This window comes from Leucoraja erinacea, chromosome 6 (genome assembly GCF_028641065.1).
Source record: "Leucoraja erinacea ecotype New England chromosome 6, Leri_hhj_1, whole genome shotgun sequence".
Lineage (NCBI taxonomy): Eukaryota > Metazoa > Chordata > Chondrichthyes > Rajiformes > Rajidae > Leucoraja > Leucoraja erinaceus.
The window spans coordinates 83,851,514-83,923,602 of NC_073382.1; the positions used below are offsets into that span (position 1 = coordinate 83,851,514).

Consider the following 72,089-nt stretch of genomic DNA (forward strand, 5'->3'; position numbering starts at 1 on the left):
GAGAAAACATGCAAACTCCACACAGACAGTAAGTACCCGAGATCAGGATCAAACCCGGGTTTCTGGCGCTGTGAGGCAGCTCTATCCACTGCGCTGCTGTGTTGCCCTGTAACCAATGTGCATCTTTGGTATGTCAAACCTCATCTCGCAAGGTGTTAGTAACAGGGAGAGGTTGGACAGAATTAGATTGTTTTCGCTGGAATGCCAGAAGTTAAGGGGAAATCTGATAGAAGTATATCAAATTATGAGAGGAATGAAGAGGGTACACAGTGAGAATCTTTTTCCCAGGATGGAAATATCAAATAATACAGGGCACAGCTTTAAGGTGAAAGGGGCAAAGTTTAAAAAAAAGAGCAGGTATGTAAAAGGGGGGTGGTGGGTGCCTGGAACGTGCTGATATGACAGTGGTGTCCATGAGGACTTTGCATAGTCATGTGGATACACCGGGAACTGAAGGATATGGATTGTGTGCAGGAGATAAGAGATTTAGTTTAGTTTTAAATAGTCTACACATCATGTTCGGCACAGACATTGTGGGCTGAAGGGCCTGTTCGTGTGTTCTCTGTTCTATGTTCATCTCTGTTCTCACTATCAACAAAACCCGGTTTAACCGTTTCATATTTCTCTCAGGTTTTTGTCATGCCCCTTTATCTATTTCTGACTTTCTTACTTGATTACATTTATTTTTATAGCGTCATATAGCACGGAAACAGGCCCTTCAGCCCATCCTGCCAATGCTGACTAGGATGCCCCAACTACGTTAGCCCCACCCAGCAACGTTAGGCCCATGTCCATCCAAACCTTTCCTATCTCTTATCTATCTCTCTATCTCTATATCTATCTATCTATTTATCTATTTGTCTGACTGTCAGCCTGTCTCTATATCTATCTCTATATCCATCTATCTCTATCCATCCATCTATCTCTATCCATCCATCTATCTCTATCCATCCATCTATCTCTATCCATCCATCTATCTCTATCCATCCACCTATCTATCCATCCACCTATCTATCTATCCACCTACCTATCTCTATCTATCTATCTCTACCTCTATCTATCTCTCTGTCTATCTATCTCTCTGTCTATCTATCTCTCTGTCTATCTATCTCTCTGTCTGTCTCTCTCTCTGTCTGTCTCTCTCTCTGTCTGTCTCTCTCTCTGTCTCTCTCTGTATCTCTCTCTCTGTCTCTCTCTATCTCTCTCTATCTATCTATCTCTCTGTCTATCTATCTCTCTGTCTATCTATCTCTCTGTCTATCTATCTCTCTGTCTATCTATCTCTCTGTCTATCTGTCTCTCTGTCTCTCTCTCTCTCTCTGTCTCTCTCTCTCTCTGTCTATCTCTCTCTCTCTGTCTATCTCTCTCTCTGTCTCTATCTCTCTCTCTGTCTCTCTATCTCTCTATCTCTCTCTCTCTGTCTAACTGATCTTGTTATGTTCCAGTTTGGCGATTATTCTATTTGTGCAAAAACGATAGCGCTACAATTGTTCGCCAGCTTACTCACCGTTCTCCTGTGCTGTGATTGCACCATGTTTCATTCCGATCGGTGGAAGCTGGTAAGAGTTATCGAGGTTTAAAACATCTTAAAAACGTGCATGCGCAGATCGATTGCCTCTCCTGCCATTCAGCGCCGCGCGGATTGGTCCCTTCCACTGTCACTCCACCGGATGGTCCGCCCTTTCCTGTGCCATCGCGTCTTTACTGGAGCTGCAGGAGGCTCTGGATGGCCGGCGAAGGTCTCCAACCGGACACAAGTTTCGGAGGGAGGGACTGGAAACGGCCTGACCCAGCCCAGCCCAGCACGGAGTCGGAGATGGCGCCTATGTCGGCAAACGGAAAGCATAGACTCTGATCCCTGCGGAGAAGAATGACCAGCGAAGTGACCAGCGATCAGCGCCCGCTGTCAGTCCCCATCGTACCGCCAACCCCTTCCTCACGCTGGCTCCTGCCCCCCTCCCCCGTGATACCGGACTCTCCTCCATGGCTCTTCCCCATCTTTTCTCCGAGCTCTCTCCCCCCCCACACACATCCCTCCCCCCCCCCCCCCACACACACCCCCTCCCCCCCACACACACCCCCCCCCCCCCCACACACACCCCCCCCACACCCCCCCTCCCCCCACACACCCCCCTCCCCCCACACACACCCCCCCCCCCCCACACCCCCTCTCCCCCCCCCCACACCCCCCCCCCCCCTCCCCCTCCCACCCCTCCCCCCCCCCCCCCCCCACACAACACCCCCCTCCATAACCCCCCCCACAACACCCCCACACAACCCCCACTCCCCCCCCCCACTGCCCTCCCCCCCCACACACACCTCCCCCCACACAACTCCCCCTCTCCCCCCACAACACCCCCACAACCCTCCCCTCCACACACACCCTCCCCCCCCACAACACCCACACCCCCCCCCCCCCCCCCCCCACCACCCACACACCCCTGTGGTGACTGGGATCCAACAGGTCCCACTTAGTCTAATGTACATTTAAATGTTGTAGTCGTACCCGTCTCAACTACCTCCTTTGACAGCTTGTTCCATGTACCCACCACCCTCTGTGTGAAGAAGTTGCCCTTCCGGTTCCTATTGCATCTTTCCCATCCACCTTAAACCTATATCCTCTGGTTCTTGATTCCACTACTCTGGTTAAAAGTCTGTACATTCACCCGAGACATTCCTGTCATGATCTTATACATCTCTATAAGATCACCCCTCAGCCTCCCGTGCTGCAAGGAATAACGATGTATTACTGTACTTTTAGCATTTTTTGCATTTTGTCTTTGCTGCGTTTATTTTTCTTTGTCTGCGGTGCGGAAAGAGGCGTCACAGGAAAGTCAACACTGGGTTAAAAAGGAAGACACAGTGGCACCTGAATCAACTGGTAGGAAGTGAGTGAGTGAGAGACTGCAACGAACGAACGGAAGGGCTGGACCTTGGCTGTAAGGAAATGGAAGCAAAGCCCAGATTGCTGGGATGGGGAGGGGCGGGGAGGATCAGGGCAAGCAGATGGAGGAGCAGGAGAAACCGGGACTGTCCCAAGATAGCAAAAGATAATTTCTTCCCAAAGCCTTGCGTAACCTCGTCAGTAAATCAAAGAAAACTGGTTTGGTTTAGTTTAGTTTACTGTCACGTGCACCGAGGTACAGTGAAAAGCTTTTTGTTGCGTGTCAGTAGAAAGACTATACATGATGACGATCAAGCTGTTCATCGTGTACAGAATCAGGATAAAGGGAATTACGTTTAATGCAAGATAAAGTCCAGTAAAGTCTGATTATAGATAGTTTGAACTTCTCCAATGAAATAAATGGAAGGTATAGGAAGGAACTGCAAATGCTGGCTGAAACCGAAGATAGGCATCTCTGGAGAAAGGGGATAGGTGATGTTTTCGGGTCTTGGTTCTTGGTTCTTGGTGCTGGGGGTTCTTGGTGGTGGTCGAGACCCTTCTTCAGACCCCTCTTCAGTCCGACGTGAAAAGTCACCCATTCCTTTTCTCCAGAGATGCTGCCTGGCCTGCTGAGTTGCTCCAGCTTTTTGTGTCTTTCTTCAGTAGATGGAAGGTCAGGTTTGTTGTAACTTTGCATTGCGTGATTTTCAAGATTTAAGATTTCAAATCGGCCAGAAACCATGGACTTCAGAGAATACAATAAGATATATTCAACCTGTAGAAACTGCTGGTTTACAAATAAAGACCCAAAGAGCTGGAGTAACTCAGTGGGTCAGCTTTAAAGTGGACCTGAATGGTGAATTGTTCATTGAGTAATTGGATTTGTCTAATGTTCAAGAAGGAACTGCAGATGCTGGAAAATCGAAGGTAGACAAAAATGCTGGAGAAACTCAGCGGGTGCGGCAGCATCTATGGAGCAAAGGAAATAGGCGACGTTTCGGGCCGAAACCCAAGGGATCCACCTATCACTTGCCAGGCTGTCCCGCCCCCGCCTCTCTTCCAGCCTCCCCCCCCCTTCCCCCCCATTCCATCAGTCTGAAGAAAAATCCCGACCCGAAACATCGTCTGCCCATTCCCTCCACAGATGCTGCCTGACCCACTGATTTTCTCCAGCACTTTGTGTCATATTTTGTAAACCAGCATCTGCAGTTCCTTGTTTCCACATTGTAATTATATGTGACTGTTTTAAATGGCCAATTAAGTGTATTGTGGAATCAGAAAGCATCCACCAACCTAAATGTCTGCTATATTTAATGCTACATGCAGAGGCGCAGCGGTAGAGTTGCTGCCTCACAGCTCCAGAGACCCGGGTTCCATCCCGACTATGGGTGCTGTCTGCGCGGAGTCTGCACGTTCTCCCTGTGATCTCATGAGTTTTCTCCGGGTGCTCCGGTTTCCTCCCATGTGCCAGAGATATGCAGGTTTATAGGTTAACTGGGTTTGGTAACGTTTGTAAATTGCCCCCCGTGTGTCAGCGTGCAGACTGGTGGGCTGAAGGGCCTGTTTCCGCGCTGTATTTCTAAACTAAGGTCAGGCATGTCAGATCATCGGGGTGATTTCTCAATGTGTTCTCCAGCGATGCTGCCTGACCCACTTGGGTTTCGGCCCGAAACGTTGCCTATTTCCTTCGCTCCATAGATGCTGCCGCGCCCGCTGAGTTTCTCCAGCATTTTTGTCTGCCTTGGATTTATCTAATCATGCGTTGTCTTTCTGCTGACTGATTAGCACACCACAAAAGTTTTTCCCTGTATCTCAGTACACGTGACAATAAATTAAACTGTTTCTCTGCTGCACAACTCCACGATCCATCTTTGCTTTCTGCTGAGTTCCCTGCACCACGAAAACCAGTCTTCAGTCAACTTGCTCCACTCAACGTTCACATTTGAAAATGGTTTACATTGGTTACTTATGAGGGATGCATCAGAGAACAAGGGAAATGAAGAAAAGGTTTCAGAGCAAAAGGACATTTTTCACACAGAGAGTTGCGAGTCTTTGGAATTCGGGTGAGGCCGGTTCTCTGGATACTTTCAAGGGAGAGCTAGATAGAGCTCTTGAAGATAGTGGGGTCAGGGGATATGGGGAGAAGGCAGGAACGGGGTACTGATTGGGGATGATCAGCCATGATCACATTGAATGACGGTGCTAGCTCGAAGGGTTGAATGGCCTACTCCTGCACCTATTGTCTATTGTCTATTGAAATCATTTTCTGATGAACACTACCATGAATAATCTAATCACCAGTGGTTATTTCTCTGACACCCCAAGTGTTTCTTTTTTACTGTGTTCTTAAAAATCATGTATAGGTGATGGATCTACAAACAGTTTATTACCTGGATTATGAGAGAAAAGCTAATGACAATCCTTTTACAAAGATGTTGCCAGGACTCGAGAGCTACAGGGAGAGGTTGGGCAGGCCAGGACTTTATTCCTTGGAGCGCAGGAGGCTGAGGGTGATCTTATAGAGGTTTATCATGAGGGGGATAAATAGGCTGAATGGACACAGTCTTTTACCCAAAGTAGGGGAATCAAGAACCAGAGGACATAGGTTTAAGGTGAGAGGGGAAAGATTTAATAGGAACCTGAGGGGCAACTTTTTCACGGTGGTGGGTGTATGGAACAAGCTGCCAGATGAGGTAGTTGAGGCAGGTACTATCACAACATTTAAAAGACACTGGACAGATACATCGGTAGGAAAGTTTAGAGGGATATGGGCAAATGCAGGCAGGTTGGTCTAGCGTAGATGGAGCATCTTGGTCAGCATTGGCAAGTTGGGCTGAAGGACTGACTACATATTTATAGAACCTAAATTCCATAGAGTCCATGTGCCAGACTCACGAGTAAAATAATTTAGTGGTGTTAATCTGAAATAGCCAGGTAATTGTGGGAACATCACAGAACAGTACAGTACAGGCCCTTCGGCCCACAATGTCTGTTCTGAACATGATGCCAACCTAAACTGATCTCCACTGCCTGCATGTGATCCATACCCCTCTGTTTCCTGCAGTTCCATGTGCGTATCCAAAAGCCCCTTCAGCGGCACTAAGCAGGCACAGAGGTTGGTGGGGTCCTGGAGTGTTCAATACAATTACCCCCCCCCCCCTTGCTTCCTGTTGCATGCACTCGTCCAGACCCATCTCTCCGACCTGCGCTAAGTCTCACGAAACATCCTGGCAATCTCTCTCAGATGTTGAATCCAACACGCACTCCTTCCTGGCATTTAACGTGAGCCTTCAGCTGTGAATGGATCCTCTTCCTGTGTGTGCTCAGTGGACCTACCTCCCTGAACAAAGCCTCCTGCCTTCATCATTCCCTCCTCTCATAACATCATGAGGGTGAATGCACAGTCTTTTACCCAGAGTTGGGGAATCAAGAGGACATGGGATTAAGTTGGATGGGGAAAGATTTAATGGGAAACTGAGGTACCACTTTTTGCTAGAAGTACTCAGTGGGTCAGGCAGCATCGTACAGGATGGAAACAGGCCCTTCAGCCCATAGTGATTATACCTAACTTGATGCCAAGACCAACTCTTGTCTGTCTATACATGATCCGTATCCCTCCATTCCCTGCATATCCACATGCCTATCGGAAAGTCCCTTAAACACCACTATGGTGTTTGCCTCCACCACCACACATGTCAGCGCTTTAAGGGCCTGTCTCACTTTGCCGTCATTTGCATGTAATTTACGCGACATCATTTACGTGTCACGACACGCGATGCACGCATGGTGCGCGATGACATAGGCAGTGACGCGCGGCCATGTGCAGCGCCACAGGATTTTGTGATGTACAAAATCTTTGTTTGCCATCTGCGTGATGCATAAGTGACGGCCAAGTGGGACAGGCCCCCTTACAGGCGCCCACAAGAGGAAGAAGATTGAACTTCATTGCCTTCCATCACAGTGAGGAATGTGGGATCCACTGTGCTGGATGTTTATGTTAACTTTTATGTGGGTGTTGGCTTGTTGCTTTTCACTTAGTTTGGCTGTACGGTAACTCAAATGTCACTGTACCTTAACTGTACCTTAACTGGTACATGTGACAACAAACTGACCTTGAAGCCTTAAAAAGACTTGCCTCGTACATGACCTTTAAACTTTGCCCCTCTCACATTAAGTTGTGCCCTCTAGTTGACATTTCCACCCTAGGGGGAAGGATCTGACTGTCTCCCCTATCTGTGCCAGACAGGCGGCATCTGTGCCGGGGATGAGCAGGCGACGTTTGGGGTCGTGTTGAGAGGGGCGGCGGGAAGGGGGGAGATGGTGAGGGGGGAGATGGGGGGGGGGGGGGGGGGGGGGGGGGGGGGAGGGACAGGACGAGACAGTCAGACGGACTGTGGGACAGAGAGTCAGACTGAGTCAGGGAACCAGCCGCACTGCCGGTTAGACAGGGAGAGAGCAGGCGGTCACAGAGACTGAGGCTCGGACCAAGCTGACCCGGGCAGACACACAGACAGACACACACAGACCCGGAGCCAGACTGCGGGGCGCGGCCGGGAGCGGGGCTGGGACTGGGAGAGCGGGCTGTACAGCAACTCTGCTGCGGGGTGTGTGTGGTCCGGTCCCCGCCGCCCCGCCTTGGACAGACTGGATCGCGGGGTGGCCAGGAGGGTCAGTCACCCTTGCCTTGGGACACCCCGTGTCACCCAGAGTCACCGCCCGCCCCAGCGGCCCGGACAACGGGATGGGTGTGCGGGCTGCCCCGGGAGGAGGCGGTGGGCGGCCGGCCGCTCCGTTGCTGCCGCTGCTGTTGCTGTTGTGTGGATGCGGTGAGTGTGGCCGGGGCTTGGGGCTGGGAGGGGGGTGGACAGGCGATGTTTCGGGTCCGGACCCATCTCCAGGCTGGGATTTGTCATTGGGCTGAGAGTGCTTTTGTGAAGCTCCCTGAACTGCTGTTGTGCCCGGTTCTCTATGAGAATAAGATTCACGGTGAGAATTAACCCGGGTCTGACTCTACTATGCGGATACACACAGTGCTGGAGTAACACCGGGTCGAGCAGCACCTCTGGAGAACATGGACAGGTGACGTTTCGGGTTGAGACCCTTCTTCAGACTGATATCCATGTTCTCCAGAGATGCTGCCTGACCCGCCGAGTTACTCCAGCACTTTGTGTCCTCTTCTGTGATCAAGCATCTGCAGTTCCTGGCTTCACTGCGAGATAACCAGTGTCGGTGAAACGGTGCACAGGGTAAAGGGAAATATTTCCGCAGTTGGGAATAGTGGGGCATACGGCACGGAAACAGGCCCTTCGGCCCAACCCATCTCTGCCATCAGATAAGCGCCAAGATGTTCCGTTTTGGGAACTCAAACCAGGGCAGGACCATCACGGTGAATGGCAGGGCCCTGGGGGATGTGGTCGAGTAGAGGGAGTGCGGGTACACAGTTCCCTGAAATTGGTGTCACAGATAGATAGGGTGGTCGAGAATATTGGCCTTCATCAGGCAGCGTATTGAGTATAGGCATTGGGACGTTACTTTACATTTGTATAAAACATTGGCGAGGCCGCATTTGGAGTGGGGTTCAGTTTTGGTCACCCTGCTATGGGAAAGATGTTATTAATCTGGAGAGAGTGCTGAGATTTCCGAGGATGTTGCCAGGACTCGAGGATGGGACTTTGTCAGCCAGAGAGATGGTTTTGAATCGGCAGCGATGGAGGCAGAGCATCTCACAACTTTTGAGAAGTATTCAGATGGGCTCTCAAATCATCAACGCAGAGAAGACCGCGGGCCAAGTGCTGGGAAAGTGCTGGGATCAGTGTAGATCGGAGGCACAAAGGACTGCAGATGGCGGGATCCTGAGCAAAACACACAGCGCTGGAGGATTTCAATGGGTCAGGCAGCATCTGTGGAGGGAATCGGCAGATAATGTTTTAGGTCGGGACCTTCGGCATATATAGGTTCCGATGGCGGGCCGAATGGTCTGCTAATCCTGAAACATGACTGTTTTTATCCAATTCTCTTTTGAAGGTCATGATTGGTCTTCTATTATCGCTGCAGGCAGTGAGTTTCAGATGCATAAAGGGCCTGTCCCACTTGGCCGCCATATGCGCGTCACGCAGGTGGCGCGCGAAGATTTTGTGAATCCCAAAATCCTGGGCGCCGCGCGCGACCGTGTGCATCACGTGCGTGTCACGACGCGTGCGTCGTGACGCGTAAATAATGTCGCGTAAATTACGCGCAAATGACGCCCAAGTGGGACAGGCCCCAAGGCTTCATGCACCCCAAATTACCCCACTTTACTTTTTTTCTTGTGATGTCTAATCTTGATCTCTCCAGCAATTAAACAGATTCCCCCTACCCCTCTATTCGGCCCCACGTCATGTTGCCCCACTGACATGGTTGATGGTCAGAAGCCTTTTCCCAGGGTGGAAATGTCAAAGACTAGAAGGCATGACTTTAATGAGAGAGTGAGAAAGTTTAAAGGAGATGTGCGGGGCTAGTTATTTTCTGGTGACTGGCAGGGGTGGTGATGGAAACAGATATGATCGTGGTGTTTCAGAGTCTTTTAGATAGTCACTTGGACATGTAGGGAATGGAGGGATAGGGATCAGCTGCTGCCAGAGGTGGTTAATTTAACTTGGCATCATGTTCACCATGGACATTGTTGTCCGAAGGGCCTGTTCCTGTGCTGTTCTGTTCTACATTCTAAACTCTATGCAGGCAAGTTTTTTTACACAGAGGGTGGTGGGTGCCTGGTACTCGCTGCCAGAGGTGGTGGTGGAGGCAGATACGATAGTGGCATCTCCGAGAGTTCTGGATAGGCACATGGATATGCACAGGGGATGGAGAGATATGGATTAATGTGCAGGTAGATAATAGTTGGTCGTGGCATCGTATAGGGCACAGACATTGGGGGATGAATGGCCTGTTATGTGTGCTGCACTGTTCTATGTAGAGTCACATCTCCCCTCTATCATTGTAACAGGAGCCCCACCATCCAGGAACCATTCTCATGACCTTGCCCTCGGGGTTCCTCTCTGTTTTGAAGAGAGAGTTAGATTTAGCTCTCAGGGCTAATATAATCAGGGGATATGGGGAGAAAGCAGGAACGGGGTACTGATTTTGGATGATCAGCCATGTTGAATCGGATTGAAGGGCCAAATGGCCTACTCCTGCACCTATTCTATATTTCGAACCTCTCCAACGACTCCACCCACCCATGGGACCGGGCAGAGCAGAATTGAGCACAATATTCCTGGGCGGTTGTTTTCGAAGGTTCAGCTGGACTTCCTTGCGTTTACACTCCATGCATTGTTGCCACAAGTGTCTCCCTCTGATTCAGAAACGTAGCTCCTTTGTTTAGAACTGGCCTTATCTGACCTTCCTTCTTCAAGGCGTGGTGACTCGTGACTCAGTGCCGCCAAGGTCTGCCTTTGTCCTGAGCTGGTGTACAATAAAGGGAACGCACACGGTCCAATCCCCAGGGTAGAGGAGTCCAAAACTAGAGGGCACTGGATTAAGGTGAGAGGGGGAAAGATTTAAGACATCTCAGGGTCAGCTTGTTCACTCAGAGGGTAGTCTGTACCTGGAACAAGCTGCCAGAGGAAGCTATAGACGCGGGTACAATTATTACTCTTAGAAGACATTTGGACAGATATATAGATAAGAAGGGTTTGAGAAGGAACTGCAGATGCTGGAAAATCGAAGGTAGACAAAAGTGCTGGAGAAACTCAGCGGGTGCAGCAGCATTTATGGAGCGAAGGAAATAGGCAACGTTTCGACCCGAAACGTTGCCTATTTCCTTCGCTCCGTAGATGCTGCTGCACCCGCTGAGTTTCTCCAGCACTTTTGTCTACCTTAGATAGGAAGGGTTTAGAGGGAAGGACTCAAAGTGCTGACGTAACTCAACATTTCTGGAGAACACAGGATTATCTGATCTGTTTGGATAGCATGCAAAACAAATGTTTTCATGCACATTAATACATGTAACAATAATAGAAACATTGTAAATAGGTGAAGGAGTAGATCATTCGGCCCTTCGAGCCAGCACCGCCATTCAATATGATCGTGGCTGATTATCTAAAACCAGTACTCCATTCCTGCTTTCTCCCCATATTCCTTGATTCCGTTAGCCCCCCGAGAGCTCACTCTCTCTTGAATACATCAACGAACCCAAACTGCTATTCTCCTTATCTCACATTTGTGTCTCTTCACCCTTCTCTGGCCTTTATCCACCCACCTACCCCTCCCCTGTATTACTTGCCAGGCTTTGGCCCGCCCCCACCTCTCTTCCAGCCTTCTCCCCCCCTACTCCATCAGTCTGAAGAAGGGTCCCAACCCGAAACATCGTCTGCCCATTCCCTCCACAGATGCTGCCTGACCCACTGATTTACTCCAGCACTTTGCGTCATATTTTGTAAACCAGCATCTGCAGTTCCTTGTTTCCACATTGTAATTATATGTAACTGTTTAAAATGGCCAATTAGATATAGATATGCCATTTTTTCTACATGTACAGTGAAACTGAAAGCTGCTCGTACTCAGTGCATTTTAGCACAAAAAACAAGAAACAGAAAAAAAAAAACAAAAAAAACAGAAGGGCATCTGCAGGTTCAAATTCTGCGGCGTTATCCATATATACAGATGGAAGTCCGTTGTTGGGCGGTGTAGTCAGTGCATGTGTATTTGAATTTATAGTTATAATCGGAAAGCAACTATTCCTGAGTGTTTGTCCTGGATTTGATGCACCTATAGCGCCTTCCAGAAGCAGGTCGAACATCCAAAACGCAGGATGGGATCTTTGAAATCTTCTTCCTGCTAAGGCATATTTAGATGCCACATGGAGAGCGCGCAGTCCGGTTACCCAGATTAAGTGTATTGTGGAATCAGAAAGCATCCACCAACCTAAATGTCTACTATATTTAATGCTACATACAGAGGCGCAGCGGTAGAGTTGCTGCCTTACAGCGCCAGAGACCCGGGTTCCATCCTGATTATGGGTGCTGTCTGGGCGGAGTCTGCACGTTCTCCCTGTGATCTCATGAGTTTTCTCCGGGTGCTCTGGTTTCCTCCCACATGCCAAAGATATGCAGGTTTGCAGGTTAACTGGGTTTGGTAACATTTGTAAATTGCCCCTCGTGTGGTAGCGTGCAGACTGGTGGGCCGAAGGGCCTGTTTCCGCGCTGTATTTCTAAACTAAGATCAGGCATGCCAGACCATCGGGGTGTGTTCTCCAGAGATGCTGCCTGACCCAATGAGGTAGATGGCAGCTCAGGACTGCTCTCTCGTTGGTGAGAGGATGGTTCAGTTGTCTGATGCCAACTGGGAAGAAACTGTCCCTGAATATGGAATCTATCATAGAAACATAGAAAATAGGTGCAGGAGTAGACCATTCGGCCCTTCGAGCCTGCACCGCCATTCAATATGATCATGGCTGATCATCCAACTCGGTATCTTGTACCTGCCTTCTCTCCATACCCACTGATCCCTTGTAGTATCCTGTGTAGTTTTTCCGCTGACTGGACATAAAGCTTTGACTGTACCTCTGTACCCGTGACAATAACCGCCACTAAGATGCTCTCCTCTCCCCCACTACAGCGGTCTATGGGCAGCTGAATTACCGGCTGTCCGGCCCACCCTGGCATGTTGCGCTGAGTGACCAGACGGTACACGTGGACTTGAGAGGGGTGAACGGGAGCGGCCACAACCTCAGCCTGACCCTGGTGGAAGCCGGCACCAACCGCACCCTGGCCACAGTCCCCGGCCCCGTCCCCTTGCCCGGCTCCCTGGACCTCGACTGCTCGCTCTTCCGCTGCGCCGGGGAACTGCTCTTCAGGCTGGGCGAGTGGAGCAGCCGCCCGCTGCCCGTCCGCTGGCCCCGCTTCCAGCTGTGGCTGGCCGCCTCGTCCGCCCGCTCACCCGGCCGCTTCCAGCTGCTCCTCTCCAGCGCCCAGCGCCTGTGCCCGCGGGCCGAGCCGGCCCTCACCCTGCACACCGGCCCTGGCCCGGGGCTGCAGCTGCGGCTCGGCCCGGGGGGGCTGCAGCGGGGGCCAAGGACCGAGCTGGGACGGGGGCCCGAGAGGGGACAGGGGCCCGGGATGAATCGGGGACCGGGGAGGGGCCCCGGGCCGGGGGTGCTTGAGGGGGAGCCGGGGCCGGAGAGGGGGTCCGGGCCGGGGGGGCTTGAGCGGGGGCCGGGGACACGGCTGGAGCGGCCAGATCCCAAGCCGTGGAGGGTCCAGGACCAGGAGCCAGGAGAGTCAGAGGGGCCGGAGTTGGAGCCGGGGACAGGGCTGGAGAAGGGGCCGGAGGAGCCGGCTGGGGTCCCGGGGTGGGAGGTGAGGCTGGAGCTACCCTGCCCGCCGAGGAGCCGGGGCTCCGCCTGGACCGTGTCGCTGCGCTCCCCTTGCTCGCCCACCCCGCTCCTGAGCCGCACCGTCCGGCCCCGGTACTCCCTGAAGCTGCCCGCCGCACCGTGCCGACACTCGGCCGCCGTGAGGGTGGTTGCGCCTCCCTGCGTCCGGCCCCGGGGCAGGGTCACCGTGTACCGGGCGTGGCCGCAGCCGCCGCCGCCGATGCTGCCGGCCTCACTCCTCCTGGCCGCCCCATCCCCAGGCTCCACACCGCCCTCTATCACCCCTTCCCCAGGCTCCACACCGCCCTCTATATCATCTCTCCTCCAGGGTCCACACCGCCCTCTATCACCCCTCCTCCAGGCTCCACACCGCCCTCCATCACCCCTTCCCCAGGGTCCACACCGCCCTCTATCACCTCATCCCCAGATTCCACACCGCCCTCTATCACCCCTTCCCCAGGGTCCACACCGCCCTCCATCACCCCTTCCCCAGGGTCCACACCGCCCTCCATCACCCCTCCTCCAGGCTCCACACCGCCCTCCATCACCCCATCCCCAGGGTCCACACCGCCCTCTATCACCCCCCCTCCAGGCCCCCTCTCCACCGGTTCCCTCCCTCTCTCCCTCGCCACCCCCACCACACCCGACTCCTTCTCGCCCACCACCACCACCACTGCCGCCGCCACCACCACCTTCACCCCACCCAACTCCGGCTCCCCCCTGCCCTCCCTCGCCACCACCAACCCACCCGGCTCCTCCCCGCCCTCCACTACTCTCCGGCCGCCTGTCCTCGCCCAGAGCTGGCTCCCGCCCGGGGACAGCATCGCCCGGTTCAACTGCTCCGTGTTCGAGAGCGGGACACACGAGTACTGCTTCCAGTTTGTCAGCGCGGACACTCCGGGCGCCGGCAGCCCAGTGCGGTGTGTGAGACTGCACCGGCAACCAGGTCCGTAGCCCCCGCCGACAACCACTCCACCATCATCACTACTGCTATTACTCTTTTCATTGTAACAATACACTAAACTATTATATTAACATTACAATCATTCAATTCATTAACTCAATTAATCAATCGAAAATTAATCAATTGATAATTGATCAATCATTATCCGATCAATAATCAACATTATCGATATTGTTAATCCAAATTGACCAACTCTTTATATTCAATATTTGATTAATAATGACTATTAGTTATGATTATTTATCAATAGTATCAAACTGATCGATATTGATAATTGATCATTTTTGATCAATTAATAATTCAATTGTTTGATCAATTATAATTCAATTATATTCATCGATGTCACTTGCACCGAGATACAATGACGTGTTTTGTTTTTGCAGTCATTTGACCCCGGGTGCTGTCTGTACGGAGTTTGCAAGTTCTCTCTGTGCCCGCGTGGGTTCATCCGGGTGCACTGGTTTCCTCCCACATCCCCAAAGAGCGTGGAGTTTATAGGTTAATGGCCCTCTGTAAATTGCCCCTAGTAAGTAGGGAGTGAATGTGAAAGTGGGATAACATAGGACTAGTGTGAATGGGTGGACGATGGTCGGCGTGGACTCAGTCAGCCGAGAGGCCCGTTTCCCTTCTTCAATCAATTTAATCAATAAAAGCACAATCACATATTGATCACAATCCTCCACCTGCCATTTCTCTGCCCATTTCAGTAGCGGATCTATATCCCACTGTAAATTTTAGAATCATAGTCATACAGGGTGGAAACAGACGCTTCGGTCCAACTTGCCCATACCGACCCATCACAGGTCCACAGAACTCCAGCATGAAGATTGCCCTTCCAGCACAACACTCTGCCATCTATCAATGAGGAATTTCTGAATGCATGCGACTAAATCACTGTTATACACGTGCATCTTAATCATCTGGATCAACCTAATTTGGGAGATTTTATCAGATGCCTTCCTAAAATCCATGTAGACTGCATTTACTGCCCTACCTTCATCGATCACCTTGTCACCTCGTCTGAAATCTTGATCAAGTCAGTACAAAGCAATGCTGACTGTCCCTAATTAATCTATTCTCTTCCAAATGGGAGTAAATCCTATTCCAAAGAATCTTTTCCAAATATTTCCCTAACACAACCTGAGGTTCACCAACATCTAATTGCCTGGATTCTCTCTACTTCCTATCTTAAATAAATTTAGCCCATGTTCCTCTTAACCCTTCCAATTGCTACATCTGCCCAAATGTCTTTTCAATGTTTACTTCTATAGCTTCCTCTGGCAGCTCGTTCCAGATATGGACGACCCTCTGAGTGAAAAGGTTGCCCCTGAGGTCCCTCTTAAATCTCTCACCTCAAACCTATGCCCTCTAGTTTTAGAATCCTCTACCCTGGACGAAAGGCAGTGGCCGATCATTTGATCCATGCCCCACATGACCTTGTACTCCTCAATAAGGTCACCTGTGTGTAAGCATTCGGCAGCAGGTTGAATGAAAGTGGTGCAGTGTTAGACAATAGACAATAGGTGCAGGAGTAGGCCATTCGGCCCTTCGAGCCAGCACCGCCATTCAATGTGATCATGGCTGATCATCCCCAATCAGTGCCCCGTTCCTGCCTTCTCCCCATATCCCCTGACTCCGCTATCTTTAAGAGCCCTATCTAGCTCTCTCTTGAAAGCATCCAGAGAACCCGCCTCCACCACCCTCTGAGGCAGAGTTACTTGACATGGCGGCACTCTGGGACAGTGCAATGACCAGTCCATCACACAAACCAACCTCCCTTCCATTGACTCAATCTACACCTCTCGCTGCCTCGGCAAGGTCACTAGCATAATCAAGGGCCAGTCTCAGCCCAGTCATTCCCTCTTCTCCCCTCTTTCATCAGAAGTGGTACAGAAGTGTGAAAACGCACACCTCCAGATTCAGTGGCACTTCCTTCCCAGCTGTTATTAGGCAACTGAACCATCCTCTCGCCTATCCTCTCACCTATTTCCTTGGCCTATTTGCTTCGCTCCATAGATGCTGCTGCACCCGCTGAGTTTCTCCAGCAATTTTGTGGCCTATTTCCTTCGCTCCATAGATGCTGCTGCACCCGCTGAGTTTCTCCAGCAATTTTGTGTACCTTGAACCATCCTCTTACCAATTAGGAAGCAGTCCTGAGTTCCCATCTCCCATCACTATGTTTAATCATACTTCAGCGGATTTTATTTTGCACTACAGTTTATTATCTTTATCCTGTGTTTGTACACTGTAGACGGCCCGATTGTAATCATGTACAGTCTTTCTGCTGACTGGATAGCACGCAAACTAAAGCTATTCATTGTACCTCGAGACATGTGACAATAAACTAAACTAAATGAAACTAATGTGTAAGAAGGAACTGCAGATGTTGGATGGACCGAAGAAAGACACAAAGAGCTGGAGTAACACATCTCTGCAAAACGGCAGAGTACAGCAGAGTAACACCGCATCTTTGGAGACAAGGATAAGCCGATGTTTCATGTCGAGACGCTTCTTCAGTCTGAAGACCTATTCCTTTTCTCCAGAGGTGTTGCCTGACCCGTTGAGTCATTTAGCTTTTTGTGTCTATCTTAAATTAAACTAATGTTCTACAGAGACATGGAGTATTAATGCACTGGGCTGCACACTGGGGCAGGGCAATAACCACTTTACCTTCTGCAGAGATACGGGGCGCTTGGCTCTCCTGGAGTCCGTGCAGTGTCACCTGCGGTGAGGGCGTGCGGCAACGGGTGCGGCGATGTCTGACATCCTCCCCGGGGACCAATGGGTGCGGTGCGGACAGTGAGGTGTCCCTCTGCTCACTGCTGGAGTGCTCCGGTAAGTCGATACATCGTCATTTACCCTCCACTTCAGGAACGCTCACAACTGTCCACACTTGGCTTGCTCATACTACAGGAGGCTTCTCACTGATCTGGGCACTGGGGGACTCATCAAAAACATAGACAATAGGTGCAGGAGGAGGCCATTCAGCCCTTCGAGCCAGCACTGCCATTAATTGTGATAATAGAAACATAGAAAATAGGTGCAGGAGTAGGCCATTTGGCCCTTTGAGCCTGCACCGCCATTCAATATAATCATGGCTGATCATCCAACTCAGTATCCTGTACCTGCCTTCTCTCCATACCCCCTGATCCCTTTAGCCACAAGGGCCACATCTAACTCCCTCTTAAATATAGCCAATGAACTGGCCTCATCTACATTCTGTGGCAGCGAATTCCACAGATTCACCACTCTCTGTGTGAAAAATGTTTTTCTCATCTCGGTCCTAAAATACTTCCCCCTTATCCTTAAACTGTGACCCCTTGTTCTGGACTTCCCCAACATCGGGAGCAATCTTCCTGCACCTAGCCTGTCCAACCCCTTAAGAATTTTGTATGTTTCTATAAGATCCCCCCTCAATCTTCTAAATTCTAGCGAGTACAGAGTCTATCCAGTCATTCATGGCTGATCATGCACAATCAGTGACCCGTGCCTGCCTTCTCCCCATATCCCTTGATTCCGATAGCCCCTCGAGCTGTATCTAACTCTCATATATTAACATAGGCAATAAGGGCTCGCCCAGACCTTTAATGTAGACACACGGTGCTGGAGTAACTCAGTGGACCGGGCCAGGAGATAGCCAGATGGTTGGACAAAGGCCACAGATAAAAAGACAAAAGGTGTGAGATAAGGATAGCAGACGCAAGGATTGTGAAGCCAGAGGAAAGGATGTAGGTGAAAAGGGAGGGGGGAGGGAGAAATGGATGCGGGTCCAGGTGGGGCAGTGGGAAGAGGAGAGCTTAGTTCCCTAAATTGGAGAACTCAATAAGCTATCCAAGCAGAATATAAGGTGCTATTCCTCCAGTTTGGGGTGTGGCCTCACTCTGACAATGGAGGAGGCCCAGGATAGAAAGGTCAGTGTGGGAATGGGAGCGAACCTGTCCCACTTTCATGACCTCTGCCGAGTTTGCCCTTGACTCATACTCACAGCATGGTCGGCACGGGTCGTAGGGGTTATAGGTATTATATTCTATTTCACAACTGGGAGTGTGATAACTCACACTGCTCCCCCACCGTAATAATGAGACTGCAGACAGAATTTTGGTGACTCGTGAAGCAATGGAAAGCGCAGCTTTATAAGGCTTTGGTCAGGCTGCATTTGGAGCATTGCGGGCAGTTCTGGTCACCCCATTACAGGAAGGATGTGGCTTTGGGAGACGGTGCAGAGGAGGTTTACCAGAACGATGCCTGGATTAGGGGGTATTAGCGGCAAGGAAAGATCGGACAGACTTGGATTGTTTTTCTGTGGAGCACCAGAGAGTGCGGGGGAACTGATGGAAGTTCATAAAATGATTACAGGCATAGATAGGGTAGACAGTCAGAACCTTTCACCCAGGGTGGAAATGTCAAAGACAGCTAGAGGGCATAATTTGAGGTAAGAGGGGCAACAATGAAAAGGGGATGTGTGGGGTAAGTTTTTTTTACACAGAGGGTGGTGGAACACACTGCCAGGGATGGTGGTGGAGGCAGAGATGATAGTGGTGTTTAAGACGTCTGGATATGCGGGGGGGGGGGGGGGGGGGGGAAGCGGGATATGGATTACGTGCAGGCAGAGGAGATTAATTGAACTGACATTATGTTCGGCAGGGACATTATAGACCGAAGGTCCTGTTATAGAGTCACACAGCACAGAAACAGCCCTTCAGCCCAACTTGGCCATGCCGACCAAGATGCCTCATCCACATTAGTGCCATCAGCCCATGTTTGGCCCATATCCCTCCAGACCTAATCCTATCCACGATGGTCCGCTTTCCACTCGTTATGTTCGAGTCTCCGACCTGTTCCTGTGCTCTGTGTGTGGGAAGAAACTGCAGATGCCGATTTACATCGAAGATGGGCACAACATGCTGGCGTAACTTAGCCGGACTGGCAGCATCTCTGAAGAAGGGTCCCGACCCGAAAAGTCACCCATCCCTTCTCTCCAGGGATGCTGCCCGTCCCGCTGAGTTACTCCAGCTTATCTTCCCCGTGCTCTGTGCTAACTGTTCGATGTTTCCGTGTTCCAGGGCAGGGTGGTCCCGCGAAGGTCCATAACACCAGCAACATCGTGACTATCACCGGCATCTCCTTCTGTCTGCTGATAATCTTGGCAACCATCGCTATCACCCTGCGGACCAAGCTGTCGTGTAAACGGACCGACTCCAGCGGTGCCGATCTGTGCGTCCCGGCCCGCCAAGCTGACATGGTGCCCGAGCACGACCCTTCGGCCCGCCTGGACGCTGCTGTCAACATCCCCCTGGGGTTTCGGAGGAGCCAGGTGTTTGTGCCGGGCGAGGAGGCGGCACCAGAGGAGGGCGGGTGGGTGCAGGACACACAGAAGGCGGTGCCCCCCATTTTCGGCTACCGCCTGGCGCAGCAGCAGCTGAAGGAGATGCAGAGGCAAGGGGTGACGGAGGGGACGCAGGTATACCTCGTTACACAGCAGGCTGGTGGCGGGGCGCTGCCCTCCCCGGGCAAGGACGACAGCGCGGACAGCGCTGCCAACACGTTCCGCCTCAAGTGGCCGTTCCCAGCTCACACCCCCAGCCACTGCGCTCTGCCCAGCCGCGATCAACTGGCCGTGACCCCCTTCCCGCAGCTAGACCTCCCCCTGCCCCCCGCCTCTCGCAGCCCGGGGGCAGCGGGCCACTGGGACGGGGCCGCGGGGACAGGTAGCCGGGGGGGCGGGGGGCGAACCCTCGCCGCCGGCTTCAGGAGGGCAGCGAGCTTCGGCGAGAGCGGGGCGGCCCGGTATTACAGAGAGCGCAGCCGCTCCTCACTGTCGCAAAGGCCCCGGGCCGGGGAGCCGGGCACAGCTGGCGACAGATGTGGAAACAAGCTACCCATCACAGCTGGGGACAGATGTGGAAACAAGCTCCCCGTAACATCTAGCGACAGATGTAGCAACAAGCCACCCAACACATCTGGCAACATATGTGGTACCAACAAGCTACCCATCACATCTGGCGACAGATGTACCAACAAGCTACCCATCACAGCTGAGGACAGATGTGGCAATATGCTGCCCGAAACATCTGGCGACAGATGTGGCAACAAGCTACCCATCACATCTGGCGACAGATGTACCAACAAGCTACCCATCACATCTGGCGACAGATGTACCAACAAGCTACCCATCACAGCTGGGGACAGATGTGGCACCAGGCTGCCCGAAACATCTGGCGACAGATGTGGTACCAACAAGCTACCCATCACATCTGGGCACAAAGGTGCCAACAGAGTGCCCGCAACAACTGGCGACAGATGTGGAACCGACAGGCTGCCCACCACAGCTGCCAACCACAAGCAGCCCAGCACAGCTGGCGACAGATGTGGCAGCGAGCTGTCCAGCACAGCTGGCGACAGATGTGCAGGGATCCACATGTGTGAACACCACAGTGCAGCGGCGGCGGTGACTGCGGGCGGCGGGCCCGATGGGTTGGGGGTGCGCTGGGTCTTCGGCGAGGTGGACACATTCCCCGGCAGGAGGCAGCGAGGGGGCCCGGGAGATGGGGCTGAGCCCGGGAGGGCCCAGGGCAGCAGCCCGCTGTCTCGCCACCTGTGCCGGCAGGGCCGCTGCCGGAGCTTCCCCAGCGAGCCCGCGGCCATGCACTTCGACAACACGGCCTTTGAGCTGAGCGCCTCGGAGCAGCGCATCATTGACCTGCCCGCACTGTTTGGGCCGCACTCACCCGGGGATGAGGACAGCAGCACTTTCAGCAGCGACAGGCTGGTCATCTGAGGACGGGCAGCCAGGGAGCGGAGATGCAGAAACAAGGAACTGCACAAGCTGGGGGTTAGTCCACAGGCAGGCACACAGTGCTGGAGTCACCCAGCAGGTCAGGCAGCTTATCTGGAGAACACCAATTGCTGGCATTTCGTGTCTGATGGTCCCAGCCCGCTGAGTTACTCCAGCACTTCGTGTTCTACTCTGACATTCAACCACTCTTGACCCCAGAGCACAGGATTATGGTGAGAGGGGAGAGATTTAAGAGGGACCTGACTACAGATGCTGTCTGTACAAAGTTTGTACCTTCTCCCCGTGACCGCGTGGGTTTTCTCCAGGCGCTCCGGTTTCCTCCCACACTTCAAAGACATCCAAGTTTGTAGGTTAATTGGCTTGGTATGAATGAAAATGGTCTCTAGTGCGTGTAGGATAGTGCTAGTGATCGCTGGTCGGCGTGGCTCCTGTATCCACGCTGATTCTCTAAGCTAAACTAAAGTCCTACTCACCCTGGGGACAATTTACAATGAAACCAAGACTTATTGCACCCTCGGCAGGACACGGCTCAAATGTCCCACGTGAGGTGTTGAGAGATACAGCAAAGAAAGAGGCCCTTCGGCCCTTCGGCCCATCCAATCCACGCTGACCATCGATCACCCGTTCACACTAGTTCCACGTAATCCCACTTTCTCATCCACTCCCTGCACACTCGGGACCATTTACAGAGGGACAGTTAACTTACAAACCCGCGCGTCTTTGGGATGTGGGGGGAAACCGGAGGAAACCCACACATTCACAGGGAGAACGTGCAAACTCCACACAGGCAGCACCCCTGATCAGGATCGGACCCCGGGTCTCTGATGCAGATGCAGAAGCTGGTTTATTTTTATTTTTGAAGCACATAAGGCGCTGGAGTAACTCAGCGGGCCCGGCAGCATCTCAGGAGAACACGAATAGGCGATGTTTTAGGTCAAGGCCATTTTTCAGACGGATTGTGTGTGGGGGGGAGGGGGGGGGGGGGGGGGGGGGGGGGGGTCGGTGGGGGAAGGACAATGCCCGGTGAGTGATAGGTGTTTACAGGTGAAGGGGGAAGGTATAACAGGCAGATAGTTGCACAAAGGCCAATGCTGAAATGACTAAAAATATGAGATAAGGATAGAAGAGGCGAGAATTGTGAAGCCAGAGGAAGGAATATGTGTGGAGGGGGAGGGGGAGAGGGGACAAGTGGGTGCAAGCAAGTCCAGATGGGGTACAGGGAAGGAGGAGTGGGGATAGGGAACATAGTTATTGGGTCCACACCCTCATTAGTGGAGACTAGGACAGCATGCATGGGTTGGGCCGAAGGGCCTGTTTCTGTGCTGTGTGACTGGACCTCTGATAATTAGACATAGTTGAAATATGTTCATCTAAAGAAATACATTTTATTTTATTTTTTAAAATACTTGAAAATGTAAGTTTTGTAACTTGAATGCTGTAAATTAATAAACCATTGGGTATAAAATGAAATGGAATGAAGGAAACACGTTATTCACCATTACGTCGAAATCTGAGGAAGGACATTATTGCCATAGAGGGAGTGCAGAGACGGTTCACCAGACTGATTCCTGGGATGTCACGACTGTCTTATGAAGAAAGACTGGATAGACTTGGTTTATACTCTCTAGAATTTAGGAGATTGAGAGGGGATCTTATAGAAACTTACAAAATTCTTAAGGGGTTGGACAGGCTAGATGCAGGAAGAGTGTTCCCGATGTTAGGGATGTCCAGGACAAGGGGTCACAGCTTAAGGATAAGGGGGAAATCCTTTAAAACCGAGATGAGAAGAACTTTTTTCACACCAAGAGTGGTGAATCTCTGGAACTCTCTGCCACAGAGGGTAGTCGAGGCCAGTTCATTGGCTATATTTAAGAGGGAGTTAGATGTGGCCCTTGTGGCTAAGGGGATCAGGGGGTATGGAGAGAAGGCAGGTACGGGATACTGAGTTGGATGATCAGCCATGATCATATTGAATGGCGGTGCAGGCTCGAAGGACTGAATGGCCTACTCCTGCACCTAATTTCTATGTTTCTATGTACATTACGGAAGGTGCAGCGGTAGAGTTGCTGCTCACAGCGCCAGAGACCCAGGGTCGATCCTGACTACGGGTGCTGTCTGTACAGAGTTTGTACAGAGTTTCTCCCCGTGTCCACGTGGGTCTTCGCCGATGCTCCGGTTTTCTCCCACACTGCAAAGACGTGCAGGTTATTTGGCTTCTGTAAACTGTCCCTGGAGTGTAGTATAGTGCTAGTGTGTATAGCGCTAGTCGCCAGGGATCGTGGGTGTGAGGCTGAGAATCCAGAGATGTTTTGTATCTGGTCTCTCTGGACAAACAACCCCCATGAATTCATCAACAAAGTCTAATACATCTCCTTCTCACCTTCTGGGAATTCAGGAGTTCTGCAGTCAAAGGACACATGAGCATGTTATTACCCCTGACAAGTGTACAAGATCCACACCATCTTGGCCACACACTCATCTCCCCGCTGCCTTCAGGTAGAAGGTACAGGAGCCTGAAATCTGCAACATCCAGGTTCAGGAATAGCCCTTCCCCACAGCCATCAGGCTATTAAACTCAATTCAAACAAAACTGATCATTAAAAGCCCATTGCACTTTATCTGTATATTTATTATATATATATATATATATATATTCATTGGGATATGGACACACTGTTCTGTTCTGTATTTATTTATGCCTACTATATTCTGTTGTGCTGAAGCAAAGCAAGAATTTCATTGTCCTATCTGGGACATGACAATAACCTCTCTTGGATCTTGAATCTTGAGATCATGAGAGGAATAGATCGAATAAATGCACAGCCCTTTGCACAGAGTAGGGGAATCGAGAACCAGAGGACATAAGGGGCAACTTTTTTTTTACACAAAGTGTGGTGGGTATATGGAACGCGCTTCTGGAGGGGGTGGTTGAGGCAAGTAATATCGCAATGTTTAAGAAACATTTAGACTGGCCAGGGTGTCAGCTTGCCCCATGGCAAGTGGGCCCCTGATGAAGTGATAGCAAGTGATGGCAAGTGGGCCCCTGTTAAATGATAGCATTGTAGTTGTGGGTGGCCCCCCTTTGTGTCCTGGCATCCAATATTTTTAGACTCAGTCCGCCATTGTAGACTGGTACAAGGATATGTTAGGTTTAGAGGGATATGGGTCAAACACGGGTAGGTGGGACTAGTGTAGATGGGGCATCTTGGGCAAATTGGTCTGAAGGGCCTGTTTCCACGTTGTATGACTGCCTATGACAAGCATGGTCCTGTCTATTCTGGCTTTAGGCTCTCTGCAATTTTCTCTGCAATCACCTCTTCCCCTTGGTTTACTTAGACTTTGCTGTGGACTTATGAGCGCGGACCACACCTGGAGTATTGCGTACAGTTTTGGTCTCCAAGTCTGGGGAAGGACATTATTGCCATAGAGGGAGTGCAGAGACGGTTCACCAGACTGATTCCTGGGATGTCAGGACTGTCTTATGAAGAAAGACTGGATAGACTTGGTTTATACTCTCTAGAATTTAGGAGATTGAGAGGGGATCTTATAGAAACTTACAAAACTCTTGAGGGGTTGGACAGGCTAGATGCAGGAAGATTGTTCCCGATGTTAGGGAAGTCCAGGACAAAGGGTCACAGCTTAAGGATAAGGGGGAAATCCTTTAAAACCGAGATGAGAAGAACTTTTTTCACACAGAGAGTGGTGAATCACTGGAACTCTCTGCCACAGAGGGTAGTCGAGGCCAGTTCATTGGCTATATTTAAGAGGGAGTTAGATGTGGCCCTTGTGGCTAAGGGGATCAGAGGGTATGGAGAGAAGGCAGGTACGGGATACTGAGTTGGATGATCAGCCATGATCATATTGAATGGCGGTGCAGGCTCGAAGGGCAGAATGGCCTACTCCTGCACCTAATTTCTATGTTTCTATGACCAGCGATCTCCCTGTACACTAACACTATCCTACACACTGGGGACAATTTACAAATTTACCCTAGCCTATTAACCTACAGACCTGTAAGTCTCTGGAGGAAACCGGACCATGCAGAGAAAACCCACACTGTCGCAAGGAGAACGTCCAAACTCTGTACAGAAGAAACACCCGTAGTCAGGATCAAGATGTTTGGCCAGGATTGTACCTGAGTCTCAGGAGACTGCGCTACTGTGCCGCCCCCTACTGTTGGGTTCTAAAATTGCCTTACTGCTGCTCTCCTCTCCCTAAGAGCTTTCTCTTCTCAAAACACATTTCCCTTCTTCTGCTCCACATCTCTTTCACTTTATGCATCCTCTCCCCACATGATCTTTGCATGAGAGGCGACACGTACATGCACATTGTTGTTGGTTAGTAGGTTTAGGTTTATTATTGTCACGTGTACTGAGGTACAGTGAAAAACCTTGTTTTCCATGCCAGCCAAACAGATCAGATGGGAAGCAACTGCAGATGCTGGTTTAAATCGAAGATAGACACAGAATGCTGGAGTAACTCCGCGGGACAGGCAGCATCTCTGGAGAGAAGGAATGGGTGACGTTTCAGGTCGAGACTCTTTTCAGATTAGATAATACTACACATAAATACAATCAAGCCAAACTCAAGAACAATAGGTAGAGCAAAGGGGAAGATACAGAGTGCAGAATATAGTTCTCAGCATTGTAGCGCATCAGTTCCAGAGACAAAGTCCAATGTCCTCAATGGGGTAGAGGTGAATCGGACAGTACCCCAGCTTATGGAAGGACCATTCAGAAGCCTGATAACAGAGGGGAAGTGGCTGTTCCTGAGTCTGGTGGTGGCACTTTCAAGCTTCTGTACCTTCTGCCGGACGGGAGCGGGGAGAAGAAAGAATGACCGTGGTAGGACAAGCGTTTGATTGTGTTGGCTGTGATAGGTAGATGCAGGTGATGGGGGGTTTGACTGGCAGATGGATGGACAAAGGCTAGAGATGGGATGAAGATAAAAGATGGTGAGATAAGGAGAGAAGATGCGCAAACTGTGGTCAGAAAAAGGGGAATAGATGGAAGGGGACAGGGGAAGGGTTGTTGTTACCTAGTTACTTAAAATTGGAGAATTCAACATTTATACCACTAGGTTGAAATCTACCCAAGTGGCATGTGAGTTGCTGCTCCTCTAGTTTGCATGTGGCCTCACTCTGGCAATGGTGGCGGTCCAGATCCAATGGTGTTCGTTACACTATGAAATCCTGGAGCACCGCGCGATGCCGCGCGCCACCGCATGCGATTCCACGGCTCACCATACGCAATGCATGCGTCACCCACACGCACCCCACGCGTCACCACGTGTCGACCTATTTTACATATGGCGCGTAAATGAGGCGCAAATGACGGCCAAGTGGGACAGGCCCTTAAGGAGCCTTTCGTTCAGAACCAGCTGACTGATTCTCATTCGGTTAAGAAAGAATTGCAGATGCTGGAAAAATCGAAGGTAGACAAAAGAAGCTGGAGAAAATTAGCGGGTGAGGAATCATCTATGGAGAGAAGGAATTGGCAACTTTTCGGGTCGAGACCCTTCTTCAGACTGATCATTTGGGATTGCCGTCAACAATAATGTTCCAATTACCTTTAATGGTGCAAATACATCCCTGCTTTTGTAGGCATAGACATCGAACTGGGCTTGTCCCTGAAACGTCAGGGCAAATGACCAAGAGTTGGGTCAAGGAACATTCACACAGGGCTGTAGGTGGGAGAGAGAGCGGCAATGACCTTGGGAACGGCATCTCAAACTTTAAGGATGGAGGGCTCAGCCCCCATTGCTGGGGCAACCTCATGTGGAGATGATCAGGAGACCAGAATTACATGAGTGTCAAAGTCTCAGCAAGGTCAATAGTGATAGGAGCAGAATTAGGCCATTCGGCCCATCAAGTCTACTCCACCATTCAATCATGGCTGATTTGTCTTTCCCTCTCAACCCCATTCTCCCGCTTTCTCCCCATAACCCCTGACACCCGTATTAAGTTGTAGGGTTGAAACAAATTAAAGTCATTGTTAAAATATTCACATCAATGAACATGGAGCAGTACAGCCCAGGAACAGACCGTCCAACCCACAGTGTCTGTGCCCAACATGATGCCAAGTTTAACTAATCCCCTCTGCGTAATATCCATGTCCTATCTTAAGGGCCTGTCCCATTAGGCTACTTTTAGGCGACTGCCAGCGACTGTCATAGTCGTAGTAGGTTGTCGAAAAAACAACTTCGATATAAAATTTGAAATAGAAACATTACTGTAACAACAACAAAAAAACAAAGTCAGCACCAGCGCCAACCTACGTCACCTGGTGACAACCGACGTTAACCTGGTGACAACTACAACAGTATCTATGTCAGCAGAAGTCAAACTACGCTTATTGTCGTCAAACCCACAGTCCCCGATTTCTCCGAAAATTTTACAACATGTTGAAAATCCAGCGGTGACCAGAAAAGACGCTACGACTCTTTGGGCGACTGAGGAGACGACTCACGACCGTACAGGCGACACCCTGGCAACCATGTGGCGACAGTCTAGTCGCCTAAAAAATAGCCTAAGTGGAACAGGCCCTTAAAAGCCTCTTAAACACCACTGTTGTATCTGCCTCCACCACCACCCCTAGCAGCACATTCCAGCTTCTGACTGTCTACCCTGTCTATGCCTCTCATAATTTTGTACACTTCTGTCAGGTCTGCCCTCAACCTCCAAACAGCGGTTGTAAAACGACTGGAAACATATTGTGCAGGAACGTAAGGCACTGTAGATTAAGATCAGTCTCAGATTCGCAAATCCGTGCGCAATCGATGTGATTTGTTGTTTCTGTGGGGCTAGTCAGCTCTACAAACCAAAGCTCTCCTCACTGTGAGTAAACCACACACTGACCAAGTTAATCACAAGTCGTACTTCGAGGGAAGAGCCTGAATTATGTAAAGACACGTCCAGGCTGATTGTACTTTTTAAACTGGGATATACGGTGAGTTTTTGCAAGGTGTTGCTTGCACTCTCCTCCTTGTCCCTCCCTTTATAACACAAGCAACCTTTCCCATTTCCCAAATGCACTGTTTAATACACCAACTTTGTTGTGGAACTAATAGACTTTCTGCTTGTTTGACGACAAGCAATACAGACACTATTTACCAGTCACCCTTTATGTGACCTTGGTGTGGTAACGTGGCGAATGCGTACGGCATGTCGCTTACCACTTCTGCCCCACATCCAGCAACTTTTAGCTGCTCAATGACAAGTAATTAAAATAAATGTTCCCAAATCAATATAACCTGTAACTGACAATGTTGCAACTTCCAAATGAAAGGTCAGGGCAATTTTTCAAAATAATAAACTTTTGAAAATCATTTATAAGTATTATCTTTATTGCCATACATTTTAATCTTATTAAATGTAATATCATGTAAATACCAAGTGTAAAGAAAAACTCACATTGGAGTGGCTGGTCAGAGTAAAAATCCTTTAACACCCCTCCCTCCAGCCTTACATTCCACACCTCCTCTTCTCTCCTTATCCGACACCCTTTTGTCTCCTTTTCACCTCCAGCCTTTGTCACTTACTCCACCCATCTGACAATCATCCCCTCACCAATATCCACCTATCACTCACCAGGTTTTCTCCGGCCCCCAACTCTCTTCAGAGTCTGAAGGGTCCCGACCTGAAATGTCACCAACCAACGTGCCCCAGAGATGCTGCCTGACCCGCTGAGTTACTCCAGCACTTTTTTGTAAACCAGCATCTGCAGTTCCTTGTTTCCCCCACCTCTCTATCCCAGCTTTCTCTCCCTTATTCCATCAGTCTGAAGAAGGACCTATGTCAGGCAGCATCTCTGGGGCATGTTGGTTGGTGACATTTCAGGAACTTCATCTATCCTTTTCCTCCACAGACGCTGCCTGACCAGCTGTTCCTCCAGCACTTTGTGTTTTGCTTTGAATGAGTTGTTGAATTCTAAATACATTTGTTCCTTCGATCAATTTACAGTCTCTGAATTTCAATGTAAAACTAGTTGCCTGAATCTGAACTAAACAGGTGACAATAAATTGTTGTTAAAATCAACATGAGGTCACGATCTGAGTACTTGTCTGTAAGTCAGAGAATTAAACATAGAGGTATTCTCAAGCACTGATGATAAACATATATATCTTTAAAATCTCAATCTCACTCATTGACTGATATTGATTGCATCTCGATAATTGCAACCCGTTGTAGCATCTTTAGCAGCAGCACAGATTGGGAGTGCTGTACGTCTCTATGACTCTTTGACTGTGCCTCTTGTCAGTAAGGAGTGATTTAGTGGAACATGTAAAGATGCGGACTGCTGTCAAGTTAAACACAGGCCACCACTGATTTTACGGTATCCTTGGTTCCAGACAGGAACGTGTTTCTAGCTTCGGGTTCCTGGGAGTCAACATCTCCGATGACCTCTCTTGGACCCACAATACGTCTACTCTGATCAAGAAGGCTCACCAGCGTCTCTTCTTCCTGAGGAGACTGAAGAAGGTCCGTCTGTCACCTCAGATCCTGGTGAACTTCTACCGCTGCACCATCGAGAGCATCCTTACCAACTGCATCACAGTATGGTATGGCAACTGCTCTGTCTCCGACCGGAAGGCATTGCAGAGGGTGGTGAAAATTGCCCAACGCATCACCGGTTCCTCGCTCCCCTCCATTGAGTCTGTCCAAAGCAAGTGTTGTCTGCGGAGGGCGCTCAGCATCGCGAAGGACTGCTCTCACCCCAACCATGGACTGTTTACCCTCCTACCATCCGGGAGGCGCTACAGGTCTCTCCGTTGCCGAACCAGCAGGTCGAGGAACAGCTTCTTCCCGGCGGCTGTCACTCTACTCAACAACGTACCTCGGTGACTGCCAATCCCCCCCCCCCCCCGGACACTTATTATTATTTATTCAAATCATTTGCTATGTCGCTCTTCCAGGGAGATGCTAAATGCATTTTGTTGTCTCTGTACTGTACACTGACAATGACAATTAAAATTGAATCTGAATCTGAATCTGAATCTTCCAGAGCCTTGCTGGATTATCCGTTTTAGACAATAGACAATAGACAATAGGTGCAGGAGGAGGCCATTCAGCCCTTCGAGCCAGCGCCGCCATTCACTGTGATCATGGCTGATCATCCACAATCAGTACCCCGTTTCTGCCTTCTCCCCGTATCCTCTGAGTCCGACATCTTTAAGAGCCCCATCTAACTCTCTCTTGAAAGCATCCAGAGAACCGGCCTCCACTGCCCTCTGAGGCAGAGAATTCCAGAGAATTTTGTCAGACCAACAGAGGTCATGGCCTTGGGGGACCGCAAAGTTAGTTTCGGAAGTCGGCTATGGGAATGGATCAGCGGAACATCCAGGGAACGGGAGGATATTGTCCGGATTAAAGCAGGTGCCGGTTCACCAGTTGCCGGAGTATCGGTGGTAGACCTGTGCGTGGTAATGCGGGGGAGTAGCTTTGGTCATGATAGACTGATGGTTGACAAATGCATTTCATGTGGAGAACCTCTATCAACCGGGCTGTGGGCTACAATGGTGCTGCCTGGCGCATGCTTGCAGTAAGTAAAATAAAGGATAAATGCAAGTTATTCACATAAATGATCCCAGGAGTGATTGGGTTCACATAGTCAAGTCAAGTCAAGTCAAGTCAAGTCAAGTCAAGTCAAGTCAAGTCAAGTCAAGTCAAGTCAAGTTTATTTGTCACATACACATACGAGATGTGCAGTGAAATGAAAGTGGCAATGCTCGCGGACTTTTGTGCAAAAGACAAACAACAAAACAACCAAACAAATTATAAACACAATCATAACACACATATTCTTTTACATAATAAATAATGGAAGGAAAAACGTTCTGTAGAGTTAGTCCCTGGTGAGATAGGAGTTTACAGTCCGAATTGCCTCTGGGAAGAAACTCCTTCTCAACCTCTCCGTTCTCACCGCATGGCAACGGAGGCGTTTGCCTGACCGTAGCAGCTGGAACAGTCCATTGCAGGGGTGGAAGGGGTCTCCCATGATATTGTTGGCTCTGGAGTTGCACCTCCTGATGTATAGTTCCTGCAGGGGGGTGAGTGAAGTTCCCATAGTGCGTTCAGCCGAACGCACTACTCTCTGCATAGCTTTCTTGTCCTTGGCAGAGCAATTCCCAAACCAGATGGTAATGTTCCCGGACAAGATGCTTTCCACCGCCGCTGCGTAGAAGCACTGGAGGATCCTCGGAGACACTCTGAATTTCCTCAATTGCCTGAGGTGGTAAAGGCGCTGCCTTGCCTTACTCACGAGTGCTGTCATATCCTCGGAGATGTGGACTCCCAGATATTTAAAACAGTTCACCCTATCCACAGGATCCCCATTTATCCTCAATGGAGTGTACGTTTGATGAGCGTTTCATGAGCGTTTGAAGGCACTGGGCCTGTACTCGCTGGAGTTTAGAAGAATGAGAGGGGGACCTCATTGAAACTTACCGAATATTGAGATGCCTGGATAGAGTGGATGTGGGAGGATGTTTCCACTAGTGAGAGAGTCTAGGACCAGAGGCCATAGCCTCAGAATAAAATAAGGTACCTTTAGAAAGGAGATGAGGAGGAATTTCATTTTTCAGGGAGGTGAATCTGTGAACTTCATTGCCACAGACGGCTGTGGAGGCCAAGTCAATGGATGTTTTTAAGGCATAGATGACAGATTCTTGATCAAAAATGTGTGAGGGGTTATGGGGAGACGGCAGGAGAAGGGGGTTGAGAGGAAAAGATAGATCAGCCATGATTGAATGGAGGTAGACTTGATGGGCCGAATGGCCTAATTCTGCTCATAGAACATATGAAGATGAAAAGACAGTATCGGCAAGCTGGTCACTACAGCTACTCTTGTATATCTCAGTCATAGAGCACAGAAACAGGCCCTTCGGCCCATCTAGTCCATGACGACCAAGATGCCCCATCTAAACTCGTCCTATTTGCCTATATTTGGTCCATGTTCCTCTGAATCTTTCCCAGCCATGTACTGCAAGTGGGACGAGCTGCCAGAGGAGGTGGTTGAGGCAGGGACTATAACAACATTTAAAAGACACTTACACAGGTACATGGATAGGAAAGGTTCAGAAGGGTATGAGACAAACGCAGGCCGGTAGGACTAGCTTCGATGGGACATCTTGGTCAACATGGATCTGTTGGGCTGAAGGGCCTGTTTCTGTGCTGAATGGCTCCATGACTCTAGACCTCAAAATACAGTCGTGTACATTCTCGTCTCGTCAAATGCAGTCGCGTCGGGACCCGGCTGAACGCTCCTCATTTGATCGGACCGGGAACCCACCCGAAGGCCAGTCGGATGGTGGGACTGGGAGGAAGCAGGAGAGGTCGGACTCTAGGAATGGGCCGGTATGAGGGGGAACTGGTGTAATGCCTGCAGGGCCTTCACGGTGAGGACACAAATATGGCCGGGCAGGAAGAGGAGAGGGATGTCGGTTTGCGGGAACTGCTCCAGTACATCGAGCACGCGGGCCAACCGGACTTTGCACTCTGAATAATGGTCCCAAAAAATAGCGGCACCTGCATGTGTAATATATGCAAAAATAATTTCACTGTGCATTTGCATGTGTGACAAATAAATAATTGAATTGAATTGAATTGGAATAGATTTTATTAGCCAAGTATGTACACATACAAAGAATTTGCTTTGCTCGCAAGATACAACATGACATACAGCAGACAATTAAAAATAGGACATTATAATTTAAACATGTGAAGAATGAAAATAAAATACCAGAGCAAAAGGAGGCTACAGACTTTTGGTTATTGAGTAGAGCAACGGAGTGGGAGATTGCAATCTTCACGTAGTCCGCCCTGTTTTGACGAATGCAATCAACCCGGCGTGCACAATCAAATAAGATCAAGTAGAACACGTTGTCCTACAACTTTAGGCTGTGCACGCCACTCGCAAGAAGAAGAAGAGGTAGAGCAACTGTTTGTGGAAAAAAACTGTTTTTATGTCTGTCTGTGGCAGCTTTGACAGTCCGGAGTTGCCTTCCAGGGGGAAGTGATTCAAAGAGTTTGTGGCCAGGGTGAGAGGGGTCAGAGATGATCTTACCCGCTCGCTTCCTGGTCCTTGCAGTGTACAGTTCATCAATGGAGGGAAGGTTGCTGCCAATAACCTTCTCTGCTGATCGAACGATTCGCTGCAGCCTCCGGATGTTGTGCTTGGTGGCTGAGCCAAACCAGACCATGATGGAGAAGGTGAGGACAGACTCTACGATGGCCGTATAGAATTGGACCATCATTGCCTGTGGCAGATTGTGCTTCCTCAGTTGCCGCAGGAAGGACACCCTCTGTTGAGTCTTTTTGACTGTGGAGTCAATGGTGCCCCCCATTTAAGGTACCGGGAGTTGATGGTTCCAAGGAACTTAAAAGACTCCACAGATGTGACTGTGGTGTTGTTGTTGGTGAGTGTGGGGGAGGGGAGAGGGAGCTCTCCTAATGTCTACAATCAATTCCACTGTCTTAAGAGCTCCATTGGAGAAAAGGGTGGAGGGAACAATGAGAAGGCAGATGCTCTGCTACTTCCAATAACTGTAAATAATGAGGTTGCGGATTTAAATACACTCCACAATGCTGGAGAAGCACACGTTTTGTGGATGCCCTAACTCTTAGTTTTAGGTTTAATATTATTGTCACGTGCACCAAGGAACAGTGAACAACTTTGTTTTGCAGCTATCCAATCAGATCAGATAATACTATACACAAACACAATCGTCAAACTCCAGTACAACAGGTGGAAGATACAGGGGAAGATACAGTGTGCAGAATATAGTTCTCAGCATTGTAGCGCATCAGTTCCACAGACACAGTCCAATGTCCGCAATGGGGTAGAGGCGAATCGGACAGTACCCCAGCTTATGGAAGGACCGTTCAGATGTTTGATAACAGAGGGGAAGAAGCTGCTCCTGTTTTTTTTGTGCATTAAAGCTTATTTATGTGTTATAATGATAAATGAATTATTATTTTCAATTAAAGAACTTAGTTAAAGGCGGTATCAAAATGAAGGTTTAAACCTAAAGATTTTCATAAATGTCGTAGGAAGAGGAAAGAAAATATAGTAATAGATAAGTGCTCAATATTGATTTTAATGCCATATTTGTCACAGAAAGTTAACACAAGCATGGTTACCTTCTGATATAAGTTTCAGACAATACTTAAATACTCCTGATTGTGAAACTGGACCTGTGGCCTCTAACCATCGAAGGTCCATCACAGGTACTGACCTCCCCACCATTGAAGGGATCTACAGGAGTTGCTGCCTCAAAAAGGCAGCCAGCATCATCAAAGACCCACACCACCCTGGCCACGCTCTCATCTCGCTGCTACCATCAGGAAGAAGGTACAGGAGCCTGAAAACCGTGACCTCCAGGTTCAAGAACAGCTTCTTCCCAGCAACCATCAGGCTCTTGATCACTGCACAACACTGACCTCAGCAACTATGATCTTCTATGGACTGTGTCTTTGGTTGCACTATGGAATTCAGTTTTGCACTGTTTTAGTTTATTGTCTTTTTATGGTACATTTATCTGTGTGTTAGTGTGTTTACATGCCTGTTATGCTCCAGCAATTACAAATGTAATTGTTCCGTTGACATACAATTCCCCTCCCCTGCCCCTTCTACCCAAAACCCTCTCTCTGGCTATACATTTAATTCCTTTTTCAAACCTCTTCTCTCCCTATCAACACCCTTTTGTCGCCTTTCCATCTGTGGACATTGTCCCCCATGTGCCAATGAACCCGCCCTGTATCCACCTATCACTTGCTAGGCTTAGTCGTCTCCCCCCCCCCCCCCCCCCCCCCCCCCCCCCCCCCCCCCCCCCCCCCCAGAGACAGCACCCATAGCCAGGATCAAACCCTGGTCTCTGGCGCTATAAGGCAGCAACTCTCCAGCCTTCCATGTTCTCCACAGATGTTGCCGGAGCCACTCCAGCACTTTGCGTTCTACTCTGACGATGAACCACTCTTGATGACTGGTCTGGACCCGTCTGAAGCCCTGCATCATCCCAACCTGTGGCCTCACCGTGGGCAGATGACAGAGACCCGACCTGTCACAGGGTGGACCGGATAGGAATTAGCATGGGGCTAGGGAGGGGAGGTCGGGATTGGAACCCGAATGACTGACTCAGTGATTTTCACTCCTGCCGTTTCCAAATATATGGACAATATAAAATGTTTGCATTTCTGGTTCATGGTGTCATAGAGTGATACAGCATGGAAACAGGCCCTTCGGCCTAACTTGCCCACGCCAGCCAACATGTCCCATCTACACTAGTCCCACCTGCCCGTGTTTGGCCCATATCCCTCCAAACCTGTCCTGTCCGTGTACCTGTTTCTGTTTCTTAAACGATGGGACAGTCCCTGCCTCAACTACCTCCTCTGGCAGCTAAGGACGACTAAGCCTGGCAGTGATAGGTCAATACAAGGCAGGTTGACTCCTTTGTGTGAAATCTTTCCCCACTCATCTTAAACCTATGTCCTCTGGTCCTACTCTGGGCAAGAGATTCTGCATCTACCCGATCTATTCTTCTCATGATTTTATACACTTCTATAAGATCACCCCTCATCCTCTTGCGCTCCAGGGAATAGAATCCCAGCCTACTCAACCTCTCCCTATAGCTCAGAGCCTCTAGTCCTGGCAACATCCTCGTAAATCTTCTCTGTACCCTTTCCAGCTTGACAACATATTGCCTACAACATGGTGTCCACGGGGGTGGGGGTGGGGGGGGGGGGGGGGGGGGGGGGCGAGAGGGGGGGGGGTGTGTTGGGATGGGGGGGGGGGGGTTATCGGTTCTTTCAAGTGGCATGTGTCAATTTCTTTTCTCAGTACAGCACCAACCTGCGCCTTTAAGATGACCCTAACAAACAGTCCTTTTGTAGAACATGTCCACTCACTAAGACATAGGAGCAGAATTAGGCCATTGGGCCCCATCGAGTCTGCTCCACCACTCGATCATGGCCGATCTATTGTAAAGGGTTGTCATTTTGCAATCAAAATTAGAGAAACAATTTACTGTAAAAAAAATATAGAGAATATTAGCCACTACATCGGGGCTCATTGTATACAGTTTGGCTGCCAAATATATTTTCCATTATTTAGACAAAATAATTTTGAGAATGAGATGGAAATGCAGTTGCTTCAGAGTAAGTATTAGCCAATAATATTGTCGTAGTCCCCGCTTCCCAATTCAGCTAAGTAGTAGAGTGGGCGGACTTTCATGCTGGTGAACCTCAGAGAGTACCACCAGCCTCTCCACGTGTTCCACACGACCCCGTTGTCGTTCTTGGCGCTGTAGTTGCCACGGCGATAATACTTACCATTAAGGTTGGCCGCATGGCACCTATGTGTTTAACAATGAGGAGATTTTGTTCAAAATAAGTTCGTTCTCACACAAAAAAGTAAATCACTTTTTTTAGTTCTTATCAATAATTCTTCACAATACCATATAACCATATAACAATTACAGCACGGAAACAGGCCATCTCGACCCTTCTAGTCCGTGCCGAACACGTAATCTCCCCTAGTCCCATATACCTGCGCTCAGACCAAAACCCTCCATTCCCTTCCCATCCATATAACTATCCAATTTATTTTTAAATGATAAAAACAAACCTGCCTCCACCACCTTCACTAGAAGCTCATTCCACACAGCTACCACTCTCTGAGTAAAGAAGTTCCCCCTCATGTTACCGCTAAACTTCAGTCCCTTAATTCTCATGTCATGTCCCCTTGTTTTAATCTTCCTTGCTCTCAGTGGGAAAAGCTTTTCCAAGTCAACTCTGGCCAACCCTCTCATCAATTTAAAAACCTCTAACAGGTCCCCCCTTAACCTTCTGCGCTCCAGAGAATAAAGACCTAACTTATTCAACCTATCTCTGTAACTTAGTTGCTGAAACACAGGCAACATTCTGGTAAATCTCCTCTGTACTCTCTCTATTTGTTGAATACACTGAAAGTCACCTTTGAAAACAATTCCTTAAATGTGCAGGAAGGATCACAGCTGGTGGTTTATACCAGAGATGGACACAAAGTGCTGGAGTAACTCAGCGGGTCAGGCAGCATCTCTGGAGAAAAAGACCAGCTGTCGTTTCAGGTCGGAACCCTTCTTCAGATCGGGAGTGAAGGAAGGGTGGTGGGAGGAAAAGGCCAGAACAAATCCGGGCCGGCAACAGATGACCTTCTGTCTGGGATATAAATTCATGACAGTGAGATTTAAAAATCATGTTATATTGTGAATTCTTGTGTGAATGGGATTAGTTTGTTATTTGGATACTTAGGCTATTTAAAAAAAAATATCCTTTTCTTAAGAAATGGAATCTACAGGACATTGTTAATGGGAAAGTAGTGGGCAGAAAGGCATGTCATGTGTGGTTTGAAGAGCAAAAACTTGTAGTTTACGATGCCAAAATTGAAAAGTTGAGGAAAAACAAGGTGCACAGAGTTGCTTACTGGTTACAATCTGAGGAGTATGATGATGCTACTGATTATGATATGCCAATGTACCAGCTAGCAACTGATCTTCTCCATAAAGACTTGGTCTATTGCTAGAATATGTTATGGATTTACAGCATATAATACAATAATATTAAAGTTCTGATCTTGAGAATATCACATTTTTTAATTTTCAAGGCAGTCTGGATATTTATTACTATTTCCGTCACAACGGTCAATTTTGTAATTAACTACAATTAGGTAATTAACTAATTATATGCTTTAATTTCAGGTCATCCAAGTAAGATTGTTTTATATTTGTTTATGAATGCTTCAATCTATAATAACTGAAAATGTAATTCAGTTCTTTTAATTTTTAAGAAAGTTATGGGCTTTTGACTGTCCTTGATCACCGCTTTTGTGTTAAATCAATGGAAAAGCAATAGGGAACAAGATGCTAATTTCCGAGTATGAAAATGGCCATAACATTTTTTAATACTGACGATATGAAAGTGAATTAGGTGTCAAATTAAACTTCTTTTTATGCTTTATCGGATGGGATAAATTTCAGACTTGATTTTTTAAATCTCAAAATGTTGTAACATTGCTCCAATGACTTGGTTATCCATCATTGTCTGTGGCAATGAATTCCACAGATTCACCACCTTCTGGCTAAAGAAATTCCTCCTCATCCCTTTTCTAAAGGTAGATCATTTTATTCTGAGACTGCACCATCTGGGCCTAGACTCTTCCCCTAGTGGAAAATGTCCTCTCTGCGTCCACTCTATCCAGGCCTTCACTATTTGGTAGGTTTTAATGAGGTCGCCCTCATCCTTCAACTCCAGCGTGCAGCACAGGCCCAGAGCCATCACACACTCATCATACATTAACCCAATCATGTCTGGGATCAGGGTAGTGTAGATCGACACAAAAAGCTGGAGCAACTCAGCTGAGCAGGCAGCATCTCCGGAGAGAAGGAATGGGTGACGTTTCGGGTCGAGACCCTTCTTCTGTTTTTCGACGTCACCCATTCCTTCTCTCCAGAGATGCTGCTTGACCCGCTAAGTTACACTAGCTTTTTGTATCTGTCTTCCGTTTAAACCAGCATCTGCAGTTCCTTCCGACACATCAGCGTAGTGTAAACTTGCACAATCCCATTTTAACATTTTTCCAAATTTAATATCATAACTCCTATTAACGAACTGCGCTGAAAAAAAAGACATTTAAAAGACATTTGTGCAGGACAGATTTAGAGGCATATATGGGCCAAACATGGGGAAATGGGATGAGTGTAGATGGGACATCTTGGTGGGCATGGACAAGTTGGGCCGAAGGGCCTGATTAATGCTGTAAAACTGGATGACTCTCAGGGAAGTACACTGGATTTTCAATATAAGTGTATGTCGGAATCATTAATCTAGTGAGTAATGTTTCACCATCTGTAATCAACATTTCTTGCTCCCATTCCTCCATTTCTCCCAGGGTAGAAACGTCAAAGACTAGAGGGCATAGCTTTAAGGTGAGAGGAGCAAGTGCTTTTCACACCGAGGTGTGGTGGGCGCCCGGAACGTGCTGCTGGGGGTGGTGGTGGAGGCAGGTAGGACACCGGTGTTTACGGGGCATTTGGATAGGCACATGGATACTCAGGGAATGGAGGGATATGGATCATGTGCAGCCTGTGGAGATTAGTTTATAATGTCATCATGTTCCCCACGGACATTAGTTTAGTTTCATCTATCTCTGGTTTAAACTCTAGTTTAAAGCCCACCCATCACCTATACACCAGTTCCATGTTATCCCACTTTCTCACCCACTCCTTGCACACTAGGGGCAATTTACAGAGGGCTAATTAACCTACAAACCCGCACATCTTTGGATTTTGGGAGGAAACCGGAGCACCTGGAGGAAACCCACGTGGTCACAGGGAGAACGTGCCAACCCCGTACAGACAGCACCCATAGTCAGGTTTAAACCCGGGTCTCTGGTGCTGTAAGGCAGCAACTCTACCGCAGAGCTACTGTGCCTCCCAAATTGCAGGACACTCTGGGCTTAAGGGCCTGTTCTTGTGCTGTACCATTCTACGTTCTGTGGATAGTTTCCACCCAGGCTTATGCTTCCTAGCAAGTAACGAGTGTTGATGTAGTGGGGCGGATGGTTGTATGAACGACTGCGGCATTTACCTGTTAAACCACCAGCCGCTTCTGCCTTCGTGTGCACAGCTGCCCTGAGTGTACCGGTCGTTGTCGTGGTCGGATGTACTGAACTGCATCCCGTTGTGAGAAGATGACCACTGCTCCCATGGGATCAAGCCTCCCGACAACGCATCTCCTGCCGTGCCAATGTAGCTTCCGAAGCATCAGCCGGTACTTATCCTGGGTTCAAGTACCAGAAGCAGGTCAGAGAAGCAATCCATGACACCCGACCAGCACAATAAATAACCAAAGGTACACAAAAAAGCTGGAGAAGCTCAGCGGGTGCAGCAGCCTCTATGGAGCGAAGGAAATAGGCAACGTTTCGGGCCGAAACCCTTCTTCAGACATGGATGAAGGGTTTCGGCCCGAAACGTTGCCTATTTCCTTCGCTCCATAGATGCTGCTGCACCCGCTGAGTTTCTCCAGCTTTTTTGTGTACCTTCGATTCTCCAGCATCTGCAGTTCCTTCTTAAACAATAAATAACCAAACCTCCTCTCACCTTTTCATCTGAAATGTTAAACTTCTCATACGTTGCATATCGTTCTTCTCCGTTCCAATCTGTCAGGTCGACCTTCATTATGTACTTTCCTGCGTGGAAATGATTAAATAACAATTAATATCTCGACGATACTTCTCCTGACTGGTTCCTGGGATGTCAGGACTTTCATAGAAAGACTATAGACTCGGCTTCTACTCGCTAGAATTTAGAAGGTTGAGGGGGGATCTTATAGAAACTTACAAAATTCTTAAGGGGTTGGACAGGCTAGGTGCAGGAAGATTGTTCCCGATGTTGGGGAAGTCCAGAACAAGGGGTCACAGTTTAAGGATAAGGGGGAAGTCTTTTAGGACTGAGATGAGAAAAACATTTTTTACACAGAGAGTGGTGAATCTCTGGAACTCTCTGCCACAGAGGGTAGTCGAGGCCAGTTCATTGGCTATATTTAAGAGGGAGTTAGATGTGGCCCTTGTGGCTAAAGGGATCAGGGGGTATGGGGAGAAGGCACGTACAGGATACAGAGTTGGATGATCAGCCATGATCATATTGAATGGCGGTGCAGGCTCGTCGGGCCGAATGGCCTACTCCTGCACCTATTTTCTATGTTTCTATGAATCTATGTTTTTTTTACACAGAGGGTGGTGTGGTGGGTGTCTGGAACGTGCTGCTTGGGGTGGTGGTGGAGTCGGATACGACAGTGGTGTTTTAAAGATTTCTGGATAGGCACATGGATATGCAGGGAATGGGGGGGGGATATGGATCTCGTGCAGGCAGATGAGAGTTGGTCATGGCATCATGTTCAGCACGGAGTCTATGCCTGTTCCTGTTCTGTACTGATTTGTGTTCAAGAAGGAACTGCAGATGCTGGAAAATCGAAGGTACACAAAAATGCTGGAGAAACTCAGCGGGTGCAGCAGCATCTATGGAGCGAAGGAAATAGGTAACGTTTCTGGCTGAAACCCTTCTCCAGACTGTATTCATTTGTGTTGGAGACATTCTTACCTGGAGCCAGGATCTGGTGTATGTTTTCATTTCCAAGCCAATACTCATCATTCCTCCGTTGAAACAACCCAAAGCCAGATTTGTAGTCATCCCAGCCTCTGCAGAAAGTACAGGGTGGAAAACTAATGCAGTGAAGTTAAAAGACTGTTGTGAATGAAACCTGCTCAAATTTCTAAAAGGACACAGAATACTGGAGTAACTCAGTGGGTCAAGCAGAATCTCTGGAGAACATGGGTCGGATTCTGAAGGGTCCCGACCTGAAACATCACCTATCCATATTCTCCAGAGATGCTGCCTGACCCGCTGAGTTATTCCAGCACTTTGTGTTTCATTTTAATTTCTTGATTTTTCTTGAAAGTTTTCCAGATATTAATTTTATGTGATCTCTGATTCATTATAAATTAATCAAACAGTCAGCAATGCCAGCATTCCCTTATGTGCTCATGAGTCCAGCATCTGCTGTGTTTTGTGTCATCCCCTCCCCTCCACCATTCCCACTGTGCCTCTCCCCTCCTCCGTCCACTCATCTCCCATCCCGGAGTTCCCCATTCACTATTCACCCCACTCTTTCACTATTCCCCCCCCCCCCCCCCCCCCCCCCCCCCCCCCCCCCGCCGTCCCCTTCCACCCACATCCCTCCCGCCAGCTTTACTTTTCACTGCTAAGGTCTGTAGCCTCCTTTTGCTCTGGTATTTTATTCCATTCACATGTTTAAACTGTACTGTTTTATTATTAATGTTTCATATTTTATGTGTCATTCTTAATTGTTATTGTGTATGTCGTGTTGTTACTTGCGAGTGGAGCACCAAGGCAAATTCCTTGTATGTGTACACACTTATTAATTTCATTTCATTTCTTCTTCTCTCCTTATCTGACACCCTTTTGTCTCTTTTTCACCTATAGAAGCAGGTGCAATTATGACTTTTAAAAGACATTTGGACTGATATGTGGATAGGGAGGGTTTGGAGGGATATGGGCCAAATGCAGGCAAATGGACTAGCCCAATATTCGACCCTGGTTACCATGGACAAAGTGGGCTGAAGGGCCTGTTTTGGTGCTGTACAGTGATTCCATCTTGGTTACCATGGACAAGGTGGGCCGAAGGGCCTGTTTCTGTGCTTGGCAGCTCACGAACTCTCTGAACCGCTGTCTGTTGTTTATAAAATGTTTCCCTGTGTTGCTGGGTCTATCGATGCGATATAAAGGGTCATAGACAAGCGGTTGCCAACTTTCAAATGTGGTTCCATTCAAGTGGAGACAAGGTGGGGTCAAGAATATACAAGAAAGGTATCAAGTATAGATAACTAGGGTTAGAAATCTAATGTTAATCCAGCGTTACAGGGGAGTTGCTAATTTTATTTTTTAAATGGGGAGCAGAACTAAAAAAGCAGAGAAGAATTACCTTTTGTTCTCAAGCATTCAATGCGTGTGAGTCTCACCTCTGCGTATTTGTTCCTAGTTGCAGATGCTGGTTTAAATCAAAGCTACCGTAGACATAAAATGCCACAGCGGAACAGGCAGCAAGTCTGGAGAGAAGGAATGGGTGACTGGAGAAGTGTCCCGACCCAAAACGTCACCCATCCCTTCTCTCCAGAGAAGCTGCCTATCCCGCTGAGTTACTCCAGCTTTTTGTTCCTAGTTGTGTTACCCATTTAAAATATAAAATAAAAAACAGCAGACACAACAGATGCTGCTTTGCAACATAGAAACTGAAATTTGCAGGCCATTCGGCCCTTCGAGCCTGGATACATAGTGCATGGCTGTCATACTCAGTATCCCGTACCTGCCTTCTCTCCATACCCTCTGATCCCCTTAGCCACAAGGGCACATCTAATCTTCTGCCAATGACTGGCCTCGACTACCCTCTGCGGCAGAGAGTTCCAGAGATTCCACCACTCTCTGTGTGGCAACAAGGGATACAGAGAGCTGGAGTTACTCAGCATCTCTGGAGAACATGGATAGGTGATGTTTCGGATCGGGAAGCTTCTTCAGACTGATTGTGGTGGGGGGAGAAAGCTGGAAAGAGGGGGGTTGGACAAAGCCAGGCAGGTGGATACAGATAGGTGGATACAGGTGGATACTGGTGAGGACGGTTTTGGAGATAGGGTGGACAAAGGGAAAAGATGAAAAGTGTGAGAGAAGGTGATAGTACAAGTAACCATATAACCATATAACAATTACAGCATGGAAACAGGCCATCTCGACCCTTCTAGTCCGTGCCAAACACGTATTCTCCCCTAGTCCCATACACCTGCGTTCAGACCATAACCCTCCATACCTTTCCCGTCCATATAACTATCCAATTTATTTTTAAATGATAAAAACGAACCTGCCTCCACCACCTTCACTGGAAGCTCATTCCACACAGCCACCACTCTCTGAGTAAAGAAGTTCCCCCTCATGTTGCCCCTAAACTTCTGTCCCTTAATTCTCAAGTCATGTCCCCTTGTTTGAATCTTCCCTACTCTCAGTGGGAAAAGCTTATCCACGTCAACTCTGTCTATCCCTCTCATCATTTTAAAGACCTCTATCGTCCCCCCTTAACCTTCTGCGCTCCAAAGAATAAAGCCCTAACTTGCTCTCCATTTGCTCTGGTTTACACCGAAGATAGACATAAAATGCTGGTGTAACTCAGCGGGACAGGCAGCATCTCTGGAGAGAAGGAATGGGTGACGTTTTGGGTGGAGACCCATCTTCAGACTAATCAGGGGAAAGGGAAGCGAGAGATATAGACGTGATGTAGGGAGATAAAGAACAATGAATGAAGGGGTAGAAATTGTATTTCCATCAGTTGCACTAAATTACGTATTAATGATAGTAGCTGAATCTTATCTCGACGTCCAACATTGCATAGAACCACATGTTTGGAGCTGATTCCAACTGATTACCCGACATATATTTAGTGCCACCAAACAGTGATGAATTCGCAGGTTTACTTCTGCCCACCTTGTGGTGTCCATCGATCACTGAGGACATGTTGGGGGAACCAGACGATTATCGGGCAGCTCCAAGTGGAAGCTTCTGTGTTCCCCAGGGCAGAGGATTCTAAAACTAGAGGGCACAGGCTTATGGTTAGAGGGAAGAGATTTGAGGGACCTCAGGAGCAACCATTTCACTTGGAGGGTAGTCCATATTGGGAATGAGCTGCCGGAGGAAGATGTGGAAGCAGTTGTGATTTGAAAAGATACTTGGACAGATATATGGATAGGAAGGGTTTGGATATGGGCCAAATGCAAGCAAATGGGACTAGCCTGGTATGCTAAAAAAAAGATTTAGTGATGGAGTAACTCAGCGGGTCAGGCAGCATCTCTGGAGAACATGGATATGTGATGTTTCAGGTCAGGACTCTTCTGCAGACCCAGCATGCCAGCTTGGTCAGCTTGGTCAGCATGGACAAGGTGGGCCGAAAGGTCTGTGTCCGTGCTGTACAGCTCCGCACAGGACCAGCCTGGTTTAGTTTGACAATAAGTGTAGGAAGGAACTGCAGATGCTGGTTTACACTGAAGATAAACACAAAATGCTGGAGTAACTCAGTGGGTGAGGCAGCATCTCTGGATAGAAGGAATAGATTTTTAGGAATAGATTTAAGGAATAAGTTTTTTTTTTGGCCTTCCATCACAGCTATGTGATGGATGTTTATGTAAAATGTAATTATGTTGTGTCTGGGGTCTATTTGTGTGTAATGTATGGCTGCAGAAACGGCATTTCGTTTGGACCTCCAGGGGTCCAAATGACAATTAAATTGACTCTTGACTCTCTTGACTCTTGACTCTTGACTCTCTTGACTCTTGACTCTAGATGATACTTTGGGTCGAGACCCTTCTTCAGTCTAAAGAAGGGCCTCGACCCGAAACATCACCACTTCCCCTATTCGGAGATGCTGCCTGTCCCGCTGAGTTACTCCAGCATTTTGTGTCTGTCTCAGTTTGACAATAACCAAGTTTATTTACCTGTTAAAGTTGACTTTGCCGTTGCTGCGCCGTTGGATGACAGTCCAACCTCCGCCCTCCGACATGTCGCAGTAGGCTACGAATGGGTCGGCAGCAGACCATGGCTTCAGTGTGTAATACCCACTCGTGGTGTTGCCACTGTTATACACCTCCGAGCAATCTGTGCACAGCAGATGTTACAGTCAGCGTAACTAACTCACAACCAGGCAGAAACCAGTCTTTCCCAGACAATTCCCAACATAACCTTTCCTGACGGATAAGTGGCAACTGCGGCATATTATCCCAACACGTGGGGCTGCACGGTAGAGTTGCTGCCTCACATCACCAAATACCCGGGTTCGATCTTGACTACGGGCGCTGTCTGTACGGAGTTTGTACATTCTCCCTGTGACCACGTGGGTTTTCTCCGGGTGCTCCGGTTTCCGCCCACACTCCAAAAGGCATACAGGTTTGTCGGTTAATAGGCTTTGGCAAACATTGTAAATAGGCCTAGTGTGTGTAGGATAGTGCTAGTGTATGGGGTGATCGCTGGTCAGTGTGGACTCGGTGGGCCGAAGGGCCTGTTTCCACGCTGAATCTAAAGTCTAAAGATGCAAGATGTCTGTTCTTTATTTTTTTGTTTGTTTTCTTGTCCTGTTTTAGCTAGAAACATAGAAATTAGGTGCAGGAATAGTCCATTCGGCCCTTCGAGCCTGCACCGCCATTCAATATGATCATGGCTGATCATCCAACTCAGTATCCCGTACCTGCCTTCTCTCCATACCCCCTGATCCCCTTAGCCACAAGGGCCACATCTAACTCCCTCTTAAATATAGCCAATGAACTGGCCTCGACTACCCTCTGCGGCAGAGAGTTCCAGAGATTCACCACTCTCTGTGTGAAAAAAGTTTCGGTTTTAAAGGATTTCATCTCGGTTTTAAATGATTTCCCCCTTATCCTTAAGCTGTGACCCCTTGTCCTGGACTTCCCCAACATCGGGAGCAATCTTCCTGCATCTAGCCTGTCCAACCCCTTAAGAATTTTGTAAGTTTCTATAAGATCCCCTCTCAATCTCCTAAATTCTAGACAGTATAAACCAAGTCTATCCAGTCTTTCTTCACAAGACAGTCCTGACATCCCAGGAATCAGTCTGGTGAACCTTCTCTGCACTCCCTCTATGGCAATAATGTCCTTCCTCAGATTTGGAGACCAAAACTGTACGCAATACTCCAGGTGTGGTCTCACCAAGACCCTGTACAACTGCAGTAGAACCTCCCTGCTCCTATACTCAAATCCTTTTGCTATGAATGAGCTAGTTAATTTTAGTTTATTTAGTTAGTGTATGTGTGTGTGGGGGGGGGTGGGAGAAACATGTTTTTTTGGTCTCTTCCTCGGGGGGGGGGGGGGGGGGGGGTGCGACTTTTCTTGTCGTATCCCCCGTCTCCGTCTCCGTCTCCGTCTGCGCTGAGGCCTAATGGCGGAGCTGGCGGCCTCCAACTGGGACCAACCTCGAGGCTCTGGAGGCAGAGCTAGCCAGGACTTACCAACGCGAGTCAGGCCGACTTCGGGGCTGTGGCGGGGTTCCGGCGGTGGCGACCCGACTTCGGAGGTTCGGCCGCGGGCCCAGTGGACGACATCGTCGGGAGCACGCAGGTCACAGGTTGGTGACCTGTTTTTCCCGGAGCTCCCGCGGCAACAGCTTCGCCCGCTGGACTGGAGAGCGGCAGCTTCGGCAGCTTCGACCACCCCGGGCCGCGGAGCTTGAACCGGCCCGTTCGTGGGGCACGGTTGAGCCGCGGGACTTGCTTACCATCACCTGGTGGGGTCACAACATCGGAGGCCTGGATCGCCTCAACGCAGAGGGAGAACAAGGAGGGAAGAGACAGAGACTTTAAGACTTTTGTCTTCCAACACAGTGAGGATGAGCCTGGTGAACTCACTGTGGTGGATGTTCAAATTGTGTTTATTGTGTGTTTTGTTATTTTATTATAGGTATGACTGCAAGGCAACAAATTTTGTTCAGACCAAAAGGTCTGAATGACAATAAAGGCTACTTTGACTTTGACTTTGACTTCCTGCATGTTAATGCATAAGTTGGAAGGGTGGCGAGGAGATTCACCATGATGCCAAGACCAACTCTTATCTGTCTACACATAATTATTATATGAGGATGGTTACACAAAAAAGCTGGAGAAACTCAGCGGGTTCAGCAGCATCTATGGAGCGAAGGAAATAGGCAACGTTTCGGGCCGAATCGGCCCGAATTCCTTCGCTCCATAGATGCTGCTGCACCCGCTGAGTTTCTCCAGATGTAACCTGCATCCAGCATCTGAGTTCCTTCTTAAACACAAATATATATGAGGAGGTTGGGCCCAGTTATAGGACAGGTTGGGCAGGTTGGACTATTCCTTGTGGCTGTGGAGTGATTTTATAGAGGTGTATAAAATCATGAGGGGAATAGAATAAATGTGCATTGTAGAAACAAAGAACTGCAGATGCTGGTTTATACCAAAGGTAGACACAAAATGTTGGAGTAACTCAACCGGGCAGGCAGCATCCCTGGGTGACGTTTCTGGTCAGGACCTTCTTCAGACTTCAGAATAAATGCATTTATCCACAGTAAGGGTCTCAAGAACCAGAGGACATAGGATGAAGACTTAATAGGAGAGGGGCAAAGACTTGGGTATAGGAACCTGAGGGGCAACATGTTTTTCAGACAAATGTTTGAGCATATGGTGGTGGGTATATGAATTAGAATTAGAGCTGCCAGAGGAGGTAGTCATGAACCAATAAAAACAAAAGGTACTAAACACAAATCATCCACCACAGTTGTACTGTGAAGACAGTCTCCGTCTCTTCCCTCCTTGTTCTCCCTCTTAGATCCACAGGTGAAGGGATAGCAAATGTTTCGATGCATATGGGCCAAATGCAGCCAGGTGGTACTAGTGTAGATGGGACAAGTGTAGATGGGACAAGTGTGTCGGCAAGTTTAGCCGAAGTGCCTGTTTCCATGCTGTATGGCTATGACTCTCTATACATCCATTCCCTGCATATCCATGTGTCTATCCACAAGGTACACAAAAATGCTGGAGAAACTCAGCGGGTGCAGCAGCATCTATGGAGCGAATGAAATAGGCAACGTTTCGGGCCGAAACCCTTCTTCAGACTGATCCACAAGTCTATCCACAAGACTCTTTAATGCCCCTATTTTATCTACCTCCACCACCATTTCCGACAGTGAGTTCCAGGCCCCACCACCTTGTATCCGAGTCCATGCAGACCAGCGAGCTCCCTACACTAACATAATCCTACATATTAGGGACCATTTACAACTTACAATTAACCTATAAACCTGCATGTCTTTGGAATGTGGGACGAAACCGGAGCACCCGGAGAAAACCCATATGGTCACAGGAAGAATGTACAAACTTTGTACAGGACAGCACCAGTAGTCAGGATTGTAGGGGGGGGGGGGGTCCCTGGTGCAGTAATGCCCCTGTCCCACTTAGGAAACCTGAACGGAAACCTCTGGAGACTTTGCGCCCCACCCAAGGTTTTCGTGCGGGTTCCCGGAGGTTGCAGGTGGTTGCCGGAGGTTGCAGGTAGTGGAAGCAGGTAGGGAGACTGACAAAAACCTCCGGGAACCGCACAGAAACCTTGGGTGGGGCGCAAAGTCACCAGAGGTTTACGGTCAGGATTCCTAAGTGGGACAGGGGCATTAGGCAGCAACTCTACCGCTGTGGCACTGTGACTTTGTTTTTTAGTAAACCAGCATCTTCAGTTCATTGTACCACCAATGCAATAGTCATAAGGCAGTAACCAGAACACCAGGAAAAATCCAGCATGTAGGTAACATCGTGGGAGATTAAATATCTGCCTGAGAAAGTAGGGGGATCTTTGGTCTACGATCCATCCACATGATGATACTTCCAGTAATGCAATCCTCCCTCAGTACTGCAGGGCTGTGTCAGCCTTGACGTTTGTGGCCAAAACTCTTGAGTGCTTCTTGAACTGAGAACCAGGACCATGGGTACTAAATGAGTTGTAATGGACAATACTACTTTTAAGTGAAGATTCAGGTTTATCTAACGATCCAACCTAAATGAACAGTTCCCTTACTATACTTTTTGAAATTTCCCATTTCAAGTAATACCCCCCTCTTTCCCCTGTCCCCACCTCATCTTTGTGCTCCACACACCCCCTCACCATGTCACCATGTCCCCCCCCCCCCCCCCCCCCCCCCCCTCCTCCTCCTCCATACCGATCAGACTGATTCCTGGGATGTCAGGACTGTCTTATGAAGAAAGATTGGATAGACTTGGTTTATACACTCTAGAATTTAGGAGATTGAGAGGGGATCTTATAGAAACTTACAAAATTCTTAAGGGGTTGGACAGGCTGGATGCAGGAGGATTGTTCCCGATGTTGGGGAAGTCCAAGACAAGGGGTCACAGCTTAAGGATAAGGGGGAAATCCTTTAAAACCGAGATGAGAAAAACTTTTTTCACACAGAGAGTGGTGAATCTCTGGAACTCTCTGCCACAGAGGGTAGTTGAGGCCAGTTCATTGGCTATATTTAAGAGGGAGTTAGATGTGGCCCTTGTGGCTAAGGGGATCAGAGGGTATGGAGAGAAGGCAGGTACGGGATACTGAGGGATGATCAACCATGATCATATTGAATGGCGGTGCAGGCTCAAAGGGCTGAATGGCCTACTCCTGCACCTATTTTCTATGTTTCTATGTTTCTATACCCAGCCACGAGTCCCGTATTTCCCATTTATCCCCCACTTTTTCCCTCCCCCTCCCCTGTCCCCTTCCACCCACATCCCTCCATCCAGTTTTACATTCCACTCCTCCTCTTCTGTCCTTATCTGACAGCCTTTTGTCTCCTTTGCACCTCCAGCCTTTGTCACTCACTCTGACCATCACCCCCCTCGCCTGTATCCACCTATCACTTGCCAGAAGGTAGATACAAAATACTGGAGTAACTCAGCGGGACAGGCAGCATCTCTGGAGAGATGGAATGGGTTATGTTTTGGGTCGAGACCCTTCTTCAGTTTGAACCAGCATCTGCAGTTCTTGATATCACTTGCCAGAGCATTGCTCTACGCTGCCCCCATCTCTTTTTCAGCTTTCTCTCCCACAGTTCATTAGTCTGAAGGGTCCCAACCCTAAACATCATTTGTTCATTCTCTCCACAGATGCTGCCAGACACGCTGAATTCCTCCAGCACTTTGTGTTTTGGCTTAGGATTCCAGCATCTGCAGTTCCCAGTGTCTGCAGTCCCCCTGTAATGGTTGGCACTGAGAAAACAAGCCCTTTCATCGGGCACAAAGTTCTGGAGGAACTCAGGGGGTCAGGCAGCATCTGCGGAGGGAATGGACAGAGGACGTTTTGGGGTGGGATGTTCCTTTCATCCTTTCTATCTGCCCATTTATGTGGGGTAACGTGTATATTTGTGTTTAGATTAAGACATTTACCATGGTGATACATCAACAGATTTGGATCAATGTCGGCTACTTGCTCCTTCCTTCTTGTTTTGGTGTGTTCATTTATCCAGTATCGATTGTCCGCCTTTAGATACTTCAGCCGCCAAGTTCCAAGCAGGAACTGATTCTGCATGTTTTGCAGTTGTAGGCGGAGCCTGGCGATTTCAATCTTGCACGTGTCATTGTCCTGTCAAAAAGTGTCACAAAATGTTGGAGCGAGTTTGTGTAGTGAACTGTGGCACTTGTCAAGCACATCTGAGGAGTAACGAATGCAGCTGTTATATTGTTGACATTGGTCTAGAGAGGCAACTGTGAACCTTAAGGGCCTGTCCCACTTGGCAGTCATTTGCGCCTCATTTACGTGTTATATGTAAATTTGGTCGGCGCGTCATGACACATGGTGTGCGCATGGTGAGGCGTGGAATCGTATGCAGTGGCGCGCGGTATCGCGTGGCGCTCCAGGATTTAGTACAGGAACAAAATCCTCGCACACCACCTACGTGATGTATCGCGTACACACGCTGATGACGCATTGGCATCGTACGCTGGCGTCCCGACGTCTCACGTGTATCATGTGGTGACGTATATGGTTACGTCACCGTGCGCCAATGTCCTTACGTCCTTGCGTCAACGTCCTGCCGCACGCCTAATGACGTCACGCGCACCCGACGGCTGTGCTGGCGCATATTGACGGGTGATTTGCGCGCGAAGTCGCGCTTCACGACACGTCGACCTATTTCACATATGACGCGTAAATGAGGCGCAAATGACGGCCAAGTGGGGCAGGCCCTTTACACTGGGATAGAGGGGGATGCAGGAGTTGCATATCAGCAGCTTAGTAGTCTGTCCACTTTTAATACATCTTCTCTTCCCTTCCTCACTGCAAGCTGAAACATCATCCATGGAACCATTTAGTAAATCTTTTTACACTTTCACTAGGATGTTTCCATCTTTTCAAAGATGTGATAACCAGAATTAGACATAATATCCCGCCATTTAACCAACGTCTTGTATAGTTTAAACAGAATTCCTCTTTTCTTGTTGTCTATATTTCTACTCACGAGTCTATCTCGAGGATGACCAAAGATTGGCAATATATCGTGGGCTTGTGGCAATGTACACATCCAGAGAACTTTTATTAATGCTTAAATTATGTTAATTCATGTACAATTTAAAATACCTTTCAGAGAAAACACATGCATTCTTAAAAATAAATGCATGTTGCTGTTACACACATACCAAAGCCCTGTGACTTGCAAAACTTTGATTGAAGAGAAGTAGAAAGGCCAGTAGCAGCATGGCATCGAGTGCAACCCCCTGGAAATAAATATATTTTAATCATCTGAAGCATCATAATAGGATTACTGACTGACTTTAGACTTTAGGGATACAGCGCTGAAACAGGCCCTTCGGCCCACCGAGTCTACTAGCTCTATCTTACACACTAGGGACAATTTACAATTTTACAGAAGCCAATCAACCTGCAAACCTGTACGTCTTTGGAGTGTGGGAGGAAACCGGAGCACCCGTAGGAAACCCACACGGTCACACCTTGCACAGACAGCACCCTTAGTCAGGATCGAACCTGGGTTTCTGGTGCTGTAAGGCATCAACTCTACCACTGCCCACTGTGCCACCCCATATGGCAATGTCAACCATGACTGACAATGCTCTCCAAACTTCCTCTGAAGAGATAGCACACAGTGTGCAGTTCTGGTCACCCAGCTATCATTAAGGATGTCATTACGTTGAAAAGAGATTGACCAGGATATTACCTGGGCTTGTGGGCTTGAGTTAGAGGCAGAGGCTGGATAGGCTGGGACTTTTTACTTTGGAGTGTAGGAGGCTGATGGGGTGACCTCATTGAGGTGTACACGATCATGAGGGGCACGGATAAAGTGAAGAACGCTCACAGTCTTTTTCCCAGGATAGAGGATTCTGAAACTAAAGGGCGCAGGGTTAAGGTGCGAGGGGAGAGATTTACGAGGGACCTTCAGACAACCTTGTCATTCAGAGGGTAGTCCGTATCTGGGAAGCTATAGAAGCGGATGCGGCTATGTCACATAAAAGACATTTTGGATAGTTAAAAATATTCATTCTAGAGGGCTAAATAAATACGTATATCCCTGGAAAGGGACATCAGCCTGCAACCAGAGTTTCAGTTTGAAAAGTAGCAGAACTAAGTTATGGAATTATCAATGTTAGATTAATGAGGATAGTCAGTTTCTAGAATAAATTGCCAGAGGCTATTGGAGTGGATACAATTATGACTTAGTACAATTATGACTTAGTAACATCTCTTATTACGGAAACAGGCCATCTCGGCCCTACAAGTCCGTGCCGAACAACTTTTTTTCCCTTAGTCCCACCTGCCTGCACTCATACCATAACCCTCCATTCCCTTCTCATCCATATGCCTATCCAATTTATTTTTAAATGATACCAATGAACCTGCCTCCACCACTTCCACCAGAAGCTCATTCCACACCGCCACCACTCTCTGAGTAAAGAAGTTCCCCCTCATATTACCCCTAAACTTCTGTCCCTTAATTCTGAAGTCATGTCCTCTTGTTTGAATCTTCCCTATTCTCAAAGGGAAAAGCTTGTCCACATCAACTCTGTCTATCCCTCTCATCATTTTAAAGACCTCTATCAAGTCCCCCCTTAATCATCTGCGCTCTAGAGAATAAAGACCTAACTTATTCAACCTATCTCTGTAACTTAGTTGTTGAAACCCAGGCAACATTCTGGTAAATCTCCTCTGTACTCTCTCCATTTTGTTGACTAGTAGAACTGTAGAACCTTTGAGCATTTTAGTAAAGGCTGAAAAAAAGCTCCTTGCTTTGGTCTATCCTATAACAAGAAGTACTTGGTCACAGACTGGCAAAATATGAGAACTCTTGGGTCTATATCAGCACCCCCCCCCCCCCCCCCCCCCGCCCCCCCTGTCACTCCATCTGTCTGAAGAAGGCTCCTGGTCCGAAACGTTGTATGTCCATTCCCTCCACAGATGCTGTCTGACCCACTGAGTTCCTCCAGCATTCTGTTTTTCCCTAGATCACAACATATGTAGTTTCTCATGTCCTCTGAAATATCTTGAGGTTTATTAAAGAGTAAACATCTATTAGGAGTAGAGTTGGCAGCTACAAAGAAATCTGTTTTTAATTTTACTCGAGCTAGCTTACTACATGTGGACAGTGAGCCAGGCCAGCTGTTCAAACGATTAGTGTTTCAAAACTTGCACAATTCCTGTGATTGAATGTTTTCCAGTCACCATTGCTTTGCTCTTCATAAACGAAGAATAGCATTTAAATATATCATAATCTAGTGACTTCCTTGCAGAGAGGCAGGTTTGCTTGATTTAGTTTATTGTCATGTGTACCGAGGTGCAGTGAAAAGTTCTTGTTGCGTGCTAACCAGACAGCGGAAAGACAACACATGATTACAATCGAGCCGTCTACAGTGTGCAGATACATGATACTGGGAATAACGTTTAGTACAAGATAAAGTCCAAGTGAAGTCCGATTAATGATGTGGGTTAATTAGGTTTGGTAAAATTGTAAATTGGTCCTAATGTGGACTATAGTGCTAATGTCAGCATGGACTCGGTGGGCCGAAGGGCCTGTCTCCGTGCTGTATCTATAAATCTAAAATAAGCAGAGCACAAGAGACACAGGAAGGTTGTAGAAGGCAATTCAAAAGCTAGTTGATTTTGACAAAATTAATCTTTGCAACTATTTGACAAACTCTTTTGCAGTCCAATATTTCAAAAGATAACAATTCTCAACATGGGACTTAATTTTTGTTTCTTATTTTGCTGTTTTTCAGACAATGTTTTGGCAACAGAGAATTGAAACTCCACCAATAAATGGTCTATAGGCTCACTAATTATAAAAGCTGAGAACTGCAGCTCATCTGATAATACCCTCTAGTTAAATAAACCTGTTGCCACAATCAGGTTTGTCATTTGTGCAAGTTCTGTTTCAAACTAGGCAAAACTGGAGCAAAAGCTACATTGGCAAGGATTACCGGCATGCTGTCTTGCAGCTGATATTAATAAACTATTCCCGAATATCTGAGAAACACAGAGGTTTACACCTTAAAAACATCTCCCTCTGAGAAATAAGACCATTAAAAACAAAACCATTTTTGCATTAACCTCCAAAAGGACACGGAGTGCTGGAGTAACTCAGCAGGTCAGACAGCATCTCTGGAGAACATGGATGACAGGTGATGTTTCAGGTCGAGACCCTTCTTCAGACTGGCATGCAACAAATTATTTGTTTTAAAGGTCTTTTTTTCCAGTGGAATGTTTCTCAGTGGAAGATGCGTTTAAGGTCTGTTTCTCAGGATGTCAGTTTAGTTCTGAGTCTGAAGAACGGTCCCGTCCCAAACCGCCACATATCCATGTTCTCCATAGATGCTGCCAGACCCGCTGAGTTACTCCAGCACTTTGTGTCTTTTTGGGTATTGACCAGCACCTGCAGTTCTTTGTTTCAACATGAAACTTATTGGGCTAGTTTTCACAAGCATTTTGAAATGTCACTTTATAATAAACCAAGTTAAAAGCACACGAGTGCAGGTATTAAACTAACAGAAACCTTTTAGTACTTATCTGAAAAACATCCTGAATTTAGTAAACTTAGATTGAAACCCGACCTGAAACGTCACCTATCCTTTTCCTCAAGAGATATTGCCTGACCCGTTGAGTTACTCCAGCACTTTATATCCATCTGCTAATTGAGCAAAACCAGTTTCATACAAAATGAAATCCTTGACTTTCTTACCTAAGTGAATTCTTAACATGCTAAAAATTAATCTCTGAGGGTTTTGCAAAACTGCAAACAGCGAAATGGAAAGACATGGAAAATGAAGTAAAAAGAGAACTTTGCATTTCAATCACCTGGCACCATTTATCAGCTCGCTTGATTCATAGCAAGAAGATAGACACAAAAAGCTGGAGTAACTCAGCAGGTCGAGACCCTTCTTCAGACAATCATAACAGGTTGTGCAGTGTGAAAGAAAAACATTAGCAAGACTCACCTAAATTAGAGGAATACAATGAATAGCAGAGGATATTCCTGTGGTTCTGCGTGTGCCTGAAGAGTTGAGCGATTAGGAATGCTCCAAACTTGTTGATATCACTGCAAGCACTCAGATGGTTCAAATTAAAGTCCCCAGAGTGGGTTATTTCATCATCGTGCTGTGATCTTTCCCCACACTACACCACTCCCAATTTGTAGCATTTTGAAATGCGGGGCATCTTTTCATGTCTTTTGCATAAGTCTATGTTTACAGATTCACGGCTTCATTATATAAGCACAATATAAATTGAGGAATAGGTTGGAAAGAGTGCTGGGGAAATTTGCAAAGATGTTGTTCGGACTCGAGGGCCTGAGATACAGGGAGAGGTTGGACAGGCTAGGTCTCTATTCTTTGGACAGCAGCAGGATGAGGGGTGGTCTCATCAAGATGTATAAAATCATGAGGGGAATAGATAGGGTGGATATGAAGATACGGAACGAGCTGCCAAAGGAGGTGGTGGAGACACATACGACAACAACATTTCAAAGGCACTTGCACTTGTACTGTGTAACTATGAGAATAATACATAACAAATATGGCTTGGTGTCCATTTAATCATTTTAAAGGAATGGCTAAAAGCCACACATAATATTGTAAAATTTGTCATGTTATTTAAGTTCATATTAATACTGGATAATCTGGTCCGCAGCCAAGATGGATGCGAAGCTAATATCAGAAACACTAGTCATAGTGCCATACAGCTTGGAAACAGTCCATTCGACCCAATTTGTCCATGCTGACCAACATGCTGTTACAGTACCTGCCTCAGCGACCTCCAATGCAAGCTTGTTGAATGCACCCATCACCCTCCTGCTAGAATTATTATTCCCTTATCATGTACCTATACACTGTAAATGCCTCAATTGTAATGTATTTTTTTCTTTCTGCTGACTGGTTAGCATGCAACAATAGCTTTTCACTGTACCTCAGTACACGTGACAATAAACTAAACTGAAGTCCCTCTCCCCTTAACTCAAGCCCGCAGGCCCAAGCACCATTCTGGTGAATCTCTTCTGCACCATTTTCAACTTAATGACATCCTCCCTGTAGCTGGGTGACCACAACTGCACACCGTGCTCCAAGTGTGGTCTCACCAACGACTTAAACAGCTGTAGCATGTTGATCCAACTTTGCCACCAAAAAAAGTCCCAGCCTTTGTACTCGATACCCAAAATCCTGTTTGAATTACCTCAGGGACTGTTTAGAATCCATACCCTTGATATCAATATGTCTGAACCAAAACGTCACTTATCCATGTTCTCTGAAGATGCTGCCTGACCTGCTGAGTTACTCCAGGACTTTGTGTCCTTTTGTAAACCATCATCTGCAGTTCCTTGTTTCCACATTTGACATCAATGTTTTGAAGCAAAGCAAGAATTTCATTGTCCTATCTGGGACACATGACAATCAACTCTCTTGATCTTGAACTTGAATGTTCATCACCATATTGATGAAATCAGCTTTGCCCTTAGTTCTTGAAGAATTTGAGACTGAAGTGTAGGATCCAATCTCATTCATAGCTGAGTTGAACAAAGATGGGACGGAAGGTTTAGATCAGCGGTTCCCAACCATTTTTTTGGCGATGCCCCACCTAATCACCTCTAAAACCTGATGCCCCCCCCCCCCCCCCCCCATGTGGTGATATATAATTCTTATCATTTAAAAAGTGAACTCCGTTTCAGCTGAAGAAGCTTAAAACGCCAATACCTTGGTTTAAACAAGCTTCAAAAGAACATGGCATCCATGAAAAAGAAAAATGAAATAAACAAAAGACAGTTAAAGTTCTGAGCACGAAATTACTAAAAAATTGTTAAAAAAAGAAAAAAGCATTAGGTGGTATTAAAATAATAATAATGATAAATATGATCATAAAAGAGTATTCACAGGTAATAAAGAGAGAGAAAATTTATATATTAGAATATTGAAATATTTGTTGATTGTCTCATCCGAAAACAGCAAATAAAGTTTCAAAACATATAATAGAGAACTGAAATGTTATACAACACAAACTAATTTGAATGGAAGCTTTTTCTGTAATACTTCGATCATTTTAATCACTGTACAATAAAGTAAAGGTACCTGTCCAATGCAAAATACCATTGAGTTGAGTGCGACGTGCATGAAGAACGATGGCGCGGTGATTATGTAATAACTACACAATAAAGACCTTTTTTACCCAAAACAAATTATTTACTCAAAATAACATCTGAAACATAAACTACATATGTTTACCTGATGGAAAATCCAAAAAAATAAAAATCGAAAATTTGGACCCAGACCTCCTCAGTCGCGCTCAATTGCCCCCCCTTAAAAATCAAATTGCCCCCCTGTGGGGCGTACGCCCCCCGTTGGGAACCACTGGTTTAGATGGAGATGGTTCAACTCCAGGAAGGAGTACTTCTTCCTTCCAGCATTGAAGTCTTCCCTTTTTTTCTAGAATTGACTTAAATCTCAAGAGTCAAGAGTCAATTTAATTGTCATTTGGACCCCTGGAGGTCCAAACGATGCCGTTATGAGCCATACATTACACACAAATAGAGTACAGACACAACATAATTACTCAGTATAAACATGGACATAGCTGTGTGGAAGGCCAAAAAGGGCTTATCTCTCCATGCACTCTCCCCCCCCCCATATTGATGTCAGAGTCAAAGTCAAAGCCCCCAGCTGGCGATGGCAATTGTCCCGCGGCCATTGAAGCCACACCGGGTGGTGCGAGGTCGCACACCGGGTCTTGATGTTGGAGCCTCCGGCGTGCGCTCGCAAAGTCCCGCGGCCATTCCAGCCGCGCGGGGCAGTGATGTCAGGCCCCGCTCCAGGAGCTCTTCAACCCCGCAACACGGGCGGGAGAATTCGCCATTGCAGGAGCCCAGAAAAGCGGTCTCCCTCCAGGGAGCCGCGGGCTCCTTTTGCCGCCGTCCGCAGACCCGCAGTAGCAGGTATCAGCAGCAGTAGCGTTTTAGATGGCAGCAGCAGCAGGCAGCAGCAGCAGCTGGGCAAATGCAGGCAGTTGCTTCTCCACCCTCCATCTTGCTCGGTATCGGCCAGCTCCGCGACGGCAATGGTGAGTCGGCACCAGAGTCCCCGGCTTCTTCCCGTTGGAGGCCGCTCCTCGTTGCGGCCTCAACGACACCTGAGACCCGACGAGAAAAGGTCGGGTCTCCAGTGCAGGGAGAGATCAAAAGTTCTCCCCCTTAACCCATTCCCCTGCCTTCTAACCATAACCCCTGGCCCCCACATACACAATCAACAAAAATAACTATCTCTGCTTAAAAAACATTCAAAAATAATAAAACGCGGACAGCCTGCAGAGGCCAATGCTGACCAGAGCCGCGCCGCCTACCGGAGAACACGCACGTGTTGCCTTTATGTAATGTAATTATATCCATAGATAATTGTATGAGTTAATTGGACCACACTAGGAGTACAATGGGACTAGCTCAGTATGTAAACATGGACAAGGTGGGCCAGAGGGCCTGTTTCCATGCAGTACATATTGGTGACTCTATGGTACTCAGTTACATTGGGATTTCTCTTTCATGACAACAGTTCTATGTTATCCTATTGTGATTATTCATTGATACATTTGTAACTTAAAATTTTGTTTGAAGAAATGACTGGAGTTTTTACATAAACGTTGCAGCCGTTACAATGTGTCAGGTTTCACTGAAACTATCCATAGTCTTGAGGCTGCATCCTTCACTCTCTCCTTTTCAACCATCTTCTCACCGACACTTAGACAGGTACATGGGCAGGTACGGTTTAGATGGACATGGGCCAAACCTGGGCAAATGGGACTTGCTTAGAGGGAGCATCTTGGTCGGTATGGCCACGTTCATAAGTGATAAGAGCAAAATTAGGCCGTTCGGCCCATCAAGTCTACTCCGCCATTCAATCATGGCTGATCTATCTCTCCCTCTTAACCCATTCTCCTGCCTTCTAACCATAACCCCTGGCACCCGTACCAATCAAGAATCTATCTATCTCTGCTTTAAAAATATTAATTGACATGGCCTTCACAGCCTTCTGTGGCAATGAACTCCACAAATTCACCACCCTCCGACTAAATAAATTCCTCCTCATCTCCAACCTAAAGGAATGTCCTTTTATTCTGAGGCTATGACCTCTGGTCCTAGACTCACCCACGTGTGGAAATGATTCCACATCCAATCGATCCAGACCCATGTTGGGCCGAAGGACTTTCTTCCGTGCTGTATGGCGCTGTGACACAACAGGGCAAGAATATTTTACCCTTTGGTTTAGTTTTCATTTTTCCAATCTAAAACATACTTACATTCCTCTCACATGGAAAAGACTATTCTTCCAACGACCCAAGTTCTGACACATGAGACCAAACGTGTTGGACTGTCACCTTGAAAAAGATACCGCAGACTGGCTGACAAATCTCTGGTATTGGACACAAAATGCTGGAGTAACTCAGTGGGACAGGCAGCATTTCTGCGGAGAAGGAATGGGCAAATTTAACTTGGTAAAACCCAACGATATGAATATTGATTTCCCTAACTTCAAGTAACCCCAGCAATCCATCCCTCCCCATCCTAGTTCTCCGACTAGTTTCAACGTCCTCCTGATTAGATTTTACTGTTTCTATGCCTCGTTGTCACCTTCCCCTCAGCTAACAATCAGGGGATATGGTGAGAAGGCAGGAACGGGGTACTGAATGGGGAAGATTTGAAGGTCTGAAGAAGGGTTTCGGCCTGAAACGTTGCCTATTTCCTTCGCTCCATAGATGCTGCTGCACCCGCTGAGTTTCTCCAGCATTTTTGTGTACCTACTGAATGTGGATGATCAGCCATGATCACAGTGAAAGGTGATGCTGGCTCGAAGGGCTGAATGGCCTACTCCTGCACCTATTGTCATTCTACATTTTCATTGATCATCATCCCCTTTGACAGAGAGTGGTGAATCTCTGGAATTCTCTGCCACAGAAGGTAGTTGAGGCCAGTTCATTGGCTATATTTAAGAGGGAGTTAGATGTGGCCCTTGTGGCTAAAGGGATCAGGGGGTATGGAGAGAAGGCAGGTACAGGATACTGAGTTGGATGATCAGCCGTGATCATATTGAATGGCGGTGCGGGCTCGAAGGGCTGAATGGCCTACTCCTGCACCTATTTTCTATCTTTCTATGTTTATCTGTGCTTTCACATATTACCCATCCATATCCCTAGTCTCCCTCTCCCCTGACTCTCAGTCTGAAGAAGGGTCTCGACCTGAAGCGTCACCCATTCCTTCTCTCCACAGATGCTGCCCGTCCTACTGAGTTACTCTAGCATTTTGTGTCTATGGGTGGGTGTAAACCAGCATCTGCAGTTCCGTCCTGCACACAGAGACATTCTAGTTCATCTGTCCCACTGAGCCGCGACTGGCCGCTGTCCGGAGTCGGGGGGAGGAGTCCGGTATCGCCGGACAACTGACCGCGCCCCCCTCCCACAGCCCAGATAAAGAGGCGGCTCGGCCACTAGAGGAGGTGGAGGTTGTCGGCATGATGGACGGGGCGCGGCCAATGCAGATAGTGGGCAAGATGGAGATTGAACGGACAGCCAGTGTTGGCAGGCTGAAGATGTGGTGGGCTCGCTGGAAGGCAAGCATCTCTCTCTCACCCTCTCTCTGGACGCCTGGCGTGGGGATTCCTCTTTGTCCTCTAGCCCCTTTATTTGCACCCGCTGCATTTTTGGGGGATAATTTCCAATTGAGCTTTAAAAACAAAACTCCGCGTTAGAGTTCTGGTCATGAGGGACCTTAACTGTGATGCGTGGGCTTTTATAAATTGTAGATTACACAGAAAGGCAAAGGTTTCATTTTCTTTCACTGTCATTTCCCCAATTGGTATCAGGTGCTCAATGAAATATTTTGAATTGGTGCTGTCTACACTCGTGGGAGGAGGCAGATTTTACCCAACAGCATTACTTGGTGTATGATTACTATATATTTCTCTACTCACTCTATGTATCTAAACAATAGTTAGTTATGGGGGTGGAGTAAATCTCTTCCAATTGAGAATCTCAGCTGCAAATTCAGCAGAGATATCTTGATTATGAGTAGGAAGAAAGTCTGCAGAAGGGTCTCGACCTGAAACGTTAACCATTCCTTCTATCCTGCCTGTCCCGCTGAGTTAATCCAGTATTTTGTGCCTATCATCTCAACTCAAGAGGAAAAAAATACATCCTTCCTGCACAAGGAACTGCAGATGCTGGTTTAACCTTCTAGATCAGCGGTTCACAACTTTTTTTTTTGGCCATGCCCCACCTAATCACCTCTAAAATCCTGATGCCCCCCCCCCCCCCCCCCCCCCCCCCCCCCCATGTGGTGATATATAATTCTTATTTAAAAAGTGAACTCCGTTTCAGCTGAAGAAGCTTAAAACGCCAATAACTTTTTTTTAAACAAGCTTCAAAAGAACATGGCATCCATGAAAAAGAAAAATGAAATAAACAAGACAGTTAAAGTTCTGAGCAAGAAATTACTAAAAAAACTAAAAAAAAAAAGAAGATAAAAACATTAGGTGGTATGCCCCCCTGTGGGGCGTACGCCCCACGTTGGGAACCACTGTTCTAGATAGACACAAAGCTGGAGCAACTCAGTGGGTCAGACAGCATCTCTGGAGAAAAGGAGTAGGTGGTGTTTTAGGTCGAGACCCTTCTTCCTTTGCCTTCCACCACAGTGAGGAGGTGTTTGGTGAACTCACTGTGGTGGATGTTAAATTTGTGTTGATTGTGTGTTTTTGTCATTTTTTTAATTATATGTATGACTGCAGGGAAACAGAATTTCGTTCAGACCGAAAGGTCTGAATGACAATAAACAAATCTAATCTAATTCAGACTGAGAGTCAGGGGAAATGAAAACCAGAGATATGGATGGTGATATAGAACAAATGAATGAAAGATATGCAAAGTATGTAATGATAAAGGAGACGGGTTATTGTTAGCTGTGGCCTCGGTTTATAATGTTCTGCTTCGAGATACAGAATGGAAATGGGTCCTTTGTCCCACTGAATCCACACTGATCATTGATCACCTGTTTACACTAGTTCTATGTTATCCCACTTTCTCATCCGCACCTGCACACTAGGAGCAATTTGCAGAGGGCCAGTTAACCTACAAACCCGCACGTCTTTGGGATGTGGGAGGAAACCGGAGCACCCGGAGGAAACGCTCGTGGTCGCAGGGAGAATGTGCAAACTCCATTAAATTTGTAGGTTTCATTAGTATCAGACAAAAGTGATGTATGGTCTGGGGAAGGGTCTTCACCTGAAATGTCTGCCGATTCCCTCCACAGATGCTGCCTGTCCCGCTGAATTCTGCCAGCACTTGCTGGGGTTTTGTACACTCTATTTACACATTCAGCAGCAGAGTTGAATCAATTGCATATTTTTGTGAGTGATATCCGCAGTGTCTGCTTGGTGCACTTGTATTTAACCTCAAGGTTTTGAAGTATTATTGAATTACAATACACACAAATGCTGGTGGGTACATGGGTCGAGCTGCTGGAGGAGGTAGTTGAGGCTGGTGCTATTGCAATGTTTAAGAAACATTTAGATATATGGATAGAAACATAGAAAATAAGTGCTGGAGTAGGCCATTCGGCCCTTCAAGCCAGCACTGCCATTCAATATGATCATCCAAAATCAGTACCCCGTTCTTGCTTTCCCCCCATATCCCTTGATTCCGTTAGCCCTAAGAGCTAAATCTAAAGGGGCTGTCCCACTTGGGCGACCTAATCCGCAAGTTTGTCCTCGACTCGTACTCGCAGCATGGTCGACATGAGGTAGTAGGATGTCTTTGTAACTCTCCTTCATGCTCAAGAGTAGTCCCCGCGTACTCGAGGCCTCAGCTAGGTTGCGGCGTATTTTTCCACACGCTGAAAAATGCCCGCTAGTAAAAAAAGGTCGCCATGGAAAAAATCGATACTTTTTTACTCGTAGGTTTAGTCGTAGTTGGTCGAAATGTTAGTCATAGGTAATCGAGGGTAGTCGAAGGTAGTCGTAGATAGTCTTCATCATAGTCGAAAGGAGGTCGTCTTCACTCTCCACTATTCGGTGTCCAATTTTCCCAAAGTTCGTCATAGCTAGTTGAAGCTAGTCTTCAACATATTCGAAGGAGGTTGAAGGAGGTCTTCTACATAGTCGAGGAGGACTTCAACATGACATTTTTTCAAACTCTTCTAAACTCGCCAATTAGGTTGCCCAAGTGGGACAGCCCCTTCACTCTCTCTTGAATACGTCAAGGATTGGTTTAGAGGGATATGGGCTGACAGCAGACAGGTGGGGTTAGTGTAGATGGGGCATGTGGGTTGGTGTGGGCAAGTTGGGCCCAAGGGCCTGTTTAATGTTCATAAAGTGATAGGAGCAGAATTAGGCCATTTGGCCCATCAAGTCTACTCTGTCATTCAATCATGGCTGATCTATCTTTCCCTCTCAACCTCATTCTCCTGCCATCTCCCTATAACCCTTGATACCTGCTGTAAGACTCTATGACTGGTAATGGAATGTAAAGTATGATGTTGGCAACCATTTTAAAACCTATTTTTGTTATCTTCCTTATTTTGTCGTGAAGCTCCAGTTTCAAAAGTCATAAGGTATGCATTTTTTGCAATGAAATTCATGGTGCCGTACAGCAGACACAGGCCCTTTGGCCCATCTTGTCCCTGCTGACCAAGGTGGCATACTGGGCTAGTCCCATTTGACTCTTTGCACTCTAAACTCTTTCTATCCATTTTGTGATATGGTATTAAAGGTTCAGCTCGACAAACTCAATGGACATTTGTCTTTGTAGTGTAAGAGGCTGAGGGGTGACCTTATTGAGGTGTACAAGATCATGAGGGTCTTTTTCCCAGGGTAGAGGATTCTAAAACTAGAGGGCATAGACTTATGGTGACGGGAGAGATTTGAAAGAGACCTTGAGGGGGGGGGGGGCAACTTTTTTGGTCAGAGGTTCGCCCATATAAAGGGTAGACCATTTAGAACGGAGATGAGGAAAAACGTTTTCACCCAGATAGTTGTGAATCTGTGGAATTCTCTGCCTCGGAAGGCAGCGGAGGCCAATTATCTGGATGCTTTCAAGAGAGAGGTAGATTAAGTTAAAAAATAGCAGAGTCAGGGAATATGGGGAGAAGGCAGGAACGGGGTTCTGAATGTGGATGATCAGCCATGATCACAGTGGTGCTGGCTCGAAGGGCCGAATGGCCTACTCCTGCACCTATTGTATCTGGAACGAGCTGTTAGAGGAAACTATAGAAGTGGATAGAATTACAACTTTACAAATGCCTCTGGAGTGGGACGTGGGCCAAATATGTTTGTAAAGTCGCCATTACTAACACATTTTACAATTCATTTTAATAGATATTTACATTGGGGTGTTGGGATTTTTCAGTCGTGCAAGATTTGTGCATTACTGGGCTTGTACAAGAAAACTATGCTGATGGAGGGCTGATGATTAATCCTGATTTTTGACAAGGCAGCTTTCCCAAAGGAATGAATGTGAAATTGGTGAGGGTTGAACATGGAATGTTCATTTCGTCAGCATTCCCCTTAATCTCAAGCCGAACTTCTGGTAAACTTCCTCATCATTACAGTGCCTCGTTCTACATCCTGTAATGCAGATTGGTGTCGTTAGCTTTGCGTCTGCCTGCCTGGCTTGTTGAAGTTGTAACTGTCAAGCTAGGGTTACTGATGTAACGGGCTTTTTAAAACCTCTTGCAGCTGCTTCTCTGTGAAACTGTGCTTGTCAATCTGGGTGAGCAGCAGTCTGGCATTTCAGTAAAAGTCCGGGTAAGGTCTGAAGCGTTTTATGTAAGTAATCGGATAAACAAAAACATCATAAAAGTGGCTGTCGTTAATGTATCGATAAAGGAGCTGAACAGTGTACAGTCAAGCACAATAGATCACAGCTCTCCCTCTCGCCATCTAGCATCCAGCCCCTACCCCCACCCCCAATGAAAGGAAAGGAAGCCCTTGTGCGGGGTGATCGTGACTGAGGAATTGTTTGACATTCGACACTTTGGAAAATCTGCTGCATCGGCAGTTCTTCGGAGAAAGTGTCCAATAAGGGATTTCATTCCCACCCTTTCACCTCTTGAAAGTCTGAACCAGTCACAAGACCAACTCTGTTTCAACTGGAGAGTTTCCCAGAGGAATATCAATGACATGTCCGATATTAAAGGCGCAGATTCATTCGGTTCTGGGATGTTGATATTCCTGATTAAGATGCTGGCAGAAATTTGCTGAAAACACTTAAAAATTGGGGTAAGACTCTGAAAATTCTTCGCATTTTTGTTCACTGCAGCTAATGGTTTCCAGCTGTTAATTTCTACGATGTGTATGGGTATTCTTTCTTCCATGAATGTTGGAGCTAGGCTTTCAAGTTCCTGTTTAAATGTGTGCGCCCATGGCCAGCTTGTGAGCGGCTTGCAGGGGTATTTGGCTGAAATATTGAGAAATGGTAAATTTGACAATTTTTAAAAAGAAAATGTTGCTGTCATCGCAGGACTCCTTACTTGCAGATCTTCGTCCGAATAGTAAAGGGCCTGTCCCAATGTACGAGTTAATTCGAGAGTTCTCCCAAGTTTTCCGCCTAATTCGAACTCGGAGAATGTCCATAGGAGTTTGTGGATGTCTCGTAGCGGCTCGTACGAGTAAAAAGTAACACTTTTTTTCATCACAAGTATTTTTTTACTCGTGGACATTTTTCACAGTGTTGAAAAAATGTAACGAGTTTACCGGATTTCCCGAGTACCTACCGTTACTTGTACGAGCCGCTACGAGACATCCACAAACTCCTACGGACCCGCTACGGACATGCTCCGAGTTTGAATCGGGGGGGGGGAAAACTCGGGAGAAATCTTGAATTACTTCGTACAGTGGGACAGGCCCTTTAGACTTTTCTTCTACAAATTCACTATCAAATATACTGTCTGGTTGCATTGCATCTTGCTTTGGGAATAGCTCTGCCCAAGACTACAAGGGTTGTAGATGTAGCCCAGTCCATCGCACAGACTAGACTCTACCGATTGGCTCCAATTGTAGCTCGTGCTCCCATGAGGAAGCTGACAACATAATCAAAGACTTGTCCCACCCCGGTCATTCCTTCTTCCTGCTCCTGTCCGGCAGTACGTACAGAAGATTGAAAGTGTGCACCACCGGTCCTTCCATAAGCTGGGGTACTGTCCGATTCACCTCTACCCCATTGTGGACATTGGACTTTGTCTGTGGAACTGATGCGCTACAATGCTGAGAACTATATCCTGCACTCTGTATCTTCCCCTTTGTTCTACACTTTGTATTTGAGTTTGACTTGATTGTATTAATGTATAGTATCTGATTTGATAGGATGGGTTAGGTTTAGAGGGGTATCGGCCAAGCGCAGGCAGGTGGAACTAGTGTAGATGGGGCATATTGGTTGGTGTGGGCAAGTTGGGCTGAAGAACCAGTTTCCACACTGTATGACTATGATGGGATAGTGTGCAAAATAAAATGTTTCACTATATCTCTGTACATGTGACAATAATGCCCTTAACCTCAAAATAGTCAGGATGATCATTTATAGCATAGCAATATGATGGCAGTACAATTATGTTGTGCTCATACATTTTATTTCACTATTCAGATTTGACACTCCAATGGGTCTAGCCCAATATGCTAACATAGCTGGCATGGACAGGATAGGCTGAAGGGCCTGTTTCCATGCTGTACTGCTCTGACTGCAGATGCTGAAAAACAGACCTGTCTTTCAAAAAACAAGACGGAGTGCTGGAGTAACTCAGCGGGTTGGGCAGCATCTCTGGACAACATGGATAGGTAACATTTTGGATCTGGACACTTATTCAGACTGATGTCCATGTTCTTCAGAGATACTGTCATATGAGGAAAGATTGTCAAGTCCAGTCACATTTATTTATATAGCACATTTAAAAAAAAAACCCAACTCTCGTTGGCCAAATTGCTTTACATTTGTTATAAGAATAGTATAAACAAACAAACTACATACATATAGCCCTCGCTCAGTGGACGTCAGGAAAGGCTTGGGAGTATAGATAAGATTTTAGTCGTGACTTAAAGGAGTCGATGGAGGGGTCAGTTCTGATGGGAAGGGGGATGCTGTTCCACAGATTGAAAAGACTAGGCTTGTATTCACTGGAGTTTAGAAGGATGAGGGGGATCTTATAGAAACATATAAAATTATAAAAGGACTGGACAAGCTAGATGCAGGAAAAATGTTCCCAATGTTGGGCAAGTCCAGAACCAGGGGCCACAGTCTTCGAATAAAGGGGAGGTCAATTAAGACTGAGGTGAGAAAAAACGTTTTCACCCAGAGAGTTGTGAATTTGTGGAATTCCCTGCCACAGAGGGCAGTGGAGGCCAAGTCGCTGGGTGGATTTAAGAGAGAGTTAGATAGAGCTCTGGGGGCTAGTGGAGTCGAGGGATTTGGGGAGAAGGCAGGCACGGGTTTTTGATTGGGGACGATCAACCATGATCACAATGAATGGCGGTGCTGGCTCGAAGGTCCGAATGGCCTCCTCCTGCACCTATTTTCTATGGTTCTATACTGCCTGACCTGCTGAGTTACTGAGCATTTTGTCTTGTTTTTGTAATCCAACACCTGCAGTTCCTTTTGTCTACGGACAGACCTGTCGCTCTGTTAGAGGAGCTTGTTACTGGAGCAAAATTTCCACTAAACATTACAACCACACATGAAACTGCTTTCTAATAAGGATGTTATTGATGGAGATAATCTGGTAAAACTGGCTGGAGCTCCTTGCGATGTTGAATTGTTATGATCCCATGTTGATGCTTTGGATATAGACTTTATTAAAATGTATACAATTAAATAGTTGGAGATGGACACCATATCCATGACCATCTATGGGCTAAGTGAATCATTGATGAACAATGAGACTCTGGGTGTGAGAAAATTGAACGTAAAACCCTGGTTTTCACTTTTGGCAGATAATTGTACAAGATTCATAGGACATTTCTTGGGGTGGAAGATTGCAACCTTCACGTGGTCCGCCCTGTTTCGACGAATGCAATCAACCTGGCGTGCACAATCAAATAAGATTAAATAGAACAAGTTGTCCTACAACTTTAGGCTGTGCACGCCATGCGCAAGAAGAAGGACATTTCTTGCCCAGGGTGTGAAGGAGTCCAATTAATTTATGCGATACATATTCATTCTGATCTGTTACGATACGATGGAACTTTATTTATCCCAGGAGGGAAATTGATTTGTCATAAAAACACAAAATACATGAAATATGAAATTAAAATGACGAGTGGAAAGGATTGGGGATGTGCAAAGATTTTGGGGAGGGGCGGGAGAGTGGGGGGGGAGGGGGGTCGGTCTCAGTCTACCCCCACGGCAGAAGGGGGCGGAGTTGTACAGTTTGATAGCCACAGGGGAAAAAGGATCTCCTGTGGCGTTCTGTCCTGCATCTTGATGGAACCAGTCTGTTGCTGAAGCTACTCCTCGGGTTGACCAGTGTCATGGAGGGGGTGAGCTGTATTGTCCAGGATGCTCTGCAGTTTGATGAGCATCCTCCCCTCCAAGACCACCTAGGATAACTCTTAATAACCCTTTCACTTTCTCTGTCCATTTCTGCATGTAAATCTCCTAACACCTCTTGTTCTTCTGACCAGGGTGTGGATTGCGAAAATAACATGCTGGGCCTCGGTGACTCTGACATGTCGACTGCTCGATACAACCCAGGATTTGAGATGGAATTTGGGTGAGGAGATTCTTTAGTACTTTTTTTTTTTTTTTGCATGAAAGAAGCATGACTTAAAAAAAAACTCAACAAGACGGGCAGCATCTGTGGGTGGAATGGCCAGATGATGTTTTGATTGGAGACATTCCCTTCACAGAAGCTGCCTGGCCCACTGAATTCCTCAGAAGACAGAGGGTTATGGTGGAAGGGAGATATTTTGGCTGGAGGCCAAAATGTATAACCTGGATGTCAATAGGTTGGTGCGCAAGTTTTCTCCCAACACCGAAATTGGAGGAGTTGCGGACAGTGAGGAATGCTGTCAGAAGATACAGTGGGATTTAGAACGGCTGCAGAAATGAGTGGAGAAATGGATGATGAGTTTAACCTGAGCAGGTGTGAGGTGCTGTACATTGGGAGGTTGAATGCAAGGGGAAAGTATGCAGTTGATGGCAAGAGCCTCAACAGCATCAAAACGTCACACATTCCCTCTCTCCACAGATGCCGCCTGTTACTCCAGCAGTTTGTCTATCTTTGGTATAAACCAATATCTGCAGTTCCTTCCTACCCCTTAATAGCATTGATGTGCAGAGGGATCTTGGCGTCCAGGTTCATGGCTCAGTGAAGGTGGCAGCACAAGTAGATAGAGTGGTGAAGAAGGCTTATGGTACACCTGCCTTTGATACAATTACATTGAAGGTAAGAGTCGGGAAGTCGTGCTGCAGCTCTATGGACCACATTTGGAGTATTGTGTGCAGTTCTGGTCACCCCCATTACAGGAAAGATGAGGGTGCCGAGGAGGCTTACCACAATGCTACAGGGAGAAGTTGGACAGAATTGGATTGTTTTCTCTGGAATAGAAACATAGAAACATAGAAATTAGGTGCAGGAGTAGGCCATTCGGCCCTTCGAGCCTGCACCGCCATTCAATATGATCATGGCTGCTCATCCAACTCAGTATCCCGTACCTGCCTTCTCTCCATACCCCCTGATCCCCTTAGCCACAAGGGCCACATCTAACTCCCTCTTAAATATAGCCAATGAACTGGCCTCAACTACCCTCTGTGGCAGAGAGTTCCAAGAGATTCACCACTCTCTGCGTGAAAAAAGTTCTTCTCATCTCGGTTTTAAAGGATTTTCCCCTTTATCCTTAAGCTGTGACCCCTTGTCCTGGACTTCCCTAACATCGGGAACAATCTTCCTGCATCTAGCCTGTCCAACCCCTTAAGAATTTTGTAAGTTTCTATAAGATCCCCTCTCAATCATCTAAATTCTAGAGAGTATAAACCAAGTCTATCCAGTCTTTCTTCATAAGACAGTCCTGACATCCCAGGAATCAGTCTGGTGAACCGTCTCTGCACTCCCTCTATGGCAATAATGTCCTTCCTCAGAATTGGAGACCAAAACTGTACGCAATACTCCAGGTGTGGTCTCACCAAGACCCTGTACAACTGCAGTAGAACCTCTCTGCTCCTATACTCAAATCCTTTTGCAATGAAAGCTAACATACCATTCGCTTTCTTTACTGCCTGCTGCACCTGCATGCCTACCTTCAATGACTGGTGTACTATGACACCCAGGTCTCGCTGCATCTCCCCCTTTCCCAATCGGCCACCATTTAGATAATAGTCTGCTTTCCTGTTTTTGCTGAATGATGGAGGTTGACGGGAGACTTTAAAGGAAATGTGTGAGTTTTTTTTGTTTTTTTTACACACAGTTATGGGTGCCTGGAACGTATTGCCAGGGGTGGTGGAGGCAGATACAGTGGTGGTGTTTGAAGTTTTAAATAGGCACATGGAAATGCAGGGAATAGAGGGATAAGGATCATGTGCAGACAGATGAGATCGGTTTACCATGGTGTCGTGTTCAGCACAAACAATGTGGGCCGAAGGGCCTGTTCCTGTGCTGTACTGTTCTATGTTCCTCCAGCACAGTGTTTGGCTCAAGATTCCAGCACCTGCAGTTCCTTGTCTCCATGACGGTTCCCACCATGAAACATTTAGCAAGTCCTCGGCATGACTCGTAATCGCTCACCAGCTCGTGGCTAAAATATTTACTTCCAAGGCCTGGATAGAGTGGATGTGGAGAGGATGTGCCCACTAGTGGGAAGAGTCTAGGATCGGAGTTCATAGCCTCAGAACTTTAGGAAGGAGATGAGGAGGAGTTTCGTTCATCAGATGGTGTTGAATCTGTGAAATTCATTGCCACAGAAGGCTGTGGCAGACATCAGTGGATACTTTTAAGGCAGAGGTAGATAGATTCTTGATTAGTACGGGTGTCAGAGGTTGTGGGAAGAAGGCAGGCGAATGCGGTTAAGAGGGAAAGATGGATCAGCCATGATTGAATAGCACAGAAGGCTTGTTGTGCCCAATGGCTTAATTCTGCTCCTATCACTCATGAACTTATGAACATAACACTGATTAAGATAGCAACTTCATGATGCGGAAGGGTTTCGACCCAAACCCCTCCTTCAGTCTGAAGAAGAGTTTCGACCCGAAACGTTGCCTATTTCCTTCGCTCCATAGATGCTGCCTCACCCGCTGCGTTTCTTCAGCATTTTTCTCTTAACTTCATGATGATGATGGTTTGAGACTCTATATGGCACAAGTTGTGCTTTGGACCACCAGTTTAACTTGGTCAACAGGGAAACGACTCCTTAAGCACAACTTGTCCTTGCCAACCAAGGAGTCCCATCGAAGTTTCCCCATGGTCTATTTTCCCTACATTTGGCCCATATCCCTAAAAA

At 47.5% G+C, this 72,089-nt stretch overlaps 3 protein-coding genes across 3 annotated transcripts in view; 2 read left to right on the plus strand and 1 right to left on the minus strand.

Annotated features, from left to right (window-relative positions):
* The first annotated feature begins 7,383 nt into the window (after positions 1-7,383).
* LOC129698448 (uncharacterized) lies at positions 7,384-21,251 on the plus strand. The gene is made up of 5 exons (XM_055637593.1): positions 7,384-7,710; positions 12,479-13,374; positions 13,416-14,181; positions 16,798-17,034; positions 19,263-21,251. The coding sequence occupies exons 1-5, from the start codon at positions 7,626-7,628 to the stop codon at positions 20,975-20,977; spliced, it is 3,699 nt and encodes a 1,232-aa protein (XP_055493568.1). The 5' UTR covers positions 7,384-7,625; the 3' UTR covers positions 20,978-21,251.
* A 14,529-nt stretch (positions 21,252-35,780) lies between these two features.
* Positions 35,781-57,220, minus strand: fgl1b (fibrinogen like 1B). Its single transcript, XM_055637480.1, is given in 9 exon segments — positions 35,781-36,343; positions 39,615-39,790; positions 39,792-39,806; positions 40,127-40,215; positions 41,126-41,223; positions 45,076-45,235; positions 50,535-50,730; positions 51,783-51,860; positions 55,587-57,220. Coding segments are annotated over 8 exon segments (984 nt in total). The 5' UTR covers positions 51,843-51,860; positions 55,587-57,220; the 3' UTR covers positions 35,781-36,153.
* Positions 57,221-65,082: 7,862 nt separating this feature from the next.
* The window catches only part of tpte (transmembrane phosphatase with tensin homology), a 98,695-nt gene continuing 91,688 nt past the window's right edge, over positions 65,083-72,089 (plus strand). The window contains exons 1-2 of the mRNA XM_055637481.1: positions 65,083-65,888; positions 69,279-69,367. Coding sequence (XP_055493456.1) covers positions 69,300-69,367 — 68 coding nt within the window. The 5' untranslated portion in view covers positions 65,083-65,888; positions 69,279-69,299. The remainder of the gene's footprint in view (positions 65,889-69,278; positions 69,368-72,089) is intronic.

Excerpts from the sequence above, each read along its gene's own strand:
- LOC129698448 (XM_055637593.1), top strand. The coding sequence starts at position 7,626 with ATGGGTGTGCGGGCTGCCCCGGGAGGAGGCGGTGGGCGGCCGGCCGCT. Across the intron at positions 13,375-13,415 it reads CGTGCCGACACTCGGCCGCC|GGTCACCGTGTACCGGGCGT; the intron begins GTGAGGGTGGTT and ends GCCCCGGGGCAG. Across the intron at positions 17,035-19,262 it reads CTCACTGCTGGAGTGCTCCG|GGCAGGGTGGTCCCGCGAAG; the intron begins GTAAGTCGATAC and ends TCCGTGTTCCAG.